Genomic DNA, 72,089 nt, shown 5'->3' with positions numbered 1-72,089 from the left:
TTTTCAAAGTGGCTGTACAAGTTTGCACTGACACAAGCAATGGAAGAGTGTTCTCCTTACTCCACATCCTCTGCAGCATGAGCTGCCACTGATGATTTAGATCTTATCCATTCTGACAGGTGTAAGATGGAATCCCAGTGTCATTTTGTTTTACATTTCCCTGACGGCTAAGAATGTTGAACGTTTTTTAAAATGTTTCTCAACCATTTGAAATTCCTTTGTTGAAAATTCTATTTTTAGTTCTGCACCCCATTTTAATTATTTGGTTTGTCCATGTCTAGTTCCTTGAGTGTGTTGTATTTCAGATATTAGCCCTCTGTCATATGTGTGGTTGGTGAAAATCTTTTCCCATTACAGCTGTAGGTTGCCTTTTTGTCCTATTGACAGTGTCCTTTGACTTACAGAATCTTTCAGTTTTAGGATGTCCCATTTGTTAATTGCAGATCTTATTACCTGAAAAATCGGTGTTCAGTTCAGGAACTTTAAAAGAAAACCTATAAGAATTACACATGACTCCTCAATGGAGACTCCAAAAGCCAGAAGAGCCTGAACAAATGTCTTGAAGACTCTGAGAGACCATGGATACCAGCACAGATTAAAATGCTCAGCAGAAGAACCACACTACAAGCCACAGACCCAGAGAAGCTAAGTAACAAGCAAGGCTAGGGATAGGGAGATGGATACATACATCTCACTGTGAAGGGGAAATAGATTGCACATTGCCAGTGGATGGTAGAAGGGACCTGAAAGGCAGAATGTGGATGATAAAAGAATGGGGGATAATGGAGGGAGAGAGTACTGGGAGACATAACCTGAATCTGGGGGCATTTGGGGGATAAGCTAGAAACCCAGTGCAATGGAAACTCCTAAGAATCTATGATGGTGATCCTAGCTAAGACTTCTGGCAATAGGAGATACAGAGCCTGAATCTGCCATATCCTGTAACCAGTCAAGACTTCTAGTGGAGGGATTGTGATAACTACTCAGCCACAAAACCTCTGATCTACAATTTGTTCTGCCTATAAGATGTGCTGGCACACAAATTATGGAAGTGACCAACCAATTATTGGCACAGATGGAGACCAATACCATGAAAGCAAGCTCATCACTGAGGACCAGGAGCCAGAGGCAGAATATACTATAGACCTAGGATAGAACCAAACACAAATGGAAAAAAATATTGTCAACAACATGATTCCTAGTGATATTATACTATACTCATAGATTGGTGCCTAGTCCAATTGTCATCAGAGGGACTTCATCGAGCAACTGATGAAAACAGATGCATAAACCAATAGCCAAACATTAGGAAGAGCTTGAGAATTCTGAGGAGAGGGGGGAGGATTGTAGGATCCAATGTTGTCAAGGGTACCACAAGGAAATCCACAGAATCAACTAACCTGGGCTCATAGAAGCTCACAGACACTGAACTGACAACCAGGGAGCCTGCATGAGACTGACCCTAGATCCTCTGCATATATGTGACAATTGTATAACTTGGCCTTAATGTCAGACTCCTAACAGTGAAAGTAGGAAATCTCTGTTTTTTTTTCCTTCTTTTGGGACCTGTCCCTCCTACTGGATTGCCTCAGTCAGCCGTAATAGAAAAGGAAGTGCTTAGTCTCACTTCAATTTGATATACAATGGCTGGCTAATATCCATGGAAGGCCTGCCTGTATTTGAGGATAAAATAGTGGAGGAAGAATGAGTTGGGGGCGTTGAGGGTAACTGTGGGTGATAGTTGGAAGAGGGGAGGGAGGGGAAACTTTGCTTGAGATGTGAAAACAAAAAAATAAAAAAATATGAAAAAGATTAAAAATAAAGGTCTACCTGTTTGTGCCTCCTGACACCTGGTATTAAAGGTGTTTATCATTATAACTAGCTGGTAATTTTAATGACCCACTTATGTTTTATTTATTCAAAGTAATTTTTATAAAATACTACTGAACTAATAAAAGTATTCAATTCCAGATTAGTGGTTCAACTGGATCTCACTACATTTTAATGTGTCTCCAATGTGTTGACACTAAATATCAATATGTAAGCATTTGGGGGAGTTTGGTTTTTGTTTGTTTGTTTGTCTTGGAGACAGTGTTTCTCTGTGTAGCTCTGAAGTCTGTCCTGGAACTCACTCCGTAGACCAGGCTGGCCTCGAACTCACAGAGAGCAGCCTGTCTCTACCTCAAAAGTGCTGGGTTTAAAGTTGTGCACCACCAACACCAGGCTGAAACCATCTTTTAAAATTATTGCTTTGATACCAATCATTACCCTAGACCTAGTATATAAAATATCAACTTGCTTGTTTTGCATTTTTTTCACCTTAGGGTCACTTGAGAAAGAGCATTGTCATGGTATTATTTTAAAATCCAATGTTCCGTTGTGTGATTTTTTATTTTACAAGACACAATCCAATTCATTCAAAGCACCCTTGATCAGTTGGGCTGATGTTGGCTTTGTTTGCCATCCAATCTGTCTATTTCATATCTGTTCTGTACCCTCTGACAGTGAGTTACTTTCTGTAGGACATTCTTCTTCGGTTTCTTGTAATCTGATCTCCCATTTCCTCTTGATGAATATATATGCAGGCAGAAATTGAGTCCAAATCTACAAAGTTGTAAGTTTGGGTTTGGCTCACACCACTGTGATACAGAGCTCTTAGGAGCAATATGCACTCTGAAGTATATCTGATAGAATAAAGTACAAGTGCCAGGAATGTAGCCTGTGTGGCCCCTTCCAGTGCATTAGACCAGTGGCACTGGTATATAGAAAGAGAACAAAGATCTGTTTTAACAATAGTCTTATAGATTGAATAGAGCAAAGGAAAACACTAGACCAGAGTCAGAAGAGCTAGAACTGTGATTTTATTATAGAAATGATAGAGAAAAGCAACCATAATGATAAAATCATTTAAGAAGCAGCTATGTCTTAATAAGGAATAAATATTTTTTATGACGAAAAGAAAACAAAGACCTTTAGAAATGAAGATACCAATCATTCACTGAAGTCTTTAAAGGTTTATGTTTAAATATCTTAAAATTTATTTTCATTTTATTATGTACATGTGTTTCTCTATGTGTATACATGTATTGTGCAGGAATAAGTCAGAGGATAATTTGCAGGAGTTAGTAACCTGCTTTTACAATACAGGTTCTAGGAAGACAAGTCATGTAAATACTCACCATGGTAAGTGCTTTCACCTGGTGACAATTTCACCTGTGTTTAATCATTTCACCTCCTCCCTCTACTTGACTCCCCTTCTTGGATTACCCAACTTGGTTTTATTTTTTTATGTTCTTTGCTTTTATTTCCTAATTTCTTTTCTTATTTAAACTAGAAACAAGCTTGTTTTTCATGTCAATCCCAGTTCCCTCTCCATCCCCTCTTCCCCTGCCCCACTGACCCTCTATCCCATCTCCCCTTTGGCCCCTCGGTTGGTGAGGCCTTCCATGGGGATCTTCAAAATCTTCCATATCATTCGGAGAAGGGCCTATATCCTCCCCGGTGTGTCTAGGCTGAGAGAGTATCCCACCATGTGGAGTGGGCTCCCAAAGTCCATTCATGTACTAGGGATAAATACTGATCCTCTACCAGAGGCCCCATAGATTAACCAGACCTCCAAACTGACATCCACATTCAGGGGTCTGGAACAGTCCTATGCTGGTTTCCCAGCTACCAGTCTGGGGTCCATGACTCCTCCTTGTTCATGTCAGCTGTTTCTGTGGTCTTTCCAGCCTGATGTTGACCCCTTTGCTCATCACTGCTCCCATTGTGCAACTGGATTCCAGGAGTTCAGCTCAGTGTTCAACAGTGGGTGTCTGCTTCTGCTTTCATCAGCTACTGAATGAAGGCTCTAGGATGGCATATAAGGTAGTCATCTATCTCATTATGGGAGAAGAGCATTTAAGGTAGCCTCTCCACTATTGCTTAGATTGTTAGTTGGGGTCATCCTTGTAGATCTCTAGTGCCAGATTTCTCTTTAAACTTATAATGGTTCCCTCTGTTATGGTATTTCTTTTTTTTTTTTTTTGGTCTCCTCTATTCTTTCCCTGACTCAATCTTCCTGCTCCCTTGTTTCATCCTTTTCCATCCTCTCCTAATTCCCCTTCCCTACCCTTCTCTTTCAATTCCCTCTCCCCTTCTTCCATGCTCCCAAGAAGTTCAAGAGATGTTGTCCCTTTCCTCTTCTCCAGGGGACCATGTATGTCTCACTTAGGGTCCTCCTTGTTTCCTAGCTTCTCTGGCAGTGTGGATTGTAGGCTGGTAATCCTTTACTCTATGTCTAAAATCCATATGTGAATGAGTGCATACCATGTTTGTCTTTTTGTAACTGGGTTACCTCACTCAGGATGGTTTCTTCTAGTTCCATCTATTTGCCTACAAATTTAAAGATTCCATTGTTTTTTTAACCCATCAAGACTAATTTTTGCTGACCAAATATTATTAGTTGTGTGGCCTTCCATTGGAGTGTAGTTGACTTAACCAGAACACTCCTAGATATAGTTCACTCTTACCCATCCAGCCATCAAGAGTTCCACTGCTAGGGATGGCATTGTTATGTCTAACTACCCTCTCCATGCTTGGATTTAGTCTAATTTGGGCTTGGACTGATCTTGTGCCTACTGTCACAACAGCTATATGTTCATAACTGCACCTGTCCTGCTGTGTCTAGAAGACACTTTTTTCTTTATACTCATCTACTGCCACTGTCTCATACACTCTGCCTGGCCCTTTTCCACAATGGTCCCTAATCCTTGGGAAAGGGAGGTGCAATATGTATGTTCCATTTAGGGATGAGCTATGTAGAGTCTCCTGTTTTCTATACCTTGACCAGTTATGTATCTATGGCAAATAGAAGATTCTTCAATGAGGTTTGAGAGGTGCATTAATCTATGGATATAATCATTAGGAGTTAGTGTAATACTATGTCTATTTAGTAAAGTTGGAGTAGTAGATTTTCCCCCTGAGCCTAAGACATTCCTAACCACAGGTCCTTAGCCTGATATTGTTGCCAGATATGGGATTCGTTTTCTAGACCTGGACTTAATTCAAACAAGAAGGTGGTTGGTTGTTACCATAATGCTTATGTCACTATTGCACCTTTGGGTATGACTTACTCAGTAAGTCATTATTGTAGCTTTTAGCACTCATAGCTGGATAAGATAAATAATTACTTTTCTCCTCCTGTATGGTTAATAACACCATGCAGCTCCCCGAAAGCTAATTAGTAGGGATGCAGCCGCCAAGTCAGTATCAGCTTCATTTCTCCATGCTCTGTGACTCAAGCATATGGCATTTTCAGCAACAGAATCTTAACATCAAGTGTGGGTGTTAAACCAGAGGGACAACTGTTTAGGGGTCTATGTGATATCACTGGCAAAAAACTCCAAAAGAAAAAAAATCACACATGGCTCTGGGCTTTTTATTTGTTAGCCAGTGGCTGTTAGGGTCCTGTAGAAGTCCCACAAAAGACCAACATCCATGTATGCAATCATCAAGAGCGTTTATTTTGAGAATAACTTATTTTGAAAAGAAAATACCTGCATGCAAGGGTGGCAAAATGCAGACAAGGAGAGGAGTTTGAAGGCCCCTTTTAAGCAAAATTAGGGGAATTCAAGAGAGGGGAGGTTAGTCTCAGGGATGATTACTGGGTTTGAACACAAAGTTCTTAGGATTGGTAGGTGGCTCTAGTGGTTAGGAACTTTCCAGTGGCAGAGAGGGGAAAGCTATCTTTAGCTAGCAGGAGGCTGTGGGGTGCCTACTGATTGGTTGCCCCAGAGTTGTGTTTTTCCCAAGAACTGATCACTCAGCTCCAGCCAGCTCCAGCAAACTGCAATTAAAGCCTAGACCCTGGCAGGGGATATTAGAAACCCACCATAGTCCAAGTCTAGCTCATTGGTCCTCTCAGTGGTATCTGATGAGAGCATTGTTGCCCCATTATAGTTTATCTAAATTTTGATATTTTATGTATGTGTGTAGATTATATACATAATTATAAATCACACACACACACACACACACACACACACACACACACACACATATATATATATATATTATATATATATATATATATATATATATATATATGCTTGCGTGTCTAAGGAGGCCCAGAAACCATGAAATGTGTCAGATAAGGTTAGAGTAATACTAGTTGTTTGTAGCAAGTTCTCTTACCCACTGAGCCATCTCTCTCACACACCCTAATGGATGTTTTAATTATAAAATTTCCATTCAATACTATGAAAAAGGGGAGACTATTTGTGTTTCCATTTTCAAAAATGAGAGAAACAGAGAGAAGTGTACTATTCCATTCCCATCTTTCCAGTATTTAAAATATCACTACAATATTACATCTGGCTAATTCTGGAGAACAAAGACCAGGAAGAAAACTCACTGATCTTTTTCAATGACAAGCATGGCACTGAATGCATTTTCTTTTCCTTTCCTAATCAATAAATTCCTCATTGTTCTATTTATAATCATAAACAAATTGATTATTCGTGAGATGTTGATTATGAATTACCTTCTTCTGCATGTAAGTTTTCTTCCCAGGCTCCCTTTATGTTCATCTATATCAAATGAACTTAAATATTAATAAGGAAGCAGCAACTGGGATTAATGTTACACAAACAGATATTGCATGGTGTGTTGGTATAACATGACATCCTCCTAAACATAAAAAGTCCACCAGGTTGACCCCAACTAACAATCAAAGCAACAGTGGAGAAGCGACCTTAAATGCCCTTCTCTGATAATGAGATTGATGACTACCTTATACACCATCCTAGAGCCTTTATGCAGTAGCTGATGGAAGCAGAAGCAGACACCCACAGCTAACCATCGAGCCGAACTCCTGGAATTCAGTTGTAGAGGGAGGAGTGATGAGCAAAGGGGTCAAGACCATTCTGGGGAAACTCACAGAAACAGCTGACCAGAGCAAGTGGGAGCTCAGGGACTCCAGACTGACAGCTGGGGAGCTACATAAGACTACACCAGGTCCGTTGAATGTGGGTGTCAGTTCGGGGCTTGGGCAGTCTATAGGGCCCCTGGCAGTGGAACCAGTATTTATCCCTAATGCACAAATGGTCTTTGGGAGCCCATTCCCTATGAAGGGATACTCTCTCAGCCTATATATACTAGGGAGGTCCTAGACCATGCTCCAAATGATATGACAGACTTTGAAGATCCCCCATGGATGGTCTCAACCTCCCTTGGGAGCAGAAAGAGGATGGGATAGGGGTTCAGTGGGAGTGAGGGAGGATGTGAGGAAGAGGGAACTGGGATTGATGTGTAAAACCAGCTTGTTTCAAAATAGACAGGTAGACCAATGGAATAGAGTTGAAAACCCAGATATTAATTCACACACCTACGAACACCTGATTTTTGACAAAGAAGCTAAATTTATATGATGGAATAAAGAAAGCATCTTCAACAAATTGTGCTGGCATAACTGGATGCTGGAATGTAGAAGACTGCAGATAGATCCATGTCTATTGCCATGCACAAAACTTAAGTCAAAATGGATCAAATACCTCAAAATAAATCCAGACACACTGGACCTATTAGAAGAAAAAGTGGGAAATACACTTGAATTAATTGGTACAGGAGACCGCTTCCTGAACATTACACCAGTGGCACAGACACTGAGATCAACAATTGATAAATGGGACCTCCTGAAACTGAGAAGCTTCTGTAAGGCCAAGGACACAGTCAGCAAGACAAAACTGCAGCCTACAAACTGGGAAAAGATATTCACCATCCTCACATCTGACAGAGGGCTGATCTCCAAAATATACAAAGAACACAAGAAGCTAGTCTCCAAAACACCAATCGATCCAATTAAAAAGTGGGGTACAAAACTAAATAGATTATTCTCAATAGAGGAATCTAAAATGGTTGAAAGACACGTAAGAAATGTTCAACATGCTTAGCCATCAGGGAAATGCAAATCAAAATAACTCTGAAATACCATCTTACTCCTGTCAGAATGGCTAAAACCAAAAAACACCAATGACAGTTTATGCTGGAGAGGATGTGGAGAAGGGGGAACACTCCTTCACTGCTGGTAGGAGTGCCAACTTGTACAGCCACTTTGGAAATCAGTATGGTGACTCCTCAGGAAAATGGGAATCAGTCTACCACAAGATCCAGCAATTCCACTCTTAGGCATATACCCAAAGAATCACATTCATATAACAAGGATATCTGTTCAACGATGTTCATAGCAGCACTATTTGTAATGGCCAGAACCTGGAAGCAACCTAGATGCCCCACCACTGAAGAATGGATAGAGAATATGTGGTACATTTACACAATGGAGTACTACCCAGCAGAAAAAACAATGGAATTTTGAAATTTGCAGGAAAAATGGAACTAGAAGAAACCATTCTGAGTGACGTAATCCAATCACAAAAAGACAAACACGGTATGCAATCACTCATATGTGGATTTTAGACATAGAATAAAGGATTACTAGCCTACATACCACACTACCAGAGAAGCTAGTAAACAAGGAGGACCCTAAGAGAGACATACATGGTCCCCTGGAGAAGGGGAAAGGGACAAGATCTCCTGAGCAAATTGGGAGCAAGGGAGCTAGGAGTTTGAGAAGGGGAGAAGAGGAGAGGTGAGGAGGACATGAGAGAGCAGAAAGTTTGAGTAGGTGGAAGATTAGAAGAAAACAAGAAAGAAGATGCCATAATAGAGGGAGATATTTTAGGTTTACAGAGAAATCAAGCACTAGGGAAATGTCTGGAGATCTACAAAGATGACACCAGTTAACAATCTAAGCAACAGAGGAGAGGCTACCTTAAATGCTCTCCTCTGATAATGAGATTGATGACTGTCTTATATGCCATCCTATAGCCTTCATCCAGCAGCTGGTGAAAGTAGAAGCAGACACCCACAACTAATCACTGAGCTGAACTGGAATCCAGTTACAGAGAAGAACAAGTGATGAGCAAAGTGTTCCAGACCACGCTGGTGAAACCCACAGAAACAGCTGACCTGAGCTCTTGGTCCCTAGACTGAAAGCTGGAATACCAGCATGGGACTGAGCCAGACCCCAGAAACGTGGATTTCAGTGAGGAAACCTCAAAAATCTACGGGATCTCCTGTAGTAGTTCAGTACTTATCCCTAGCATAGGTGTTTACTTTGGGAGCCCATTCCACATAGAAGTATACTCCCTGAACCAAGACACACGAGGGTGGGCCTAGGCCCTATCCCAAAAGATATCATAGACTCTGATGACCCCCATGGAAGGTCTCACCCTCCCTGGGGTGCAGAAAGGGTATGTGATAGGTAGGGTTCTAGTTGGGGGGGTGGTAGGGGAGGAGGGGAGGGAGAGGGAACTGGGATTGAAATGTAAAACAATCTTGTTTCTAATTCAAATAAAAAACATCTGAAAAAAATTTAAACAACAAGCTTGTTTCTAATTTAAATAAAAATTAACAATAAAAATAGTCCTAACATTTTTCAATATGCACAAACATACATAGATTTCCTTTCCTACTTTGTGAAAAAATTGTCATGTGTATGTTATTTCTTTGCTTCAACTTTTTTGAAACATTGCCTAGTATTATATATTAATATTTCATTCCTAAATGTAACTTGTCAAAACAGAGTTGTGTTGACTAGCAAAAGTCACAGGGTATAAAATGTTTCTGCTTCCCCCAAAAAACCATTGTGAGCACAGTAGTCAATAAATAAAAAGAAAACTCAGGAGGGAGCCTTTTATGGTGGGAGAAATGCAGAGGATGACAGAAGTTATAAGACTAAGGAAAAACAAATCATCCTTAGAACTTTCCCTTGAAACAGCTTTGCCTTTCAAAAGGAAAAGAATGTCCTGCTGAGTCAGCAGCCTTTGAGAAGGGAGGAATTTTAGGTGACTTTTGAAATACTCAACAAGCTCACCGACAAATATATAGAGCATATCTATGTAGATTAAATGTGCTTGCCTATAAAAATTAGCTTAATCTCAGGAAATCACAAATTGCAGACAAGTAAAATCATGTAGAAGGGAGGGAGACAACAGTGAGGCACATCCTTCCTGACGCTATCCTGAGACTCAAGAGAAAAAATGGATAGTCTGTGGTATTCCTGTTTTTACTGGCACTTTTTTATTGCTATATGGAAAGAAAAATATGAATGAGCTCTAATTCTTGTTTAGTCACAAAACTGTTCAGTCAAGCAAGATGATAATGAATCTCTACAATGGGAAATTGATTGCAGGCTTTCAAACCCTCATTTTATTTATGTTTCAGAAATGTGTAGATGTGTCAGGATTTCTTAGTTGAATTCTTTTTCTTTTCAATATTTTATCTCGTGAAAAGCCGATCATGACTACAACTGAAATGCAAATTTGTTTTGTCTTGAAGCATCAGATATTGTCAGCCTGCAACAAACATAAAAAGGAATATGGTTTTCTGAAGGGCCAGATAACATAGTCAGTAATATATTTTCACTGTAGAAGATAACCAGTCCACTCAAGTTAAAAATCTGCATATGATTTTGACCCTCTAAAATGTAACCTTTTAAAACAGAGGCTTATTAATTATAAAAGCAGTCACTTTATGTTTGTTTTGAGTGTTACACATATGATAAACAATGAAAAATGTGTGAGAATCATGAGAAATGAATTGTTTTAATATGCTAACCATGATGACTGAATCCTGAATATGACTAGTCCTATGTAGCTTTTCAGTGGGTACTCAACTCAATAGACTCACTGCAATAACGTCTGAGTTGCTACAACATGGTTACAATGGTAACAGCTGATTTGGTATGTTTACTATTTAAGAATATGTTTACATCTGGACTACAGATAGGCTCATGCATAGTCTCTTCTATATGGTGATGCTTGATTTGTAACATTTTATAATAGGTTTGTATGTGGTTTATGGTATGGAATGATGAAATACACTATGTATAGTTTTGTTTCATGACATACTTAATTGATTTAGGTGACTAGTAGCAATGGGCAGATGTCCAAAACCTTCAATATCCATCCATAGGAAACCTGATGAATATCTTTCATCAAAATAATCTGAAAGCAGAATCTCACGTGGGAATGGAAATGTCAAGGAGTCCTCTTTGGGACACTTTTGCAATACCTGTAAGGAACTGTTGAAAATGTCAAGTGAACGAATGGAATCTGTGGGACAAAAGTCCAGAAATGTCAGGTAGTGACAATGCACACCTTTAATCTCAGAACTAGGGAGGCAGAGGCAGGCAGATCTCTGTGAATTGGAGTCCAGTTTTGTTCTACAGAGCGAGTTCTATGACAGACTCTAAAGCTACACAGAGAATCCCTGTCTCTGGAAAAAAATCCAGAAACTGTAAATATGGTTAAAGTGTTTGAAATCATAGGAATAGTTGAAGAGAACTATCAGATACAAAAAGAAAGAGCAAGAGAGAGAGAATGATTGTACCCTAGGATATCAAAGCTAACAGTGACAGTTGATACTGCAGCAGAGATCATAAAGCATGCATGAGGAAATAAAATGGTACCTATAAAAAGTACATTTTACAAACCAATGAGAAATGGGTTTAAAAAAAGCATTCATTACTTTCAAGCAAGCTAAGTGCTGCAGTGATGACAGTGAAGACAGAATGAAAAATACTATTTCTGGTCAATAAAATTTTGCTCCCAAGAATTAGAAAGGGTATCTGACTGTGCTGTGTTAAAAAGTGGAGAGAGAGAGAGAGAGAGAGAGAGAGAGAGAGAGAGAGAAGAGAGAGAGAGAGAGAGACAGACCGTGGAAGAATACATCAGTGCATTTTTACAGGGAGCTTGATTTTAAGCTTAATAGAAGCTCCTGACCTGAAATTAGTCATTAAAGTAGGTATTCCTGATACCCTACTGCCACTCATCTCCTTAAAGCATGACATTAGAATTGGGAGAAGAGTGCAACGGGTTCTTAAGCAGCCAGTGTATTCTTTGCTGGTGTTTCTTCTTGACTATTCTAATACAATCTACAGGACATCTTTCAAAGATACTTAGCTTTTAGGCCCACATTTTATGACCAGTCTGTATACATGGTCTAGGAGAGGCATTTATCCATTAAATGAAATAATAAACTTAGACACATTATTTCTGGTTTTCATGATGATCAGTGAGCAGGTTGGGCCTCCCTTTCAGCAATGCTTACAATTAAAGATGTTTTCCAGGGAACTCATGATATTGGAAGTTAGTGGTTGAGAAATTTAAGTCAGTCTCTTTTGGGGCAATCCCTGGCTGGACAACCATGGATAGATCCAGGAGAATATTTTACACTTCATGTTTCATGGTAATTGGTGAACATTCTTGGTTCTTTACTGAAATCTGTGGAAAGTCAGAGGAGGAGGAACCAGACAGAGCTTGGTCCTCACTGCATCTGTAAATGAGGGAAAAATGGAAACCTTACAAGAAGGAAACTTTTACTTGTAGAAACTTGAAGTTGCAAGATAACAAGTTAACTAAAAAAAAAAATTCAGCTCTCTCCTAGTATTTCTGAATAGCCTGCTTGCCTACAGACACAAGGACTAGAGAAAGGGCTGTTAAATTCCACCTCTAGCAAAGTCATACCCTTTTGTTTCCCCACCTTCAAGTCCTTTCACACGTGAGCAAAAGCAGTCAATGCTCATTTGGTCTGCTGGGTGGCGCCAGATCATCACATAAAGTTAAGATCCCAGATCATGAAGCATTTCTAAAGTTTGAAATGTCACACAGACACAGACATACAGACACACACACACACACACACACACACACACACACACACACACACACGAGCACACATTGCATAGTTGTGTTTATGACCTTTGCTATATATTTTAAATTTTAAATTACAATCAAGTAAGAATGATAGAAAAAATTCTTAAATATTTGAAATGTAAATGCATTGAAGACCATTTCCTCCATTATTGATAAAATATTTTCCATGAAGAAATGCCTCAAACTAATGCCCACATCTATGTTTTTTCAGGTAAAAAGGAACATAGGTACAATATTGATTGCAAAACTGTATATAACCGTATACTTACTGATGTACTTGAGGTCAGCACTGAGCTGCTCTTGCCCTGTTGTGCCTCTAGCTTGTCATAGGTACTCTGTTGCACTCTTAGGTAATCTCCTTCAGTGTTTCCAAGTCTACCTTTGGCCATGTCATTGTGCTCTAAGTTTATCCTAAGCAACAGTAGATTCCCTCTATATCCAACTCATAAGGAGACATAACCATCCTGCAGAGAACCAATATGCACTTGTCTCATGGAAAGTATCCACCTTCTGAGTCCTATAATTGCAGCATCCCACAACATCATATTGAAGCAATGGCTACTTTGTTGACTGGACTGTGAAGAAATCCCTGGTGTTTTGAATGAGTCTGTGAGGGACACTTCTGTTGTTTACACAAGTCCATAACGGTATTCTCCAATAATTACAGAGCTCACAGTGGTTATGAGATTACTAACTATGTATTTCAGACTTCTCTGCACTTATTTCTGGTATGTGACTTAGTTGTCTCCAAGAAAATGTATATGAAAGTAAGTGCTAAGTGCAATTTCTGACTCATTAGTTTTGTAAAAAAAAAAAAAAAAAAAAAAAAAAAAAAAGCATGCAAGTAAAGACATCCCCTAAAGATTCACAAATTGCATTAAGCTACCACATTTGAGAACTACATTTTAAAAAGTAGTAGCTTATTCTTTACCTAACTAGTACTGACATTAATAGACAAGTGAATTCCATCTCCCACAATTGAATTTTTAACACAGTCAGCATGGAGCTCTAGTTGCTTAATGACCAAAAACACCTCTAGTACAAGAATTTCCACTTTATGACAAGCCAGCTACATCTGCTATTCACACAGCACTAAGGACTTTGAAGTCAAACACATCCTCTTTCCACTTCCAGCAGAGTATAGCTTTAGTACAAGGCTAGGTGCACAATCAATGTTCAAAAACAGGAACAGAAAATGCTTGTAAGTTCTTAACTAGGGCACCTGCTACCCCAGAAGGTGATCCATGGAAACGCTAAGCTATATAAGCAGAATCTTCTCCAAACAGCTGTATAGAACATCAAACTTGAAAGCAGAGCACACTGCCAATTCTTAACCTGGCTTGCACATTTTGACCTGCCAGAAAATATGGCAGTTCATTAGAAGATCAGCAATGGATATTGACTTTGCTAATGCATTGATATCTGACCTCTGTTTTAATATTAGATATAATAAAGTTGTAAAAATGGGGAAATGTCCTAAGCAAAGAGAAAGAACACCCTGGAACTAGTCTCTCAGATGAAGGACGATAAGAAACTCAGTTTTATTATCCTGTTGACACTGCGTAACAGATCCCAAATCTTCCTGTTGCGTGGCATGAGGCTGTGCTTATGAAAGTTAGGGCATTGAAGGATCATCATTCTGTAAAGATTGCTTTAGAGAATTTTCTGGCATGATTTAGTCAAAGTAATATCAGTTGCAGTTGTGGATTTGGTCTGCCACATCTAGGTACCTAAATATAGGAAGGCTCAAAAGTGATTTTTATGTTAATTTAGCAAAAACACTAAAATTATTTTCGAAAGAATGACTCAACCCATAGCTGTTTAACCTAATATATTTCCCAGAAATATAACGCATACCTCCATGGTGCTATTCTGCGCATCTTTCATTAACAAATCATAGCCCAGTAAATAAAAGTGTCTATTAAGACTCTGGGTAGGTCTTGAAGAACAGAATCCTGGAATAGATGTATTTTGTCTGCTGCCCCTCAAGTCTTAGAGTGAAGCATGTCTCCTTTATTCTCTTTTAAGAGGCATTTGTTAGATTTACATTCCCTAGCTCATGAAAATCAAGTAAGACACATCTAAATGTGGATATAAACTTGTGGGAAGCATAAAAAAGCTTCTGTGTCTGTTGACATTCTAGCTTAAGCTGTCCAGTTGTAAGATAAAGAATTTGCTTTTACCCCCACTTCTTTAACTTCATCTATAAAATGAACAACTCAAAGATGAGATAAGTGATTTCATTTGAATAAAGCATTTTCATTTTCTTGAAACTCCAAACTATCTACAATGTTGACCTAAAATTTTGAGATACACTGGGCCAGAGGATAAAGGAAGGCCCATATATCATATATGAGTCTTTAAAATCTTTAAAACATACCACAAATTGAAAGGGAATAATGGCCATTCACTTACTTAGTAAGGGAACTTTCAAAACATCTGGTAAGTTTGGGTCTATGAGAAATCTTTGCATCCATTGAGTTACTTAAACAACACAGAAAGTCTAGGAGAAGCATCTCTTAGTCCCCACAAGGTAATACTCATATGTCTTATAACTGCCTCTCTGTTCTACACAGTCATGTCTAGTGGCATGTCCATTTACCCTCCAGGCATGTCCAAACTCTATTTGTGTCCTTATAAGAACAATTTTATGGTCCTTTCCTCAGATCTCACAGTAGATATTCTACAGTGGAAAACTGCTCAGTGACAATGAACTTCACAGAATACACTAAGCAAGGGTTGGAGGTGTTTATTTAGGAATTGAATTCTAAGTCAAAAATATCCAAAGCGTCGACATTCTAGGAAAGACTAGGTGTGGAGGTTTGAAAAAATGGCATTCAGAGGAAATGGCACTAATGGGAGCGTTATGCTGGAGTGGGCATGGTCTTATTGGAAGAATTGTCTCACTGTGGAATTGGATTTTGAGGTCTTATATATGCTCAAGTTGTACCCAGTGAATCTGTTCACTTTCTCTTGCCTACAAAAGATGTAGTACTCTTAGTTACCTCTCCAGCACCATGTCTGCTGGCATGCCAGAAACTCCCTTGCCTCACTATGAAGACCTCAGTGAATTTAGGGCAGCAGTGGACAGGCAACTAGGATAAGACTGAGAAGTCAGGCACTGGTCCTGCTTCCTGATACTGCCTCACAATTTCAGTATTTGAAATTCAGCCTTTTGAGGACACTGGTGTTCTGATATGTTATATAATGACTTGTACACAAGTCATACAACATCCAGTTCCTGAGAATGTGAAAAAAATGTTTCTGAAAACAACTAAGAAAAGCATAGCTCATCATAAATAAAAATATTCACAGGGGTCTATGAAAATCTCACATGAATTATTTATAAAAATCTCTTACTGCAATGTATGTTATGTTGACTAAGCTAAAATATGTCTGTTTAAGACTTAACTTTCTAAACTGAAAAGTGAAAATACACAAATGATTCTCCCCTTTCTATAAAGTTATTTATGCAGAAACAGGTGCTCACAAGTACTGTTAAGACACCAGCAAACCTCCATGTGACTTTAATCCCCAGCCCCATTAACTAAGGATGGGAAATGCATGTATGGCAAAAGACATGACTTAACAGAGATGTTTTTTCAGCTTTCTCTAGACAGGACTTAAGGTGATTAAAGGATTAAATCATATTTCTCCAAAATCAAGCCCAACTTTTGGGTGTTCTGGGATAGGTCCTTGTTGCATATCAGAGCAAATAGTACACACTCCCTTCATTTAGGCTCTCATGTAGGAATGGTGACCTTTGGGCTTCTCTCATGTGGGTGATAGTGCTTTCAGACACAGAGCATTTGAGAAGCAGGGCTTCAACATGTTTCCCAGTACTAAGGTATCTACAGGATTCCATTGCATCCATTCGCACCTCCACAATCATTCTGAAATTGCTTTAACCTACATTAATACAGAAGTTTGAATTAATTTGGCCAGAATCTGGAGTCCGAAGGGAGTTAAAAATCATTTCAATGTGGCATTGTAGGAAATCCAAAGATTCATAAACATAATTGTTTAGAGACTTTTATAAGAAAATTTGTAAATGATATATAAAGAGTATTTATAAACATTTCTAAAGCTATGGTTATTATGTAACCAAATCAGTTTGGGCTGAGATCTAGTAAGAAAAATAAAACTTATTCAATGGCAGTAATTTGGGGATGGTTTTTAAAGATGTCACTTCTAGCAAAACAGTGTTTACACCATTCAGAAAGTGCTTTTCAGGAAAACTAACATATTTTTCCACAATCACCTCTTGTGTTATACTTGGTACTCATGAATAAATGTCTATACATCCCAAACAGGGAATTGGCAACAGACCATAGTAAAGATAGCACAAAAGCCCAACCTGTTGAACAAGTGAGTTTTATTGGCATAACTTACAAGAATGTAGATGAGAGATTACTTACAGAAGCAGAAGTGCCTCAAAGACAGCTACATCACCAAAAGCCTACCCCAACGTGGGTGACTGTTCACAAAAGCTGATCGCCCTCATGTACAAATATTTTATTGCTATCCTTTTGCCTTCCCTGGTGTAAAAGAAAGGGGTCTGTAGTTACATCACTTGAAACAGTTACCCACAGTGAAGAGCTGTGCACTGCCTCTTCCCCAGTAGCTACTGGTTTTGCATATTCACAATTTCACTCTTTCCTTTACTTATTACATATCTTAAAATAATGTTTGTCCTATGTCATTGAAGCTTATATAAACATATACAACAGTTGTGTAAACATTTGGTTTCATGGACTATTTCTTTTTTAATTTTTTTTATTTATTCTTCTTTCATATATTATGCCCAGACCTCCCTCCCTTCCCTGCAGTCTCTTCCCCTCCCATCTCCCCTCTCCCTCAGATCCACACACCCTATGTCTACATTCAGAAAAGAGCAGGCCTCCCAGGTACATCCATCATATATGGCATAACAAACTACAAAAAGAACAGACACATAACTGCACATCAAGGCTTAATGTGGCAACCCAGCAGGAGGAAAAGAATCATACAAGTAGGCAAAAAGACCTAGAGTCAGCCTGTTTGTTCCTACTATTAGGAATCCCACAAGAACACCAAGCTACTCAGCCATAACATTAATGCAGAAGACCTAGATCAGACCCTACAGGCTCTTTGATTTTGGCAAGCCCTTTTGAGTCCTGATGACTTAATCCTGTAAGCCTAGTTATGCTGGTGTCTCCCAGCCCTCTGGTTCCCCCAATCCTTCCTCTTCCTCCTGAGTAAGACTCCCTGAGCTCCACCTAATGATGGGCTTGAGACTCTGCATCTTCTCCCATCAATTTCTGGATGAAGTCTCTCTGGTCCCTTTGATGACAATTATACAAAGCTTCATTCCCAGAACACTCTGCAGGCAGGAACAAACTATAGGCCAAAGGTTTTATGGTTAAATTGGTGCCCTGATCCATACATTTGGGGCCTTGCCTGGTTAGAGAAGATAACCAGGCAAAACATGGCTTGTTCAGGTTCAGTGTCTCCCATTACTAAGAGTTTTTGTTTGTTATTCTGTAGATTCCATGGAGTTTACATTGCATCTCGCCCTTGAAATGCCTCCCAACTCAAGCTGTTTCTCCCAGTATTTTCCCTACCCCCAATTGACTCCTTCTGTTCCTAACCCCATCCAACCCCTGTCCAACTTCAAATCTATTCTATTTCCCATTCCAAGGGAGATCCTTGTATCAACCCTTAAACCCTTCTTGTTACTTAGCCTCTCTAGGTCTGTGGACCCTAGCATGATTATCTTTTATTTTATAACTAATATTCACTTATGAGTGAGTACATATCATGTTTGTCTTTCTGAATTTGGGTTACCTCACTCAGGACTTTTTTTTCTAGTCCATCTATTTTCCTGAAAATTCCATGTCATTGTTTTTTAACAACTGAGTAAATATATCACATTTCTTTACCCATTCTTCAGTTGAAGGACATCTAGGTTTTTCTCACCTTCTGGCTATTACAAATAAAGCTAATATGAAAATAGTTGAGTAAGCAGCCTTGTGATTGGACAGAGGGGCCTTTGGATGTATTCCCTGGAGTACTATAGCTAAATCCATACACCTATGAGCATATGATTTTTGATAAAGAAATATACAATGGAAAATGGAAAACATCTTCATCAAATGTTGCTGGTCTAAGTAGATACTGGTATGTAGAAAATGCAAATAGATCCATGTCTATCAACGTGCACAAAACTCAAGTCTAAGTAGATAAAAGACCTCAATAAAAAACCAGATACACTGAACCTGATAGAAGAGCAAATAGAGAATTGATGGGGGATGTCTATTTGTATGCTGTCAATATATATATTTCTCTTATTGGTTGATGAATAAAACACTGATTGTCCAGTAGCCAGGTAGGAAGTTTATTTGGGGCTACCAAATAAATAGAGTTCTGGAAGCAAGAGAACAGAGAGGAGCTGCCAGGGAGATACTGTTTAACTGCTGGGAAGATATGATACCAGGCGTTCTCCAGTAAAATAAGGCATTGTAGAAATACATAGATTAATAGTTATGAGTTAATAACTAAGAGTGAGCTAGCCAAATAAGAATCCAGAGCTACTGGCCAAAAAGTTTATAATTAATATAAGTCTCTGTGTATTTATTTGGGGCTAAACAGCTGTGTGACCAGGTGGGACTGGAACTCTCTCTGTAGACATTACTAAATGGGATCTCATGAAACTGAAAAGCTTTTGTAAGGCAAAGAACATCATCAATAGAACAAAATGGCAGCCTACAGAATGGGAAATTATCTTCACCAACCCCATATCCAACAGAAGACTGATTTCCAAAACATATAAATCATTTAACAACTTAAACATCAACAAATAAAACAAACTGACTTAAAAATGGTGTACAAAAAATTCTCAACAGAGAAATTTCAAATGTCCAAGAAACACTTAAAGAAATGTTCAATATCCTTAGCCATCAGGGAAATGAAAATCAAAACAACACCTAGATTCCATCTTATGTCTATCAGAATGGCTAAGATCAAAAACACATGTGACATCTCATGCTGTCAAGGATGTGGAGCAAGGGGTACACTCCTCTATGGCTGGTAGGAGTGCAAACTTGTACAGCCACTTTGAAAGTCAATATGGTGTTTTCTCAGAAAATTTAGAATTGTGGACTATTTCTACACTTGAAAGATTGTTTATACAGGTTTTGTGTAACTGTTGTAACCCAGAAATATCAAAAAGAGGATGTTTCTATTTTGATTAGCAAAAAAAGAGGAAAAAAATCACTGTGAATGTCACTTTTGTTAAGCTAGAAAATAAAGGGAATATAAACATATTTATGTTAATTAATTTTAAAGTAGCAGTAATATATAATCTAAATACATAACTACTTAAAGTACCATTTTCAAAGTTAAAAAATATGGCACAGAAGAGTAGTATGCATTTGAATTTTCCTTATCTCTCCAATTTCTCTTAAATAGAAAATATTCATTGTCTTTTACCTGGCTCTGCATTATCTGTTGCTATGCAGTATAGTATAATTCTGGTCACTTGTGAGAACCTGAAAAATAAATTAGGAAAACAACTTTAAAAATTATCACATTGCCGGTGTTGGTGGCACATGTCTTTAATCCCAGCTTTCGGGAGGCAGAGGCAGGCATATCTCTGTGGGTTCAAGGCTAGCCTGGTCTCCAGAGTGAGTGCCAGGATCAGCTCCAAAGCTACACAGAGAAACCTGTCTCAAAAAACCAAAAAAAAAAAAAAAAGTTATCACATAGGCAGTTTGACTTCATAGAGTACTAAGTGCTCTCAAGAGTGCCCTTACAAACTTTTGTAAGTGTTGATAGACATTATAAAATCACATTGGTCTAATAATTAAAAATAAAAGAGGAATTAATGTGTTTCTTAAAAATTATTTTTATTGCATATTTTAACAAAGCCAACTAAATTTTTATAATTGAACTATTTGATATCAAATATTCTGAAAGAAAAATCATTTCTATTTTAAATGTATTATAAAAATACTTTGATCACATTTAAAAATTTTAAATATCTATAAATAGTGACCTATATAATGGGCTATTTTAAGTATTCATCATCATTTAGATAAAAATCAATGTTATCAACTGATTTTCCTTAAATCCTGTAAATTACCCACATTATTTCTTTCTGTATAAACCTGATAACGTAACTGGACCATTATAGCATTTTTCGATTTGGTGTATCATTTCATAGCAAAACATCTGACAGAAACAACATAAACAAGGAAAGAAGAGTTTCTTTCAACTCATCATGTTGGGAAAAGTATGGGAGAATAAATACATGATGGTGGAAGTGTGTGCCAGCACTCCTCACATAATGGCAGAGACTGGAATTGGAAGCAGGTATAATTTTTAGTGGCTCACCCATAATGGCATCCAGCTTGGACCTACACAAAGATTCCATTATCTTTCCAAACAAGGCCACCATCAAGGGCCCAACTCAAGACATGCAACTATGAGGGATATAGACTCAAACCATTTTGTTGGTATATTTTTCTATCCTAACCTGCTGATTTAATGAATCTTGATTAAAACCATGCATAGAATTATGCAAACCACTAGTGAAAGCTGAATGCAGGCCAAAATTTGGGGTATTTGAGAAAGCCTTTGCACTTCAAATCACAATTAGCTTTAATGATCTTTAGATAATTTAATCAATTTCTCCTATAATCTTTCGAAAGAGTACCACAGTACACTGGTTTCAATATAGTCTACCTTTTAAAAAAAAAGATTCCATTCCATGCTAAATGCAGTGTTTATTGAGAGTATGATCATTGTTCTTTTCTCCATTGTGGTCATTCACAGCCCTCTGAGAAGAGAGAGGAAAAAGAATTTTACAAAGAGGCCCTCTAATATAAGAATTGAGGAGGTGATGCAGGGAAAACAGGTTCTACCACTTTGAGTGCTATGTTTTCCTTCTCTTCTTCCAGGGAGAGATACCAGTGTAGACACAGGTGAGAAAGTAGGCAAAAAGTTAAACAAGTAAACATTTACTTTAATAATAAGGAGAAAATGGAATTTTGGTTAATGGTTTCCACAACTTCTCATTGAGATTAACTATTCACATGCCAGTCATATTTTACCCATTTCATGTTATCACTTTTTGTATATAAGTGAATTTTTTATTTTTTTATATTACAAAGATCAGCCTTGATGAAATTATAATTCCCAAATCAGCCAATAGTAATAGCAATCTCAAAATGATAGTGATATCGTGTTTGTCTCACCGACTTGAAAAAGATACATTTCCAAGTTGTAAAGGAAGAGAAAGGAGGTGGGAAGAAACTGGGAGGAGTAGAGGGCAATCGAACTGTATTTATAATACAGTGTATGAGAAAAGAATCTATGTTTAATAACAGATTAAAAATTAAAAATCATTAAACAAAGGAATAGGTCCTTACAAAATGAAATCTCCAAAACTGTAACACAATAAATAATAGAATTAAATACAAATTATACCCAACATAAAATATTAACAAGATATAAGATATTATAATACAAATTATAAAAATCCATGAACAGGAAAATCATTTAAAAAGTCAGGATGCTGTGATAGGAGTGAAGATAGTCCGGCAATATGCAATTATAAAGCAGGAAAACTGGGTAGAGAAAAATATATTTGGGAATATAATGGACAAGACACAAAATTTTGTGTTATGAACAAAATATTAGAAACTTTCCTCAGTTCTTTATTTTGGTGAAGTATAGATTTGAGCACTGTGGCAGAGATCTGTTGTGATGTCTGCTAGACATCTGCATTTGCAAACTCAAGTTAATGTAATGCTAAGTATTTGTTTAGTCCTGAAAGCTATGACTGACTGATATTATTGGTAAACACTGTTGCTCTGACCATGTAAAATATTTTAGAAACTCCTAAAGGAAAAAGGTAGCTTCCCCATTTCTGCTTCCATCTGATTTGGAAATATGAATTTGACTGGAAGACAAATGTCACACAATTTCAATTTTATGTGTAACCTAGAAATGATCAACTTATGGGAACAGAGAGCAGAATTGTGGCTATTAGGCTTCAATGTGGGTTTTTAACAATGGGGAAATGATTGGTTTAAGGATATAAAACTACAGTTGGACAAGAGGCATGGACTCTGTGAAGTCTTGAGGTCTACTGAGAGCATGATAAATATGGTTGATAACAATATGCTATATTTTAAAAGTTGTGAGATAGTATACTTTAAGTGTTCTCAAAACAAAAATGATGAATATGTGTGATATAACATGTTAATTGGTTTAATTTAGCCATGCCATTGTGAACATACTGTATTGTGTATCATAATTGTGCATGACTTTATTTATGAGATAAATAAATGAATGAAAAAAAAAGAAGGGACTTTGAGAGCCCGTCCCACGTGAAGGGATGCTCTCATCCAGGACACATGGGGGAGGGCCTAGGCCTGGCCCAGGATGATGTTGTGGAATTTGGGGAGCCCCCGTGGAGGGCTCTACCCTCTATGGGGAGTGGAGGGGGGAAGGGGATGGTGGGGATTGGGGGGAGGGGGAGAGGGAGAAGGGATTGACATGTGGAATTATAATTTGTGAAAATTAAATAAAAAATTAAATAAAAAAGAAAAGAAATATGAATTTGACAGCTGCCACTTGCAAAACAACAAGTATTAAAATAACAGCATAGGATAGTTACTTTATTTGATTCTCTATTATTCTAACACTGTTTATATTATTATATTGTTATAACTGCCTTAGAATGACAACCTGCAGAGTCATTTTGCCTAACAAAGAGAAGAGCTCCTGTCATTTCCTCAATCTCTTTGTCTGGGAAATTGGAGAGCCAGGCTTTTGGGGATTACTGTGGCATTTAAAACCCATCCTCTCCTATACAATTATTTACAACCACAATTTCTGCATTACATAACAGAAAGAAAAAAAACAGGCATTCTTGCACTAGCAACTCTAAGCTTTTATTTATTTATCAATGAAAAAATGTGGGGGTCCAACTTAGACACCACACTGTGAAATTATCCATAGCTGCATAGTCACAATTTAAGCCAATCTGATTTCTGTATGTCTAAACCTAAATGGAAAGCATAAACCACAAACTGTATGTAATTATTAAGCATAATTCAGCAAACCAATCACCATCAGATCAATCAGCTGAAATGATTCATTGGCTTTGGATAATAACCTATCATTTAAAAGTATTCTTTATGCTTTATAAAGTGTATGTGTAGTGGTTTGAAAAACAAAAACAAAAACAAGTCCCCCAAAGGGAATGGCCCTATTAAGGTGTGAGACCTTATTGAAGTAAGTATGACCTTGCTGGAGGAAGTGTGTCACTGTGGGGGAGAGCTTTGAGCTCTCTTGCTCAAGCTTCTCTCAGTGTGACAGACAGTTGATTCCCTGTTGCCTGAAAGATGGAGGACTCCTAGATACTACTCTAGTACCATGTCTGCCTATACACTGTCATGCTTTCCATCATGATGATAATAGACTGAAGCTCTGAGGCTATGAGCAAATCACCACAGTTAAATGTTTTCTTTATGACAATTACCATGATCATGGTGTCTCTTCACAGCAACAAAAAGACTAAGTGTCTCAGGTGACCTCCTTGTTCCATGATTTGAAGCCCTGGCATCATGATCTCAGTTTTTGACATTAAACTAAATTTAATTTAAATTAATTTAATTAATTAATTTAAATTTTTCTAACATGACCAGATTTTGGTTTTGACAACTTTAATCCAGTGACCCTTCATTGAGCACCTGCCAGGTTACAGAGTTACAGAGTTTCCTATGGGAAACTAGAAAGCAAACAAGACATTTTGGAGCACAGGTTTAAAAAGGCAGAATTCATCTGAATCTCATTCCAGTATATGCATGTCACACAAAGAATCTTATGACACAGGAGTAGAGTTTTAAGACTACCGTGATGGCTTCTTTGACAGAAGAGATATTTGAATTTGGACTCAGAGTAAATATTGCTTATATAAGTTCTACAGATAGATTTGATGAGAGAAAGAGAGAGAGAGAGAGAGAGAGAGAGAGAGAGAGAGAGAGAGAGAGAGAGGGAGAGGGAGAGGGAGAGGGAGAGGGAGAGGGAGAGAGAGAGAACTAGAAATATTCCCTGGCAATGTAAGCATCTTAAATTGTCACTGAACATGGAAGGTCAGGGCTGTACTGGATGACCGAGCACAGATGAGTGATGGATACAAATGCACAATGGAACTATGAAAGGCTGTGGCCATTGACTAGAACTTTGCTTTCACTCTTCATGTATTAAAGGGTAGCTGTCTTTGTAAATTATTTATCATTTTTTATCCTTAACATAATATTTTCTTGTTGTTCTCTTTATTGAATATCATGGCTTTTTTTCTATTTTATTGTTAGAACATTCTGAGGATAGATTTTTAAGAAAGGTCACAGAAGAGAGTGTTATTCAGTGAATATTAAAGCATAATAGCCAGTCACCTAAAACAGCATTTCCTATAAAATTTTAGAAATACAAATCTTTGATTATCATTTACTTAATAGCTAATATCCATGTAAAAGTAAGTACATGCCAGATTTGTCTTCCAAGAGAGGTTAGGTAAAGAGAAGGACTCTGGGGAAACATGTATCTTCCTGGAAAAGGGAAATAGAATATATTTTGTGGGTAGACCGTAGGGCTATGGGGACAGGGGTGGTAGGGATCAGAAAGTAGAGAGGGCATCGGGAAGACAGCTGATATATGTTGTAGTATGAGTTCTAATAGGTCTTAATAATAAAAGCCCAGTACCAGATATATGGTTAAATGCTGAGAGATCAGAGATATAAATGAGCAAACCACAGCCACACCTTACCTCCTCTACTTCCCAGCTGAAAAGAGACTGAGTTTCTGTCTCCTCCTAACTTATCACTTCCTCTCTCCACCCAGTCATCTCACTTTCTGTCTGTACAGACCTCCAGACCACTATGATTAGCTAGTGGCTAGCTCTGATCTGCAGGCAAGCTTTATTTGTTGGTACTCTAACAAACAAGGTATCACCAACAATATATAGATAGGAATTTGGGGATGGTGTGGAAATGCCCTGAAATCTATGATGGTGACTCTCGTGAGGACTCCTAGTAATAGGTGATATGGAGTCTGAAATGGACATTTATTGTAGCCAGGCAAGGCCTCCAGTATTGGAACTGAGTTGCATTTGATTGAGTTGTTGGCTGAGAGGGTCCCTTGGAGACCCCTAAACAACTGAGTGTCTTGCTATGACAGAAGACTGCTCTCTGAAAACTGACAGTAGGACCCCAATGTTGACTATAATATTTGCAGAGCTCACTGAATGTATAGAGATCAAGCTGAAGTCTCCATGGAGCATACACTCCTTCGTTCTAATCTCTTTGGACTGAGAAGGTACTCTGCAAGCTATGGGAAGAAGAACCTGGACACCAAACTAGCCACAGAATCCTCGACCTACAATCTGTCCTGCCTGCAAGATGAACTGGGGCAACAGCAGCACAGAACTTGTGGGAGTGGCCAACCAATGTTTGGTTTAATTTGAGGCCCACACCACAAGAAGGAGTCCAGGCCCTTACCCTAGGTTTTTAGGCTATTCAGTCAATGGTTCCTGGACATCAAGGCAGTATAGAGCATGGTCTCTGTATTGTCAAATACGACTGGAAAAAAAAATTGAGTCGGGCATTTGTGGCGCACGCCTTTAATCCCAGCACTCGGGAGGCAGAGGCAAGCAGATCTCTGTGAGTTCGAGGCCAGCCTGTTCTCCAGAGAAAATGCCAGGATAGGCTTCAAAGCTACACAGAAAAACCCTGTCTCGAAAAACAAACAAACAAACAAAAAAAAAAAAAGAAAAGAAAAGAAAGAAATGATTCCTAATATGTTCTGCTTATTCATAGATTGGTGCCTTGTCCAGCCATCAGCAGAGTGGCTGCCTGTGAGTGCTTGCAGAGACTCACAGCCAGACATTATGTGGAGAGAAAGAGTCTAAATTGGAGGTCTCCATTGGGTTTCTCCCCTCAGAGATTGGGGAACCCTGAGGAAGAGAGGGAGGGATTGTCAAAGTCCGATGGCATTAAGGACACCAGGATCATGAGGCCACTGAATCAACTAAGCATGCTCATATGTGCTCACAGAAACTAAAGGAACAGCAGACCAGCATGTTTCTGCACCAGGTCTTCTGAGTATATGTTATGAGCAGTAGCTTGGTGTTTTTTGTAAAACTCCTAATTGTGGGAGTGGGTGTGTCTCTGACTGTTTTGCCTGCTCTTGGGACTCTACTCCTCCTATTGGGTTGCTTTCTCCAGCCTCAATATGAGGGCTTTTGTCATGTATTATTGTATCTTGCTTTGTCCTGTTTGACTGTTGTCTCTTTTCTAAAGAGAAAACAGAAGAGGAGTGGATCTGGAAGAGAGGGGAAGTTCAAGGAGGGGGCTGGTAGCAGTCAAGAGAGGGGAAACTGTGGTCAGTATGTATTATATGAAAGCAGAATCTATTTTAATGAATAAATAAATACAAATATGAGTGCTGGGACTCCCAACTCTGAACCACCCTATGAGTAATACAGGGATTGGGACTGAGGCACTATGCTTTGACAAACCCATCAGGTAATTTTGATGCTATATGTGAGAACTACTACTAAAAAATGAGGGGTGGTGTCATGTTAATATTCACTGTCAACCTGACAAGATACTGAATCATCAGGAAGCACACCTCTGGGTATGTCAGTGAGGGTATTTCAAGAAAGGTTTAACTGAGCAGGGAATGTGGATAGCACCATCCTATGAGCTGGGGTCCCAGGCTAAGTGTAGAGAGATTTAGAAACCATTCATGCACTTCCTGTTTCGTAATGGGAGATGCAATGTGACCACCTGCCTCATCTCTTGCCACTATACTTTCCATACCACATATTCCCTACCATGACGGAATGTCTCCACTAAAACTGTGGTCTAATAGGCCTGCCTGCCCTTAAGTTGCCTCTTACTAGGTATTAGGTCACTACATTGAGAAAAAAAAAAAAAAAGACAACTTTATGTTAGAGCCAATGGTTCAAAGTTTAAATACCAATACACTTTCATGGATAAAAGAATACAAATAGTGTGATATACATTTGATTTTACATCATGTAAAATCATGTAAAATCAAATGTTTCAGGGATGGGCGGTGGTGGCTCATGCCTTTAACCCCAGCACTCAGGAGGCAGAGGCAGCTGGATTTCTGTGAGTTCAAGACCAGCCTATTCTACAAGAGCTACTTTCAGGACAGCTTCCAAAGCCACAGAGAAACCCTGTCTCAAAACCTCCATCCCCCCACCCCCCCGCAAAAAAAACAAATGAATCAGGTCTGATATGTGTATATAATCCAAAGAAAACTCTTTCAGTTTTTATAAGTGCCTGTGAAGAACTTACACGAATCAACTTTTAATTTCCTGTGCTGCATCTCAGTACATGCTTTTAAATAGTATCTCACAAGTTTTCTGTTTTCCATTTTCTTCTCTTGGCAGAAAGGACATTATCGTCACAAAGATGAGCAATTTGTATGGGAAAATGTTGTAGAATGCTATTTCTGAATATACTCATAGAATTCTGGAGATTGAAAAAAAAAACCACCAAGATTCCAGAATGTTCTTTTACTATGTCTCAAATATGAGGGCAACAAACACACACTAAATGCTACCTAAACCCAGAGAACTAGAACCATGCTGTGTATTTATTGGTCTTACTGAAGTTCACAGTATGGTGACAGAGAAGACAGGATCAATGGATTCATATAATCATGCAGAGGCCCGGCCTGATACATCTGTATTTTCTGTTGTATGAGATTTTCATAGTCAGCCTTAATTTAAAATCCACTAACAGAGTGGTCAAAAATGAAAGACAACAAGCAAACCTGCTTTCTAACCAATGTAGCTATTATTTCTAGGTTCCTATTTCACTAATCTCTAAGGGATATAAAATATAGTTTCTGGATGGATACTGGGACAGTAATTATGTGGTCAGTTTTATGTTTTTATAGGGAGAAGATATATCAAATACTTTGACATCTGAGATACAACTCTTCCTTTCCTTTCTGCCACCACTTCGTTGATAGCTGTGATTTGCTGTCCAACATGAAATGTCTTATTAAAAGCACAAAAAGAGCACTAGAAATCAGCACATATAATCCCTCAAATAGCAATGAAAATGAAATTCTGCTCATATCACAGTTTGATCTAGGTCCTCTTGTTTGGTGTTAACCCACGCTGTGTAGGTGTTCTGTGGGAAACTGAAACCATCAGATCTGTCATCTTCTAAATATGGCTTACAGGGTCACCTTGAGCAGTAGCATCAGATTGTAGAGGAAACATTTAGAGCAGTGAGTTTGTTTCTTCATCATTGGGGCATACAGGGTACATACTCACCTCTACTAGTATCTGTTGCTAAGAAATGATTACAAGACTCTGTAGGCTAAGTACAAGGAAGGTAAAGCAAGGTTCCTGGCAACGCGACCACTGACCATCAATGCCTCTGCATAGGGAAACTCTGGACATAAAGTATACTAGTTAGATGTCCCTGCCTCAAGGAAAAAACAAACAAACAAACTTCTGTTAACAAGGTAAAAAAAAAAAAGAAGAGCTGATGGCATTGCTCAGGGATAAGGTATTCTAGCATGCATAACATCCTGGGTTTAACCCCTAGCATCAAAGAGGCATTGCTAATAATTATTAAACCCTTAAGGAAAATATTATAAATGTTCATAACATAACAGAAAAAGATCCCAATGAAAGGAATATTTGAGGAAGTTACGTTTTATATAAAAACACTGCTTATAGCAATAATAACTCAAAGGCATTAGTCCGAAGACAGAGCTCTGTTGAGAAGTACAAGATTTGCACAAAAGTCTCATTTTTTTTACATTTTCAAATTTTTATTTTATTTATTTTACATACTGACCACAGTTTTCCCTCCCTTTTTTCTCCCCACCCCCACTCTTAACTATCCTGCTCCCAATCTACCCCTCCTCTGTCTCCATTCTGAAAGGGGCAGGCCTCCCATGGGCTTACACAAAACATGTCAAATCAAGTTGAGGTAGGACTGAGCTCCTCTGCCTGCATCAAGGGTGAGGTAATCCAGCATGGGTAACAGGTTCCCAAAAGCTAACTAAATGCCAGGGACAGGTTCTGATCTTATTGCTAGGAGTCTTACAAACAAAAAGACCAAGTTACACAACTGTCACACACATGCAGAGGGCCAAGGTCAGTTCCATGCAGGCTCCCTAACTGTTGGTCCAGAGTCTATGTGCTCCCATGAGCTCAGGTTAGCTGTCTCTGTGGGTTCCCCTATCATGACCTTGACCCCTCTGGCTCATACAATCCATCATCCCTCTTTTCAACAGACTCCTCTCCAATTTGGCCCTGTGCTTGGCTGTGGATCTTTGTATCTGCTTCCATCAGTTACTGGATAAAGGCTCTCTGATGACAATTAGGGTTTTACAATTGTGATTACAGTAGATGGCCAGTTCAGACACCCTCTCCACTATTGCTAGGAGTCTTAGCTGGGGCCATCCTTGGGGATTCCTGGGAGTTTCCCTGGCACCAAGTTTCTCCCTAACCCTGAAATGGCAAAATTTCTCTAAGTCTTCTCTGTACAGGTTAGGACACTGAAGCCCCAGAGAATTGAGATGAAGATCCAAGAAGCACAATGTTAAGTAATGAAAAGTGTCTCTTCATCCATTTCCTTCAATAACATGCTGCCAGCATGGTCACCTGAGACAGTAGAAGGGAGAAGAAACTAGATTTTTTTTAACTTCTTATGCCTCAAATTTGGAGATGATCACATAAGCAGCCAGGGTAGAATGAGGGGAATGATGTATACAAAAGAAAGTGCTCTTAGCATGCAAACAGATTAAGGCAGACCCATCTCTGCACCAAATGCAGGGAGCAGTCTCGGGCTGGCCCACACTTCTGGGTCCTTCATAGGGTGAATTTCAATACTCCAGTGACATGGTGTGAGGACTTCTTTTAACAGATTTAAACCAGTTTTCTCTGTGTCTGTCTATAAAGGTTTCCAGTTGTTTATCAACTCAGGAGAATTTTATAAATCTTGCCCCCACAACTAATTATACCTTTTCTGATCTCCGGCTTCCCAGTGCCTGATATCACAGATGCCACGAAAATCTGCACGGAATTATAGCTCTTTGTAAGATCAAGTGGATTCAGTTCCACAGTGTCCACTGGAATGCTCACAGCTCAATAGCTGTTTTGTCTATGTGATCTCAATAAACATGTGTGATATATAGTAGATGTTTACAACAACTATTAGTGAATGATATTTTATATATAGGTGACATGCTTTTCCAAATCCTAAAGCTTTCAAAGGCTGTTTGGCAATGACAATAATTTTCAGATTCCTTTGATTTAATGAAATGGTATACATTTTAAAAATATTTCAGATATTATAACCTTCTTGGCATAAGGATAATCTCACTACTGAGTTCACTGTAATTGAAAGGGATGATTGAAAGCTAATCTGGGAAGTGAATTGCCAACAGTGTTTCTAACTCTGTCAAAGAGGGAATATTCATCTTGAAACCTTACCGTAAAGCTTGTCTCTCTTCCATAGCAGCTAAAATTCTCTTTTTAAGGAAATGATGCACCAGTAAATAGATTGAATTAAACAAGAGACTAAGCAAACTTCCAAATAACATAGTTAGGCTCCATAGTTGAGAATTAGAGGCAAACATTTAGCAAATTTTATTGAAGAAAAGCAAATGTACTTTGTTTTTAAAATCATGTTCTTGAACTGAAAATTAGCTTCACCTAATTAGAGCATCTCAATTATTAAAGCTTCTTTTGTTTCCTAATCCCTATTTTCATTAAGGCCATTTGTCTTGCTAACTGAAGTCAGCTTCCTATTGCATGTTCCCGTTGTTTATTGTCTGTTAGCAATGAGCAACAACATCTCAGCTCTCAGAGGCCAGAGACCCTATTAGTTTGTATGCAGGTGTATCCCTGAAGCTAGAATATTAGGTTAATGCTTGCAGAAGCTTCATTAGTACTTGTGAGGTTAAGGGCGGGCTGAAGTCCTAGATCATCTTAAGATGTAGAACCTGAAAGAGGACTAGGACTCCAGAAGTACAGAGGACTAGGACTCCAAAAGTACAAAGGAAATAGACACCAAACCATGTCTTCATAAAGAAAAGCAAACCAACTTTATTCTTAATTGAATACAAACTTCCTGAAGTGGCAAAGTGCATTTACTTTTTATTTTGGATATTTATGCATGTGATGGTGTGTTTATATGTACATGAGTTTTGTATGTGTGTGATATGTGTTCACAGGTATGTGCACGCACAGGAGTCGAAAAGAAGATCTCAGGTACCCTGATCTACCATTCTTCACTTTGTTCCCTTGAGACAAGATCTCTCACTGAACCTGGAGCTGGGCTGGTGGCCATTGAGCCTCCAGGATTCTCTTGCACCCATCCCCACAGTGCTAGGGTTACAGCACAGCCACACCCTACACTTTTTATGAGGACTCTAGGATCTGTGCTCAGTTCCGCATGCTAAGCATCAAAATATGTAACACTGTCAGCAGGGTTATTTTTATCTAAAGACAATTCAGAACAGACACAAGAAAACTCTCTGCTTCTCCTCCATTTACCTTAAAGACAAAACATACATTTACAGAAGGAACCATATCCTCTTGCAGTCAGGAAGGACAAATGTTGATCACAGAAGACCACTTTCGACACATCCAGACTGGGGAAGGTGTCACAGATATCTGCATAACACACTTTAGCAATAGCCTTTGTATACCATATACCTGCCTTCCTTTGTCATGCCAGCTCTTAGAGATTCAAGGCATTTCTAGTTTTTCAATTTTCCTCATACTTTATTGTTCTTTGTCAAAGATACTGTATATAAGTTGTCATCCAAATCATATATGTGAAATGTATTCATTTCCTCGTGAATTTTTCCTTTATATGCATGAAATATATGTTAATATGCATGTTTATTTTTGCCCATTCTACGTTTGATACAGGAAGTCTCAAGTAAAAACTATGTAGGTCAGAGAGAAGCTTGTCTTTCTCTTTCTACAAAACCTGAGTCTTCTCTATCAGAGAGTTATGAAACCAAATTTACCCATTTTATTAATATTTTCATGCCATTGACTATTTTCTGGAACTGCTTTGAGTCATAGCATCCACTGAAAAGCAAAGTAATATTATTTTCTAAGACTCTGAGTACATTTAGCATAATGTACCTATTCCAATGCCTGACACATAATTAGGGTTCTAGGTGGGTAGCTATTATCATTAAGCTCTCTATCAAAAACTGCCATGACAAATAAATGGAAAGATATTTTCCATCATTAGCATAATAGTGGTAAAAAACCTGGGGAACATGTGAATCTTTATTGGAATTTAGCAGTGTTTAACTTCTTCTATGTTTCAGATATTAGATTTCAGAGCATGGTACTGACCTGATTAATTTTGTTGCTAACTTGACAAACCTGAGAAGAAGGCTCTGATGATGAATTTCATGACATTGAAAAGGGCAGACATATGAGTAACAAGATTAGTAAAATACATACAACATACACTGTCACAAAATCTAGGTCTCTATATCACATACTAGAGAGGGATCCACCATGCATACTGTTTCTTGACTTCATCCCTCTAATGTCTATATAAAGACAGTTCAGTTCTAGCATTGGGTAAATTACATACAATTTTGTGTGTATATGAATGCATGTATGTTTTTTTGGGGGGGTGTACATGTGGAGACAGAGGAGCACCTCGTGAGATGTTCTATGTATGCTATGTAACTTTTCTGTTGTTGTTGAGAAAAGGTTTCTCACTGGCTTAGTGCTTCATGAGTAGGTTAATATGGCTTCCCAGTGAGTCTCAGGGAAAAGTCTGCCTTCACCTCCCCAATGTTATAATATAAGCATACCATCATATTTGGCTTTTTTTTTTACCTGAGTTCTGGGACTTGAACTTAGGTCCTTGTGCTTATAAGCCACTTTACCAAATTTGATTGAAATTATCTTAGAGTTTTTGAATAATTTAGGATTTATGTTTTGAATAATCTCAGTGTTTAGAAAAACAAAAAGATTCATATGCATATTTAGTTATCTTATAGGCACAATTTTAATCAGAAAAAATGTTAGAAAAATTTCAAAATGATGACATTTCACCAATCATTCTCCAAATGTTGTCTTATATTCTGAGACCTTAATTTTTATTCACAGTGAATCTAAATCTCTCCCCTTCATTGCTTGGATATCAGGATCTGTCACCCTTCCCATAAACAAAATTGATCCTAGAAAAAAAAGAAAAAATGATTTAGAAATTTCTGGAGAAAAAGTAATTATTTTCTTCAGGGTTTAATAATCCTTTACCCATTCTTCTCTACAGGTGAAGTCTGATAACAAGACATTCCCCTTTGTCTAAAACACTTGGATGATTATTAATCATTTTGGTAGTTTGAGAAGTAAATAAAATGCTATAACAGTTTGTGATGGAAAAATACATTAGTCTTGTTTTTACCAGAGAGTTTTTCGAAATATAGAACCCAACCAGGCAATCACAGCATAATAAAACTGTGATGAGCACAGTGCAGCTTCCAGTCAGAAGAATTGGCAGCCATGTTTTTATGCATAGAATATTAGCCTCAGGGTTAAAAGTACAGTTTCCCAGACCTCCTTCAGTTCCAAATCAAAGCATCTTTCACTGTTAAAGACAATATTTTCATATTGCTAGAACATTCAAGTGCTCAGCAAAATGATATCATATCAAATACAAGTGCAAACAGCTGTTTCCAGCCATTCTATGTTTGGCAATGACGTGGAACAAAGAACAAGAGGACAGACCAGAAACTAATGGTGTGTTAAAAACTATTCACCTTGCATATCAACTGGGAAAGAAAAGTGGAAGAGGGTAATGACAACTGCCATAAACTTAATTGCAGGTGTCATGAAGGTTAATTTTAAGAATTGGTAATATAAATTTTGCTTAAGTTAAAGCTAATTAACACAGTTAGATGTATTTGAAATAACAGTAGGTAAATTCTGTGCTTAGTTACCTCCTTGCTATTCAATCAAAAGACAGATATGAATTTGAAGGAGACTACAGAGGGGTGTATGGGAAGGTTTGGAAGGAGGAAAGGGAAGTAAGGAATACTGTAATTATATTATAATCTCAAAAAAGAGATAGACAGTATTAAGAAAGTCAATAACGTGGATGCAGATATAATCACCAACTGATGTTTTTCTTTATATTTTTCCTCAAAAATCTCAAAATTATGTCTGAAAAAAAAGAAAAGGAAAGAAACACAAAGTTTTCAAATAGACAAGGATGCACCTTTCCCAGGATGAATAATGCATTTAGTCACAGGAGAAAGCACCAATGACTTGTGTCTTCATAATGCTCTGGAATAAAACACTTCTCAGAAATTGGGAGGAATTCTTTAAGCTACTTTTATAGGTAAAAACACCATTTAAAATTCCAACATGGCAGTAGTACAACATTTCACAAACCTTTATGCCAGGGTTTCCCATATGCTCATTTCACCATAGAAAAGCATACTTTGAACTGAGGCTTTTACAGTCGCTCCTCTCACTACTAAGTTCTGAGGACTAGTGAAATGTCCCTTAGCAAAAGATGAATGGGAGGACAGGGCAGGAAAAAGAGTCAATGTCATTTAACTTTTCTCTCCTTCTTATATAGATGATCCCTATATTTAACTAAAATGTTTACTCCAGCTTTCAATCAGTTAGAAGCAATTGATAACTCCTACTATTAAAGTCCACAGGATTGCCAAAACATATGGTTAGAATCCAAGACATATTCATAAATTTTATCCATGTTGGTTATTTTTCAGCTCAAGTCTAGAGTTCCAAATACAGTAATTTTGAATGGGGAGCACTGTCAGCTTGACAATTATGACTGATGACTACCTCAGAAAGGCACATTTTATGCACTATCCTTGTCAACTTTCCTCCGGAAGTCTATAGAGCTGGTATGCTCCCTCAGCTTAAGAAAACAAGTGAGCTTTTTATCTCCCATAACTTTAACAGCTGCATATAAATATACCGCAATATACAACTCCCTTAGTATAGCAATCCAAATGACAATCAGAATTTTTCTAAGAGGAGTATTTGATAAATAAATAAATAAATAAATAAATAAATATCGAAATCTAGGGAAAAAAATGGTTGTACTAGCCTGAAGATATCTGCTTACATACTTGACAAACTGTCAGCTGAATATACAGACATTTGGTAAAGCTAAAAGACATTTCATGATTTTCTAAGTCAACATGTTATTCTCACTTATTGGAGAAAAGTAAATAAATCACAAAATGGATACTGCTTTACTAAAGTAGCCCTTCCTAATTTTAAAGACTTTTAAAATTTTATATATATATATATATTATATATATATGTGTGTGTGTGTGTGTGTGTGTGTGTGTGTGTGTGTGTTTGTCTGCATGTGTGTATGTGTACCATGTGTGTGTGGTGTGTGTGTGTATGGAGAAATTCCCCAGTGTGTAATTTCCCAGAATTGGATTAGAGAATTGTGAGCCACAATGTGTTTGTGTGTATGTTGGGAATTGAACCAGTTTCTCTTCAAGAACATCCACTGATCTTTATCACTGAACAATCTCTTCGACCCATATTCTAAATTTTCTGTCACAATTCATACCTCCTAATAAATGAGGTTCCATTTATATTATACACCATTTTAAAAGAGTAACCCTGATTTAGAAGCCCTCATTACAACAATAATCATAGAAATTGTTGCTAAGGACTAATTGTTAAACATTATCACAAGTAAACAAGCAGATGAATCATTTTGGGTTTTAAATTTTCACTGCTGTCATACAGGATGGAATTATATGGCCTTAGAAGAGATCATCAATTAGGGAAATAGGATCACGCATAATCATTCTTAATGTCATTTAGTTATTCATTGAAGCACAATGCAGACTCATTTCTTTCTCTTCTCCATACTCAATAATTATACATGCTAATAATAAAAAATGAAGATTGTTCAATGGTTAAAGATGTCTAGATCAAACAGTAGACTCAGAATATATTTTAATACTGACACATCTACTACTGGGATTAAACTTGTTTTAATACAATCTCAGTGGTTTTAAAGTCGTTTCAGTACTCTCACAATTAGTATTGTGAAGAGGTCTGCCGGTATTAGTATTGGAGTTGGAAAAAGAGACTAGTGTATTGCTTAGAGTGCCAGTAACAAAACATTTAGTGAGTCTAACAAATTCAGGCTCTCAGATTAAATATGCCTCTTTTCCATATGAACAAGTTCATAGAAACTTTTCAATTATTTGTCCTTCATTTGTTGCTGTTCATGTTCATTGGTTCAGTTTTAGTGAGAGCCTGCTGTGTTCTAGGAAACATGTTATAAGCTTTATGTATCCTTTCATATTATTTTTTAATACTGATTTTCCTTGTAGACTTAACAGAAAAATGTAACTTAGAATAGATGAGCCACATGAGTTGACTTGTTAATGGAGCTGGAATGTGAGCAGAGATCTGACTCCATGACGTCATTCTCAATATGTAAGAACTGACTTTTTTTTTCTTCAAGGCTTTCTAGCATACTCTAGGCTAAATAAAATACTCTCTACTCCTCTGTGTGTTGTGACTTTCACAGGACATTGTTGTTGTTGTCATTCTAAGGATGTCCTAAAGATGACTTACCCAGTGTTTTCACACTCTGGCAGATCTTTTCATAAGACAAAATCTGTCAGGACAACCGGGGTTTCCATACTCTGACATAGTGCCACATGGCCCTCTCTACCACCACTACTTTTGTATCCCTCCCCCTTTTTTTTTGTTTTGTTTTTCGAGACAGGGTTTCTTTGTGGAGCTTTGGAGCCTATCCTGGCACTTGCTCTGGAGACCAGGCTGGCCTCAAACTCACAGAGATCCGCCTGCCTCTGCCTCCCAAGTGCTGGGATTAAAGGTGTGCGCCACCAACGCCTGGCTTTGTATCCCCTTTTATACCTCATTGAATCCTCTGGAGGTTTGAAGGGATGTTCGGCCCCACCCCCATTATCAGAGCTTCTGTGAGTCACTCTTCTCATGACTCTACAGATCCCACCCCCCCACCCCCGTGGCATCACTCTACCAATTTTTAATTGTATGGTACTAGACAAGCTAAATTTTCTGTCTCTGAGCTTCTAAATCTCTATTAATCAAATAACTTCTGGGTGTGATGTTAACTTAACATATGGAATAGCTGTGCCAGAAGGCAGATTAACCATTACCCCATTTCTTGTCTTACAGTATCATAACCGAAGTAAAAAAGTACACTGAGCAAATGCCTATTGAAAGAAAACGTGATTTCAGATATGGGCCTAACAACTGACAGCTTCATTTAACTACTAACTGCAAAGAAATTTTAAAAAGACATACCTGTTTGGGTGTGCTTCATAATAAACAGAAATGGATGATTTGCTAAAAATTGAGTTTGAGTCAAGCTCATGATCGCTGGGATGTTTACACCTATGAAACAGAGACAGCAGTAATTTAGATGTTTACACTTAAGAGATCCATAGAAATATATTGCAATAGTTTTCATAGACGAATGGATTTCGATGTAATATATCCTAAAGGCAAAGAAATTTGTAATTAATGTTAAGTTACCATGCACAGGATTAAATATTTGACCATTCATGGATTCATTCTGACTTTACATTTATGTTCAATGAGGAAGAACACCAAATACTAGATTCAATTTAGTGGAAGCAATGAAAAATGTCATATTTTCAATAGTAATTTTCTGCCCACTATTTACATTACATGATCTGTTCCTAAAATGCTTCACCATTTAATTCCTTTCCAGACATGTTTGCACTTCATTGTCATACTTCAACCTCTGGGTTCAAAACTACTTATTTTGTACTTATATTTCTGTAATTATTCTGTGAGCTCAGAGCTTTTAGGATTTAATATATATATATATATATATATATATATATATATATATATGATTTCTATTATAAACCTAGGAGCAGACATTTGCTGAGACAATTACTTATTGTGATAATTAACAATATCTTTGCTTACATAGCATGTATTAATAATGTAGGAAGTTTCAGTGGTCAGATTTTTTCCCTAGATTGAATATTTTTATTATCATTTCATTCTATTCATTCTATTCAACTCAGATCTGATTGAGTATACTAGAGTGAGACCTGAGGATGGCAATTCCTGAGAATTTCCGATTTGATGCCCTTGCCACTGGTCTCTGGAGTGCAATTTCCTGTCTTAATGTAAACTACATCTTAGTCTCAATGGCCCTGTAAATTTTTTTTCAGACACAAGAAAAAATAAAATCAACATATATAGTCAAAATTGAAAAAAAACAACAAAATATAATCATACAAAACAACATGAGTGACACTCTTCCATACAGAATAACCATGACAATGGCACCCAATTACTAGTGGATATGAGTTCACATCTGAATTTACTTCGATAAATCAGAAAAGTACAGTCAATTTTACCTCTATTTTCTTTTTCAGTGAATACTGTTTTGTCCCTCTCTTGTTCTTGCAATCCCCAGAGCACATCCCTCAAAGTCATAATCTCAGACTATTCTGGGCCATCATGATTCATTGGGATATCTGCTGACTCCTTTACCATTTTCTAATGAGTGCATAATCCTCCTCCTGGAGAATTCTAGCTTTACAACAAGAAGCACTGTGCAATAGAAAATGCCTTTCAGCTTAAAACTAGGAAACCTGATATCAGTTCAAACAGTCAATTAACAGCATGACCTCAGGCAAGTGACTTTACATCTCTGGGGCTTTTCCTTCACTAATATAATTAGAGGATTGTTCACTAATGGATGAGAACTCATTCAGCATTCTGTAAAGGCAGATGAAATTTTGTGTTCACGAGCCATTAACCTCATCTGAACACATAGTTCTGGTTTCTCCAAGGACTGAAAAGGGTCTGTCCTCCGAAATCTGTTTCTTAGCAGAGTAATGCCACTACCTTCCAAAAATGACAGACTGGTAGGCATGGCCCAGTGTGTCCCACCTAGATGTCAAACTCCATGCTACTAGGACTTAATACCCAGCACTATCTGGCACTGTGATTTAATAAAGAAGTCACTAAAGAGAGAATTTGGGAATGTTGTTCATTAATATCCTTTAAATGGTGCACATTTTTAAGTATTAGTTAAAATCTAAGTGGTATTATGGAATTAAAACACACTAACAAAGGAGCCACTAATTCTTTTTGTTGCTTGGTTTGGTTCTAGTTGATCCAAGGCTTCCCATCCATTGTTTTCCCAAGTGTTATTTACACACAGCACAGTCACTATCCAAAATAACATTTATTCAATGAAGTGTGGTAGAGATGTTTATTCTTAACCTTCAGTGTACTCTCAAACTACCTAGTGAATTAACCCAGCTAGAATCTGACTGAGTCAGTCTGGAATGAGACTTGCAATTTGACATTTTTAATAAGCTCCCATGTAAAGCTCTTGCTGCTGGTCTATGCACTGCATGTGTGATATTTAAGGTCACCTGTAAGTCACAACTTAGTTCTTGCTCTCCTTGGATGTGTTTTGGGATCACTTAGGGAAATTCAAGACAATTGTAGAGCTTGCATCTCCCCTAAAGCAATACAGATTGAATTATTTTAAGCATTGTCTGGGCATAGAATTTGTTAAAACCACCCTGGTGACTATAATGTGCAGCTGAGTTTTAAACCACTACCACTGAGATAATAATAAAAGCAAATTAGAAAGGTGATGACTAAGTTAAGAATGATATTAAAGAGAACAGTGGTACCAAGCACTCTTAACCATGAGGATTTTATAGTTGAGTCCTCATATTTTCTCCCCAGATCCTACCTGCTAATTGGTAGTTATTACAATTTTCAGATGAGGCAATATCAAGCGATTAAGCTGAACGCTGATCAAATTTATGCATAATGCAAAAGGAAAAGATGCATGTACCACACACACAAGCCCAATTTTCTTCCCTCCTCTATACAGAAAAAGATAGAAGAAAGATCAGAACGTTGCAGAACAACCTCCAGCCTGCCCACCACCATCCTCCTAGTTTCTCAAGAAGTCATTTGTCCTACCTGTGGATGTTGCAGCCTCACTCCCATCTTCATTGACCTCAAAGAACACTTTCTGCATGACTCTGGAGACATACACTTCAGATGAATCTGATGAAAGTGTGACAGTTAAAATCAAAGCCGTTACCATTAGGTTGTCAAATAATTACATTTTCAAATATACAGAAACAGTGACTGAACACATGAGCTCTCTCCAATTTAGTCAGTTTTTCTGGAGATAAGGGTACTTAGGTCTAACTATTAAATTCATGAAAGGATGGACAGATAGGATGAGTTCACCCAGACATAAAAGATGAAGGCAGAAAGAAAGTGTAACTCTGGAATCAGATATCCCTCTCTGAGGGAGATTTTAATGGACAGAGGAGGGTTTCCCACTTCATCACAATCTACAGAAAGAATGAAAGAGTAACCTCAAAGTAAACTTGTCTTTTAAATTACAGATTCAGTTCTGATCTGACGTTAAAACAAAATTCATTTTCCTTCAAGACTGGTTAGGTCAAAAAGTCTAAAATTCCTTTGTGTCATCTGAAAAATCACTTCAGAGCTGAGTTTTTTTTTTTTTAAATCAGATAAATGTTTTCATGTAAGACAGTTTTGCAACATTTGCCCTGTTGTGTGCATGTGCTGAGGGTTCCCCTTTTCACCCACTGATGGAACCTATGTGAAATTTTTCTAGCACAGTGGATAGAAGGAATAATCTTGATGAGTAAAGTCATGAGGTAGACATCCTATCAAGTTAGCTTTGCAGGGCCAGACATATATTCTTCAGAATAAGTAGAGGCATGCCCTAAAAACTATATGGTGCATAGGTGGTTTGCCACACACACCACTTAAATAATACAATTGATGGACATGAATGTGCCCAGTGACAGAAACCTATAACATGGAGAAAGGGGGAAGCCAAAGTTTCAGTGTGGATTTTCCAAAACACAAGACAGCCACTCAGGGTGAGTCATCCAAACAAATTCTTCAATAGTTCCCTAACACAGGATACATAAATAAAGCACAGAGTTAATGACCTAATAGCCAGCACAGTTTAAAGAGAAATGTGAAAGTTTCACCTGTATTAGCAATAGAACTAGTCCAAATAGCTCCTGCTTGGTCTTATAAATAGAACCCCTGGAGTGAGGCTTGCCACTTAGGAAAAGAACCTGAAACACACTAGCTTAGAACAATGAACACAAATTGCTATCTATGTCTCTGAGGCAATCATTTCTTTTAAATATCCCTGAAAAGATATGTCCATAATTGCTTTATTTATTATTTGGGGGAGCATGTGGGGGGGGGAGGTCCTGGTGGGGAGAGGCCAAAACAGGGTGTCATTTCCCCTAAAGCTGGAGTTACAGGCAGGTATGAGTTGTCTGATGTGGGTGCTGGGAACCATGTTCAAGTTTTCTGCAGAAGAAGCAAACAGTCTTAACTACTAAGCCATCTCTCCATGTGCTAGATGAATAGGTGGTCTCCATAATTTTTTCTATTTCCCAAAGTCATTAAGACATATGATCTCACTTAGATTAGAAGGATGAGACTTCTAAAAGTTGTCCTTATTAAGCACAGTATAGAAAATAATAGCTTGATAAGAAGTCAAATTTGAATCATAAAGTTTCAAAGGTATAAAAATATTATATTAAAAATTATTGAGCCACCTGGCTATTGTAGCACATTCCTTTAGTCCCAGCATTCAGGAGGCAGAGTCAGGCATATCTCTGTGAGTTTGAGACCAGCCTGGTCTACACACACACACACACACACACACACACACACACACACACACACACAAAATTATTGAATCATGTGAGTATAAAATATCTATTTCTTGTATAAATTGTTCCAGACCACTGATATTAGACTGGTTCACATTTTTTTTGGTAAAATTTTATTGTACAAAAATAAGAAAACGCTCCTGAGCCCTACTCCTGCCCAAGGTCCCCATCACCCCAGGATTTCTCTGGGCCTTTGGCGGCAAAGAGCAAACCCACCTACATAGAGTGGACATTCCCAGACAGGAAGGACCTCTGTGAGTCTGGAAATACCTCACTCTTCCTCCCCCTCCATCTCCCTGACCTCTCCTGAGCCCTAGTCCTGCCCAAGGTCCCCAACACCCCAGGATCTCTCTGGGCCTATGACTGCAGAGAGCAAACCCGCCTGCATAGAGTGGACCTACCCAGACAGGAAGGACCTCTGTGAGTCTGAAAATACCTCACTCTTCCCCCCCCCTCAGCCACGCCAACCACTCCTGAGTGAGGAGACTACCAGGAGAGGCAAGACCATCCATATCTGCAGACATTGAAGTCATGGCCCACACACACCACAGGGTGACAAGAGGAGATAGAGAGACCCCACCTGCACCCACTGGAAGAAGAAATGGGAAGAAGGCAGAATAAGAACACACTCAACAGAAAGACCAGTATGAAACCACCAGAATCTAGGGATTCCACACCAGCAAGATCTGAAAAGCACAACACAGAGTAAGAAGAAGACACAGACCTAAAAGTCTACTTCATGAAGATGTTTGAGACACTTAAGGAGGAAACAAGAAAATCTCATAAAGAAATAGAAGAACAAACAAACAAAAAATTCAAGAAATAAGTAATTCTCTTATAGAATCTAAAGAAAAAACAACCAAACAATTGAAGGGAGCACTGGAAACAGTTCCAGGCATGAAAGCTGAAATAGAAACAATAAAGAAAACACAGAATGAGGGGATGCTGGAAATACAAAGGCTGGATAAAGGATCAGGATCTAAGGATGTGATTATAACCAATAGAATACAAGAGATGGAAGAGGGAATCTCAGTTGTTGAAGACTTGCTAAAGGATATACAGTCATTGATCAAAGAAAATCTCAAGTCCAACAAATCTCTAACACAAAATATCCAGGAAATATGGGATACCTTGAAAAGGCTGAATCTAAGAATAATAGTTATAGAAGAGGTGAATAAATACAGCTCAAAGGTACAGAAAACATATTCAACAGAATCATACAAGAAAACTTCCCCAACCTACAAAAGGATAGGTCTATGAAAGTACAAAAAGCTTACAGGACACCAAACATTATCCCCTCACCAAATAATAATCAAAACACCAAACTTACAGAATAAAGAGAAAATATTAAGAGCAACAAAGGAAAAAGGTCAAGTAAAATATAAAAGCAGACCTATGAGAATCACACTTGACTTCTCAATGGAAACTTTGAAAGCCAGAAGGTCCTAGATAGATGTCCTACAAACACTAAGGGAACATGGATGCCAACCCAGACTACTGTGTCCAGCAAATATTTCAATCACTGTAGATGTAGAAAACAAGTTATTCCATGACAAAACCAGGTTTAAACAATACATATCCACAAATCCACCACTACATAAAGTTCTAGAGGGAAAACTCCAACCCAATGAAGATAACTACACTCACAAAAACATAGGTAATACATAATCCAACTTTACCAAACAGGAAAAGAAACAGGAGGGCGAAATCCACATACAATGACACCACCAACAATAAATCCAAAACAAACAACAAACAACAATCAATGAACATTAATATCCCTCAATGTCGATGGTATTAACCTGCCTATAAAAAGATACAGGTTAACATGCTGTATATAAGAAACACACCTCAACTTCAAAAACAGACATTACCTCAGAGTAAATGTCTGGGAAAAGATTTTCCAATCAAATGGACCCAAGAAACAAGCAGGTGTAACAATCCTAATATCAAACAAATTAGACTTTAAACTAAAATCAATTAAAAGAGATGAAGAAGGGCATTTCATACTCATCACAGGAAAAGTCCATCAAGATGAAGTCTCCGTCCTAAACATCTATGCCCCAAATACGAAGGCACCTACATTTGTAAAAGAAACATTACTAAAGCTCAAACCACACATAAAACCACACACATTTATAGTAGGAGACTTCAACACCCCTCTTTTACCACTAGGCAGGACCACTAGACAAAAACTTAACAAAGAATCAAAGGATCTAACAGAAGTTATGACCCAATTGGGATTAACAGATATCTATAGAACATTCCATCCAAACACAAAAGAATATACCTTCTTCTCAGCACCACATGGCACCTTCTCTAAAATTGACCACATAGTTGGCAACAAAGCAAACCTCCACAGATACAAAAGAATTGAAATAACCCACTGTATCTTATCAGACCACCACATTTTAAGATTAGAATTCAACAGCAATACAAATTGCAGAAAACAAATAAACTCATGGAAATTGAATAACACCCAATTGCACTATTCCTGGGCCGAGGAGAAATAAAAAGTGAAATTAAAGACTTCCTATAATTTAATGAAAATGTAGACACAACATGCCCAAACTTATGGGACACTTTGAAAGCAGTGCTTTCATAGCACTAAGTGCCCACAGGAAGAAACTGGAGAATAATAGTCACACTAGAGAATTGACAGAACAACAGAAAGCTTTAGAACAAAAAGAAGCAAACTCAACACAGAGGGCTGAAATTAATAAAGTAGAAACTAGAAAAATATTACAAAGAATCAATGAAACAAAGAGTTGGTTCTTTGAGAAGATCAACAAGATAGAAAAACGTCTATTCAAACTAACCAAAAGGCACAGAGAGAGCATGCTAATTAACAAAATCAGAAACAAAAAGGGGGATATAACAATGGACACTGAGGAAAATTGGAGAATCATCAGGCCATACTTTAAAAACCTGTACTCCACAAAATTTGAAAATCAAAAGGAAATGGGCATTTTCTGGATAGATATCACTTACCAAAATTAAACCAAGAACAGATAAGCAGTTTAAATCGACCTATAACCCCTAAATAAATAGAAGCAGTTATCAAAAGCCTCCCAACCAAAACTAGCCAAGGGCCAGATTGCTTCACTGCAGAATTCTACCAGAAATTCAAACAAGAGCTAATACCAGTACTCCTCAAATTGTTCCACACAATAGAAGCAGAAAGGACATTGCCAAACTCTTTTTATGAGGCTACAATCACTTTGATACCCAAGCCACACAAAGATACAACTAAAAAAAGAACTACAAACCAATATCCCTCATGAACATCAATGCAAAAATACTCAATAAAATATTGGCGAATCGAATCCAAGACACATTAAAAAAGTCGTCCACTATGATCAAGTAGGCTTCTTTCCAGGGATGCAAGGATGGTACAACATACAAAAATCCATCAATGTAATCCAACATATGAAAAAACTGTAAAAGAAAAACCACATGATCATCTCACTAGATGGTGAAAAAGGCTTTGACAAAATCCAACATCCCTTCATGATAAAGATCTTGGAGAGAACAGGAATTAGAGGGACATATCTAAACATGATAAAAGCAATATAAACCAAACCAAAAGCCAACATCAAACTAAATGGAGAGAAACTCAAAGTGATTCCTCTAAAATCAAGAACAAGACAAGGCTGTCCACTCTCTCCATATCTCTTCAATATTGTACTTGAAGTTCTAGCTAGAGCAATAAGATAAGAAAAGGAGATCAAAGGGATACAAACTGGAAAGGAAGAAGTCAAACATTCACTATTTGCAGATGATAGGATAGTCTACATAACTGACCCAAAAAACTCTACTAGGGAACTCCTACAGCTGATAAACACCTTTAGCAAGGTAACAGCATACAAAATTAACTCAAAAAAAAAATCACTAGCCCTACTATATAGAGATGATAAATCCAATGAGAAAAAAATCAGAGAAACATCACCCTTCACAATATCCACAAGCAACATAAAATATCTTGGGGTAACACTAACCAAAAAAGTGAAAGACCTGTACAGTAAGAACACTGAGTCTTTAAAGAAAGAAATTAAAGAAGATACCAGAAAATGGAAGGATTTCCCATGCTCTTGGATAGGTAGAATCAACATAGTAAAAATGGCAATCTTGGCAAAAGTTATCTACAGATTCAACACAATCCCCCTCAAAATCCCAGCACAGTTCTTCACAGACCTTGAAAGAACAATACTCAACTTTATATGGAAAATCAAAAAATGCAGGATAGCCAAAACAACTCTGTACAATAAAGGATCTTCTGGAGGCATTACCATCACTGACTTCAAGCTCTAGTATAGAGCCATAGTTCTGGAAACAGCTTGGTATTGGCACAAAAATAGATAGATAGACCAATTGAATCAAACTGAGAAGCCTGATATTAACCCACACACCTACAAACACCTTATTTTTGACAAAGATGCTAAATCTATACAATGGAAAAAAGATAGCATCTTCAACAAATGGTGCTGGCACAATTGGATTCAGACATGCAGAAGATTGCAGATAGATCCATATCTGTCACCATGCAAAAAACTTAAGTGCAAATGGATCAAAGACCTCACCATAAATCCAGCCACACTGAGTCTTCTAGAAGAGAAAGTGGGAGATACCCTTGAACGAATTGCACAGGAGACCACTTCCTGAACATTACACCAATAGCACAGGCATTGAGATATGCAATTAATAAATGGGACCTCCTGAAATTGAGAAGTTTCTGTAAGGCAAAGGACATAGTCAGTAAGACAAAACGACAGCCCACAGAATGGGAAAAGATCTTCACCAACCCTTCATCTGATAGAGGGCTGATTTCCAAAATACACAATTAACTCAAGAAGCTAGCCACCAAAACACCAAACAATTAAATTTATGGGGTGCAGAAATTAAAAAGTGGGGTGCAGAACTAAACAGAGTTTTCTCATCAGACGAATCTGAAATGGCTGAAAGACACTTAAGAAAGTGTTCAAAATCCTTGGCCATCAAAGAAATGCAACTCAAAACAACTGTGAGATACCATCTTACACCGGCCAGAATGGCTAAAATCAAAAACACCAATGACAATCTATGCTGGAGAGGATGTGGAGAAAAAGGAACACTCCTCCACTGCTGGTGGGAGTGCAAACTTGTAAGACCACTTTGAAAATCAATATGGCGGTTGCTCAGAAAAATGGGAATCAGTCTACCTCAAGATCAAGCCATTCCTCTCTTGGGCATATACTCAAATAATGCACATTCATACAACGAGGGCATATATTCAACCATGTTCATAGCAGCATTGTTTGTAATAGCCAGAACCTGGAAGCAACCTAAATGCCCCTCAACTAAAGAATGGATAGAAAAAATGTGGCACATTTCACAATGGCGTACTACTCAGCAGAAAAAAAGCAACAGAATCTTGAAATTCGCAGGCAAATAGATGCAACTAGCAGAAACCATCCTGAGTGAGGTAACCCAGTCACAAAAAGACAAACATCGTATGTACTCATTCATATATAAATTTTAGACGTAGAGCAAAGGAATACCAACCTACAATCCTCTTCACCAAAGAAACTAGGAAACAAGAAGTACTCTAAGGGAAAAATGCATGGACCCCAGAGAATGGGAAGGGGCAGGATCTCATGAGCTAATTGGGAGCATGAGGGTAGGGGAGAAGGAACTGCCAGAATGAGAGGAGGAGAAAAGGAGGGGAGAATAGGAAATAGAGGAGCAGAAATGTTGAGTTGGGGGAAGAACAGAGGAAAGCAGGATGAGAGATACCATATCAGAGGGAGCCATTATAGGTCTGAAGAGAGATCTAGCACTAGGGATATTTCCAGAGTTCTACAAGAATTACACGAACTGACAATCTAGGCAGCGGTGGAGAGGATAATCTAAATGCCCTTTCCCTGTAATGAGACTGATGACGACTTTTTATGCCACCCTAGAGCCTTCATCAAGTGGCTGATGGAAGCAGAGGCAGACATCCACAGATATACACTGAACTGAACTCTGGATCCTAGTTGCAGAGAGGGAGGAATGAAATCAAGGGGGTCGGTACCAGGCTGGTGAAATCCACAGAAACAGCTGGCCTGAACAAGGCCGAGCACATGGACCCCAGACTGCTGTCTGGGAGGCCAGCACAGGACTGGTCCAGACCCCCGAACATGGATGTCAATGAGGAGGCCTCTGCACTCTAGGGGACCCCTGGCAGTGGATTAGTATTTTCCCCTGGTGTAAGAAGGGACTTTGAGAGCCCATCTCACGTGAAGGGATGCACTCTTGGCCTTGACACATGGGAGAGGGCCTAGGCCCGGCCCAGGATGATGTGGTGGACTTTGGGGGTCCCCCCTTTGAGGGCCCTACCCTGCTGGGGAGTGGAGGGTGGATGGGGTGGTGCGCAGCTGTGGACTTGGGGGGAGGGTTGGGGGTTGGGGAGGGAGCTTCACAAGCTTGACATGTGAAGCAAGCTTGTTCCTAATTTGAACTAATAAAAATAATTTAAAACAAACAAAACATAGCAAGTCTTGTGGCCTCGATAAGTATCCTTCCAAAAGGCTTGTGTGTTGGAAGCTTAGCTCTCAGTTACATAGGAAGTACATGATACTGGAAGAAGTTGGTCATTGCATTTTTAGGGGATCCTATCCCCACTCCTGCTTTTATGCATCTCTCTGTTTCTTGTCTTCAATGTGATAAATGAGATCATCTACCAAATGTTCCTGCAGCCATTTGTCTAGCCCAAGCCTAGAGCATCAAACCACCATGAGCTGAATCCCCTAATTCAGATTATCCTCTTTTGTTTGTTTATAGCAAGCATTTGGTCACTGCTGTGCAATGTAGCAAATATAGCATTGAATTGCTTATGCTGGTAACTACCAGCTTTAGTGTCCAGTCAATGAGGCAGGAGCAAAATGTTAAAATAATTCAAATAGCTAACCCCAGAGGTGGAGAAGAAAAGAAAATGTTAGACATTTATTCTCTTCTTGGAGTTATTCTTTTGCACAAATTATTTTATGAAGCATTTTGGAGGTATTTTCATAAATCATTTTGTAAAAGGTTTATGGGAGTTACAAATTGCTGGAGTTTGAAGAGTGAGTGGCTGTTTAAATATGTACAGTGTATAAGATGAGGTTCCCAGGCCCAGGAAGAAGTTAAAGGGGAAAAGGTGTTTGAAAAGAGCTTGGTTATTATGGGTTGTGGAGGTGGCTATGGCTCAGGGAACACTAAAATAGCTTGACTGTTGATTGTTATTGCTGTTGCTGTAGAGATTTGCAAGAAGTCACATCCAATTGTCTCTGTGGAAGCAAGTGTCTTTGTCATGGTTGAATGTGATAAAGAAGTTGTCTGTCACCTATGCACATTCTCTATTTCCTTCACTCAGAGACATTATCCATCCCACACATGTGCCTGAACAGATGGGCAAATACTTCTTCAAAGTCTAGATATTTACATAAAAATAAAAAGCTTTTCTATTATATGTTATATGGTGACATAAAACAGACTGTCAAGCTTATATCATCAGAACCCTGTTTACAACCGAGTAGACAGGATCTACTTTTAATCATAAGTGGTGTGTATGGCACCACTTTTATTTCTTCAGTAATTCTTCAGTTGAAAAATTTTATCAAGGACTGAAGAACTAAAAGAGTGTCTGGCATAGAGGTGGAGGTAAGGAAGCCAAGAAAGCCTAATTCCCTAGATATACATGAACAATCCATCTCCATTTGCTGTCAGCCTAAAGGCCTCTTCAGGTAGCTCTGTCCACTGTAACCATCCTGACTCCTGACCATGGACTTTGTGTGCTTTCATACTACCAAATTACATTTGAAAAGCAGTTGTCCATCTGAGTTTTTATATGTACTGCTTGGATGACAGACGCAAAGTTGTAATTCCCATGATTAGTAAGGGAATACAAACAGGGCAGAATGAAAGCCCATCTAATGCTTCTACTTACATAGGTTTATCACAAGTATGGTGAGAATGTTTATCTAACTTTATGAAATGCTTTCTGAATTTCATTGAGGAAGACTTTACCTGGAAGATACAGTGAATGATAATAGGAGGCTTACCAAAGGAATAACATTTATTCACTATGTATGTGCTTGCTGGGACTAAAGGCTCTCTCATTTTAAGATCAGTCTGCTAATACAATTTAAAGAAAACAAATCAACATAACAATATAAAAATTACTCATCAACAGCATACCTGTTATTCCAGAAAGGTCACAGCCACCCTTGAATATTTCAGTTACATTTAAGGAATACAACACATCCTTGAAGTCTAATTTTTGTTCTGTTTTAAATCTGTTTCAAAAAGATGAAGAAAAATGACTGAAAACATGGTGAACATTTTCTAGGAATTTCTTTTTAATGATGTGGGTGACTTGACAAAGATTATATTGTACATCTTTGGCTTTCACCAACCCAGCTTCATTTTCTTATACTCACATCATTTAAATGCAGTTCCATTAACTGCTTCCATGTTGCTAGTAATTTGCCTCCTGGATATATTGTTGGTAGAAATGATGAACAGAATGATTTTAAAGTGAAAATTAACCCCCCCAAAAAAGCAGTTTTTCTTCATTTCCTTGTTTATCATCTTTGATAGAAGTGTGAAGCTTCCTTCTAGCAATTTTCTTTACTCAACATTTTCCAAAGCCCTGGCACATGCTTACAACACTATGAGCAGGAGGCAGCAGCCAACAATCCTGGAGGAAGCCTGTTGGCTCCTGGTGTTCAAGAGACATTTATACCCCATCATTCTTCCTAGTTATTCTCACATATGCTGTGACTCTCTTCATTTTATGGATATTTCTAAGGTCTGAAAGTGGAAACTTCATGCAGATAAATGTGGAAAGGACCTGGGTTAAATGGACAAAATCTATCAGGTCAGGGGAGACAGATGAACAGTGTTTTTGATACCAGACCATAAATGAAGACTCCAGCTTCCATATTAACTCAGTTCCTCATTCATGAAGATGGCAATAATCAGAGAATCTCAAAGATTCTCTAGAGTATAGATCTTCCATGGTCCCAAGGCGGCTTCAGGCACTGAATCTCAGTATCATTTAAATGGGGGGGGGGACTAGTACTTTTTATTTCATAAATTCTTAGAAAATATTTTTAAGAAATCACAAACTTTTTTTAAAAGTAGGAAAACATGGCATCCTGAGAAACACATGTTTTCTGTATCAGTGACATTCCCTGGCAACTTCCACCTCAAGAGCTATGTCCGTACACTGATCAGCACTTCTCTCAATATATGTACACAGCTGCTTAAGGACCTGGGAGCTAAAACCTAAGCTAAAGTTGGTGGCTAGAAATTTGATGGAAAATCAGTCTGATTCAACTATAATTGTAATTTATGAGAATTGATTAAATTTCTTCACTATAACTCTTCAAATTTATAAATATCCTGTGGGAGTGAGCTAAAATTATTTCCTGATAAAATAGCATGTATTTTGGAACAAGTTAGACATGCCAAGGCCTAAGTAACTGGGAATGCAGAAAACCTGAGAACTAAAATCTATTGCTAGTGAATAATAGCTAATTTTATGCTGCTATTTTCACCTTCTTAGTAATTTCTTGCTGAAAAATTAAGTATGATTGTTTTAAAAGTATCATATTTTTATCACACTCTTAAAGCCAAATAGCAATAAAGGTGGGAACTGTATGTTCTAGTATACCTACTATTTTTAGAAGAATAGCCTAACAATTTCAGGATAATGAAAAGAATACTGAAGACTTATTACAAAGTCTAATAATGTGTAATTATCACTAGAAAGTCATTTAAATAATAGTCCTGCTTATACCATAGTCCAGTGAAACCTACAGAAATAGAAATGCATTCACTCATTTGATAAAAGCATATTCTAAGGCCCGTATCTAATTATCCATAATTACTGCATCCATGAATAGAAAAAATTAAGTAGAACTTCCATGGTTAGGCACTTAATATAGATCACAGTTTTAATGTGTACAAAAATCCTAAGAAGTCAGCATTATCATTACCTTTAACATAGATAAAGGTCGAGATATGTATAAGAGATATGATTTAAACTCGGGTCCATTTGGGTCAAAGCTAATATGCTGATTCTTTCTGTTTTCTAATCAAAATATAATTCCAGACCATGATCTTGATCAATATACACAGTGTGAGTCATTGTTCATCATAGTAATGTTTCATTTCCTATACACCTTGACTCTAAACTAAAATTATCAAAGGAATAGCACCTAAAAGTAAATAATTGAGAAACAAAAATGTTGGTTATATAAATAGTGAATTAAATAATCAAGAAATAGAATATTTAGCATAAGAAACATTGTTTGCTTTACACATGGGATTTGCTACCATGTGTAAGCATTGAGTTGAAAAAGGCCTCACACAGGAAAATAATGCAGGAAATGAAAGAAACACTGAATTCCTGTGCTAAGATGGGCCTACTAATAGTTTCTAGTCACTACTGTGAATTTTCTCATTAATTCCCTCCCCTAATACACTGAAGGTTCTCATTAAATAGGGGGAAATTAAAACCTCTTGATATCTCCCTGTTGGTCCCTATCCTGTTATCTGAAATCCCATTGTGTATATAATGGACTTTAGCTAACCCTGGATTATTTAAAGATGAAAATAACCAAACCACATCTGTAGAAGCAAAGCAATAATATCAACATACAAATTCAGAGACTGGGAGATGACTCCTGGAAAAAAGTGCTTGCTTCACAGGTGTGAGGACACACATTTGGATTGACAGGACTCATGTAAAAGCTCCCATGCAGTAGGATGCATTTATAATCTCAGCATTCCTACTGCAAAATAAGAGGCAGAGACAGAGGAACAGGCTAGCTAGCTTCACATACACACTGACAAATAGCAAGACTCACAGACAAGGTGTAAAGAGAGAAATCATAATTGAATTTGCCTTCTAAGCCTGAAACACAAACCTAGACCCAGATACATCACACAGACACAATAAACACACACATATATGTAATCCTTTACAAAAGTAAAGCCCTGTGTAGGTAAAATTTACTAACATTTTACCTTACTTACATGTAATAAGTGCTCACTTTTTATCCACACATATAAACACATTCCTATGATCCTTCTTATATGCAAGAATCTGACACACTGCCGGCATATGATCCAATCTAATAAATTTTAATTTCTAAAACATTTACAGGATCTCATAGTACAGGTAGACAACTGTAAGACAATATCTAAAATTAGATTTCTGGAATTTTATAGACAATAAATGCTAGTTCTGTCCATAGTACATTTAGCCTACTGTCAATCCTACAGGTTTTGATTCAACGCTCATTCTACATCAAATGAGCTCTAAAAACAGGAAGCTCTACAAACAGGAGCTATATTCCCAACAGTCTCATGTTCCAGCCCACTGTCTCTTGTATACAACAGTCTCTGATTGCTTGATGTTGATCATGTTACAAAAGGAGGCATTTCATCCTAGACCCTTTATTCAGTAGCTGATGGAAGCCGAAGTAAAGTCCCACAGCTAAGCACTGAACCAAACTCCTGGAATCCAATTGTAGAGAGGGAGGAGTGATGAGCAAAGGGGTCAACACGAAGCTGGGGAAACCCACACAAACAGCTGACTTGAACACATGGGGGCTCGTGTACTGACAGCTGAGGAACCAGCATAGGACCAAACCAAGCCCCCTGAATGTGGGTGTCAGCAAGGAGGCCTGGACAGTCTATGGGGCCTCTGGTGGAACAGTATTTATCCCCAGAGTACAAATTGACTTTGGGAGCCCATTCCCCATAGAGGGACACTCTGTCAGCCTAGACACGTGGGGAAGAACCTAGGCCCTACCCCAAATGATGTGACAGACTTTGATGATCCCCCATGGAAGGCCTCAGCCTCCCTGGGGAGAAGAAGAGGGATATAGGGATAGGGGCGCAGAGGTCAGTGGGGAGCATGGGAGGATGGGAGGGAGAGGGTACTGGGATTGACATGTAAAATAAGATTGTTTCTAATTTTAAAAAAGAAATAAAAAGAGGCATTTTTGCAACAATGCAGAGTATAGTATAGCTGGTTTTGTTCTGAGCCTTATTTATGTTGCTAACTCTAAGGATTGCTGGGCTCTACCAGAAGCTAGAAAGAGCAAGGGCAGATTTGAAACACAGTCTTAAGGTCAGTGTGGTTCTAATAACAACTTGAGTTTGCAGTTTTAGGCCATAATTCAGAGATAATTATTTTTTTCATTGAAATCAACTAACTTGTTCTTGTTCCTTTTTTACAGTAGCTCTGGAAAACTGATGACACTGCTTGAATTGTTCCAATTTACCAGATCTTCACTTACCAGTTTAAAGACCATTATGTGCTCATTCAGATAAAAAGAAATACAGTACTGAATGATACATTTTAAAACCATCACTGAAGGTAGTGTCACAAAGCTGCAGAGTCAACACAACAGAGTCAGTGGGATCATGAGATTGGTTCCAGCCTGGGCTACATAGTGACTGCAGAATGAACATGGGCTACACATAGATACTCTTTGGAGCAGGGGCAGAGGTGGCTGAAACCTATCAACATGACAATATTTACTGAGCCTATGTAATTTTCATCCACTGTTCATATATAAAACACATTATTCAAGTAAAAAATGGTTAATTTGGGGAAGATGTATTTCAGAACTTTGAATTTCTGATTTTAGTTCATAGGAGTAGAGACCAGATCTGTAAGAAGTGAGGGGAAATACTGAGGGGAGAACTTCTTCAATGGGGTTACGGAGTAGGAATTAGATATTGAGGAGTGAGGGGAAAGAGTGAGCAGCAAATAGTGCAAACCATAGTATAGGACTATGAAATTCTCTGTTAATAAAATGCTACGTCAAAATATAGGAAGAGAAGTTTGTCACACGGGATAGAATATAAACTGTTATTCTGGGCATTATTTACTCTGAAGGTTCTTTTGTCTCCCAAAAGCCTATTAGTGTGTATAAACATTGCTTCCTATGGCAATCCCTTGGAATTTCAGTGGAAAGTTATCTTATCTTAACTGGCCACAGGATTCCATTTACAATCCAGAGATCAGTAGCACAGAACATGACCCACCGAGGGAGGCTGACCTCCACTTCCTCCTCGTGGAGCTCAGAGAACCATCTCTGGATGTGATGCGCAGTAACTCGCTTTTCCACTTCTTCTAGATTCACATCTTCTGTGGGAAGGATGATGACTATACTAAATTCATCAGCCTTGTAAGGCAATTCCAAAACCTGGAACCTCATGAGTGACTCGGAAAAATAACCTGAAACAATTAAAGTTCATTAAATATATTTTTTAGTTATCAGCTCCACTGTTTAATATATATATTATATATATATATAATATATATATATATATATAGCTTCTCATGTTACCATAGTTTGTTCTCAACAGAGCTTTCATCATTGGAACCTTGACTGTTAAGCCATCTTTCTTATGAAAATCTGTCATCTCTGTGTCTTCTTTTCTGAACTTCTGTTTCCAGTCCCCCTTGAAATAAATGGCATTTACCAGGACCAGGCGAGTCAGGGGACCAAATTCTTCCTCTGAAAACATATTTTTAATTTTTCCTATAAAGAGGATGGAGAACAAAGAAGGAGAAAAATTAAGTAGTGATTCAAAGAAACAGGCTAAAATAGACTAAACCAAAAAGGTCTTTCAATGAACTGTTTTTGACAGTGTATTGTATCATCTAACCTGAGCAACTGTAAGAGCCAAAGGAAATGCTGCTAAATACTTCCCTAAGAAATATGTGCAAGTAGAAACACCGGGAAATAGGAATTAAGGGTATTCTAGGAAAAAGTAGACAGAACTAGTTATAATTTTTAAAAGTGGTGCATGAGAGAAAGATGCCATGCGACAGAGCTTGGGTGGAGGGGTGGCAGAAAAGAAGAAAGAGAGAGAGAGAGAGAGAAGCAGAGAGAGAGAAGCAGAGAGACAGAGATAGAAAGAGAGCAAGATGGGAGGTAGACAGGGCCCTTTTATAAAGGAACTGAATGTGCTCAGGGCATGTCCTGTCAGAACCCAAGGGACAGGCCAGTACAAATGCCTGAATATTAATACTGGTAATGAACTCTCTGATGAGATGATATCCACAGTTGTTGCTTGGACAAGAAGAGAATTGAAATATGCCTCCCTGAATGTTTATCAGTTTTATTCAGACCTAAGAGCTAAGTTGCCCATAAGGACAAGCAGACTCAGTAAGTCAGTGGTACATCCAAGCTTCTTGCTCTCATGGCTGCAACCAGAGACCAGTGACTACCCTGATTTTCACCTTCAAAACAACCAATCTCTCCTCATCTTACTCTGTGCATAGGCAATTCCTTGTTCCTAACAATATTATGCACTTATTTCACAATCCTGTAAATTCAGATCCTCACCACAATCTCAATGCATAACTCTGTCTTTCAATCTGCTCATGAAGAGTCAAGTAGCAACTCACCCAGTCATAAATTTCTTCAGTATAATCATAATCAAAGAAAAATACTATATGGGTAAAGCACATGTTTATTACAACACATACATTGTTATTAAAGTTTCTAATAACTGAAATATTTCAGTGGTATCTTAATTTTAAAAAGAAGCCAAGCTCACAATGTTCTATACTTTAAACTCACCTCCCTCCTGACCTTAACCTCTGTTTAATGACTTTGTAATTTTTGCTACATCAGTTCTAAAGGTTAGATTAGCATATCTATGATAAGATTGTTAGCATTATTTTTAAACATTAACACAATCAACTAAGATATTTACAGTATACTTGGGAAAGTGACATTTGGAATTGACATAGCTAATATATTCCTGAACAAAGATAGGCCTCCTGTTTCCATACATGAAAAAAAAATCAATGCTTGAACAAAAATTATTGCTAAAATTTTCCCATTCAGAATAGGGGGCTGTCTGGAAATTAATACATTAATCAATATACTTTTCAAAACAGTTCTGTGTTTCCCTGAGTTGTATAATCTAGTGTTAATTTAAATAACAGTGTGGTGAAATGGGAGACTTGATCTGTTTGATCCACAGTAGAATGGGAAATATTGAGCCACTCTTTACTTTAGGATATTAAAAGCTATGGATTCAACAGGAAATAGCAGTTTTATGAAAAGGGGAAGCTTTACCATCTGTCTTGCTTTCTACCCAGGTGCTGATTGTCTGTGCACAAGCCTTTGCATCCAGAAAATCCACCAGTTTTGTAGCACTCTGAAAAAACTCCTTGTTGCCATGGAGATATGCTTCCTTCACAATGAATCCTTCTTGAAGGTAGAGGGCACTGGCAAGATTAAATGTAAATTCCTGTTTCTTCCTTGAGATGGCTGAGAAAAGTGGCTTCAGCACAGAAAATTCCTGTCCTTCAAAACAATTATAACATATACTCACATATTGAACAACATGAAAACAGTAGCTTCTTAGCTTTGTCATGTACTCTGATTCATACCACCAGTTTTCCATGCTGGGACCTAACTATGGGAAGTCAGTGTGAAGATAAGGAACATTTAAGACCCCTTTCTTTGAGAGGGAAATGTAGAGTATTAGTGGAGGTATGACCCCAGTGAACAGTGTTTCAATGTTACTTTTATTGCAGCTTACAGAAAACAATGCTGTTTGTTGAAGAACTGTACTTGTCCAATTTTCAAGGTTTACAAGATAAGCCCTATAATCATTGCTAGACTTATATAAAAATCTGATGTTTCTATTTGTTCAGATTTGGGAATGAATGTATTTTTGCTGTTTACAGGAATAGAATTCTTTAGCCACCCCAACAATAGCTACTGGGTAAAACCAGCTAAAATAATCACCACCAGCTGATTGTTTATTAGTGAGTGGTTCTGATCATAGTGCTACACATCGTTCTAAATCTTTTCTACTCTGATGATTCCATCCATAATTTCTTAGGCATTTTCTAATGTTACAGTGTACTTCTGGCTTAATCCTGGAACTCAGTCATGAAATCAGAAACTGTTTCATATAACATGTTATTTCTGGACTTTCATTACATTTTCAGTAAAAACTAAAATGCCACTTGTGAACTTGAAAGTTTATTGTATCTGATTAATCTCCATTAAAAAACATAGTTCACTATTAAAAGATACTCATTGAGTAGAATTATTGAGGGAGCTGGGGAGGTGACTCTGCCAGGAAAGTGCCTGCTGTGCCAGCCAAAGGACTGGAGTTCAATCACCACATGAAAGCCAGAGAGGTCATTTCATGCCTATAATCCCAGCAGTGGTTAGGTAGAGACAGTGTCTAAGGCTTGCTGTCCATCTAATATAGGCAAATTGGGGAACTCCAGGTGTGGTGAGAGAACCTGTATTAAATAATAAGATGGAGATCAATAGAATAAGTCACCTGACATAGACTTCTAATCTCCACAAGCACACACAGCCATTCACACACAGGGAAAGAAATTACACACACACACACACACACACACACACACACACACACACACACACACACACAGCACATACACACAACACACCGTAAAACAAGTATTACTGAAAATTTCTTTGCATGTATCTCAGGGAGATAAAGTATGAGAGTACACGTTGTTCAATTATAAAACTAGTAGTCATGATCTTCGTGTGAATAATGAAGCTGGCACTGGGGAGCTGTGGCCTCATGCTTTGCATCTTGCCCAGCAGCCTAGAAGTTATATTTGGTTCCTGACATCTCCTTGGCCTACAGTTCTTGAATAGGCACAAGCTGTACAGATGTGCAGGAAGCTGGGCTAAATGCATTACATTATCTCTGAAACTTCAGTTTCTCTATCTGTGGAAACAGGGACAAATATATAAAAGATTTTAAATATAAAAGTACATTCCATATCAATAGACTTGAGGACCTCCATGATGCCTGAAAATCCTGGCATCATGGAGATGGAAGAAGCTAAACTATTTTATGGTTATGCAAAGATTCTGGATGTTGGTAGCCATTGCTATATGAAGCTTTAAACGGCATAGTTTAGCAGCTGAGCAACTAACTGAGAGGACTTCCTGAGTAAAAACACAAGAACGTATCCAAAAGAGTGAATGACAAAGACAAAGTGACAGGATTCTAAAGTAATTTCCAGGCATTTATAATTTATGGACACCTTTAAAGGAATGGTAGGGGAAACAGAGAGGAAGAGAAAAAATAGCTGTACCTCATTTGTCAGAGCAAATAGAATCATGCCATATACTTAAGGTCTAGGAACCTATGACAAAGAGCTGACCTTTAATAAACCACTGGGCTCCTAAATCAATGGAAAACTATCACCAAGTAGCACAAGTTAGGGGGAATACTACAAAACTATTGGACTTATAAACTTGATTATATTTACAGGTTAATGACCTCATTTACACAAATCGAAAAAAATAAATATGCATGGCTCCTAATGAGCAAGGAGGAAAATGATGTTTAATTTCCTAAAATAGAACCACAGAGAACTGATAATAGGGATAATCGATTTGATTATACCAGCCATCTAGAAAATGTTTTAAAATTCTAGCATTGGTTCTCTTCTCCTAATGTCAAAAATCCAAAAGGTAATTATGTGGGCATGTGATCCAAACATGCAAACAAAAGTAGAGCTAGGGCCTGAAGAAGTGACTCAGTCAGTAACATCCTCCCACTAAATCATAAGGTTCTGAGTTTGACCCAAATTCAAACCTTAAAAAAAAAAAAAAGAAAGAAAGAAATGTGCTGGGCATGGTGACACATGATTATGATCTCGGCACTGTGGAGGCAAACACGGATAGATATTTGGGACTCACTATCCAGACATCAGAGACCACCTCAAAAAAGGGTGTATGTGGGGGTGAGGTTGAAGAGATACTTTAGCGGTTAAGAGCACATATTACTCTTCTAGAGAGGACTGGAGTTAAGTCCTCAGGTCCCATATCAGATGGCTCCCCACCATCTGTTATTCCAGCACATGGGGTCCAAAACCTCTATCCTACATAGGCACCTGCACTCAAGTGCACCTGCTCACATGCGAGCACACACACACACACACACACACACACACACACACACACACACACACACACAGAGAGAGAGAGAGAGAGAGAGAGAGAGAAAGAGGGGAGGGAGGGAGGGAGGGGAGGAGAGGGAGGGAGGGAGGGAGGAGGAGGGAGGGAGGGATGGAAGGGAAGGAATGAGGGAAGGAGGGAGGGAGGGAGGGATGGAAGGGAAGGAATGGAGGGAAGGAGGGAGGGAGGAGGAGGAGGGAGGGAGGGAGGGAGGGAGGGAGGGAGGGAGGGAGGGAGGGAGGAATAGAGAGTTTACAATAATAAAAATGATTTTAAAATAATCTGGGTAGTCCTTGAAGAACAACATGGTCTTATGGACTCAATTCCTCATGAATATGCATATGCACTCACACACACAAATAGACCGAGACTGTGGATATTTCAGATAAATGATCCACAAATTTCCAAATCCAAACCCTGTTTTTTTGTTTGTTTGTTTGTTTGTTTTTCAAGACAGGGTTTTCCTGTATTGCTTTGGAGCCTGTCCTGGCATCACTCTGTAGACCAGGCTGACCTTGAACTCACAGAGATCCACCTGCCTCTGCCACTCCATTGCAGCCTTTGTCTAATCAGTAACATTTTTCAGAGGCATTATCAGGTATTCAGTACAGTGAAGAAGGTATATTCTTTTTGGCATGTTCTTTGATGTTTGGGTAATGTGTAAGCACTGAGCACCTTGGAAACCTCTGTCCTGCAAGGATGCTAGCAGTCATACGCATCTTTAGAGGCCTATAGAATAAGCAAGTTATTAACATGGAACTATACAGCAAGGACAGCACACTGGTAGCAGGAAAGAAAAACCAAGACTGAAAATTCAATAGATAGCCTATTTTACAAATCAATGGTGCAGGAGGAAACCAGCAAGAAGGCTCCATGTTAAAAACACTTTCTGCTCTTCCATAGGACTTAACACATTGGGTGGCTCACAACAATCTATATCTTCATCTCCTTGGGATTTTGTATCCACTTTTAGTATCTGCAGGCTCCTACATTCATGCACAAACCACACACATATATATTTGATTTTAAATCATGAATCTTTTTAAAGGACAAAATTATTGAAGGACTAATGGCAGAGCCTGCACTGAAGTAAGTCAGTGAGATTCGTCTAAGGAATTAAATCCAAGGAGATGTTGAAATATGCCATAACCAAGCTATATTACATTTCAACACAATATTGTTTTTAAAAAGGAAAAACAGAGCCTGAGGAGATGGCTCGAAAAAGGTTTGGCTGCATAAACACGAGGACCTGAGTTTGACCCCTGACATCCATGTAAAAGCTGCTGTTGCAGTAGGTAGTCGTAATCCCAGCACTGACAAAGATGAAACGATCCCTATGGCTTGAGGGTCAATCAGTCTATCGAAATAGTCTAGCTCCAGGCTTAGTTATAGGTCCTGTCTCAAAAAGTGACATCACTCTGTCACCCACCACATGCACATGCACACTGCACATGCCTTCATATGAACATACACAGAGACACGAAAAATCAGTATTAGAAAATGTGAAAAACAAGGTTAACAATTTTAAATAAAGACAAGATTCGTTTTGTCTTCCCTTTTGTTCTAGCTCCTCCGTGACATGACTCTGTCAGCACTGCCTGCTGCTGCTGTCTCAACCCTTGCTTCACTCCTAGTTTACTCCTCTCATTTCAGACTGTGTGGAGACATTTCTCCATCTCCTTTCCTGTCACTCTTTCTCACCTCTTAATGGCATCGTCTTTTATTTTTTCTTCTTTTCTCTCTTTTATTTACCAGATGTTACTTTCAATAGTTTGCCTTTCAACTTTCTTTTCCTTCATCACTGATCCTCCATGTCACTTAGAAAGTGATCCTCCTCTGTCACTTAGAAAGTGAATGGCAGAAATATTTTGCAGAATATTCTCACTGGTATATATATATATATATATATATATATATATATATATATATATATATATATATATCTTACAAGGAAAATATAAAATTTCCCTCATGAGTCTCACAGCATTGTCTTGGGGAAGAGCACTGGCCCAAGTACTCAATACCTTTTGCTTTTTTTCTTATCTCTTCAGCAGGGTTATATATTATAGAGTGAGAATAGATACCACATGGCACAGCTTGCATCAGACATGCATAACATTGGCTCATTGACTACATCCATGTTTGATGGCACCTCATCATTATTACTGTGGTTTTTATATTCACACCCCACCATTTTTAGGGCACATATGTTTCCCTCTAAAATGTAACCATCTGGGAATTTAACTTCAGAGGCCTGTTTTGATAGCTCATCATAGATTGCATGCATTCATAGACAATATATTAATTTTCAAAGAGGTACCATAGAGGTAATGTTTCTGAGAATGTTGTGTTGGGACTTGTTGAAACTAGTCAAGATAATACTACAGTAGTTTCATTATTTAGTATTCACAAAGGAAAACTCAATTTTTAGTAATATCATTTCTGTAAAAATTGCTTTTATTTAAAATGGAGCAATGTATGCCTTGCCAATATCTTCAAAAGAAAAAAATCTTAAGCAGAGATGATCTGTGCTAAGGAAAATATCCTGAAATTTATTATGGTTGCAGTAACTGAACTCCCAAATCAAAAATCTGGATGTCTCTTCTGAAGCTCAGGATGAACTGAAAGTAGAGCCAGATCACTAGGGAGATGTTTCAAATTTGATGTCAGATGCCTACATGGGACTTTGGGAGACTTCAAAACAACCAGCTGCATTAAGCAACTTTTGATGGAGTATTTAAGAGCTTCCTTCCCCCATTTTATAAAAATACTAAGCAAGCTCATGAATTAAATGTTGATGTTTTTCATGGTCCCTTGGTGAAGTAGTGCTTTGCTTTTGTGAGAGAAGTGTGAGACAGCTACTGAAGAAGGGTTGAGTATTTAATGCCCTTTGCACAAGAATAAATAAATGCAATGTTATTTTGAATCTGCTCTTTGACATTAAAAATCAGTAAGTAGAAGTACACAAACAGTTTGGAGAAAAATGGACATACAGAGGATTTTATTTCTGTATAAGCATTAATTTCTTAATAAAGTATTTTGCTACATATTTTATGAGGAAACAATCATAAGTGAATAAAACATATTTATAATTATCTGTTGGTCGTAATTTGGTACTATCTCTGCTTATTTTTTTACCTGTTGCACTTTTGAGAGCTGAGCTTCTCCCTGATATCCTAAAACTAAAATTGACAGTATCTATAGACAGTTACATGCAAGCTGCTTACCTGATGAGGATTCCTGCATCCTTAAGGTTTGCATGATCTGCTGTTGTGCTTTGCCTTTTGCACCTAGTTGGACCATTCCAAGCAGCACAGTTGTTCCAAGAGGGGAAAATATAATATTGTTCTTGTGAGAGAAACAAATGGCCTTATAAAGATCCACTGCTAACTCAGCATTTTTTTGAGCCTCGGTTCTCAAAGCTTGATTTCCAGAAAAAAACAGCAGAAGACTCCACAATATGATCTTATCCATCTTGATGTCTCTGTGTTAATGTAAAATGGATTGGTTTTCAAATCGGGCTTTATCATGTAAATTTAATGGAAGAGTTCCCATCTCTTGGACAATCCTGAACAAGTGATGCACATACAGAATATTCTGTATGTTCTACTACCATAGAGAACCTCTATATCATGGCAGTTTGTTGTATAAGCATCATGTAATAGGAGAAGCCTTCATGCTATTGGTAAAAAAAAAAAAAAAAAAAAAAAAAAAAAAAAAAAAGGTCCTTAGAAAGCTACCATAATGTATACTTGGAGTTTCCTAAAACCAACAGTAAAGCTCTACTCTTACAATATTTTCAGTTCTAACTAGCTTTATGATTCTTCCTCTCCATTTTCCCATGACTTCAATGGCACATCCTTAACTCTGGCTCAAGCGAAACTTGTGTTCACGTTACCTCAAAATGTTTGTAGACCAACAGCAGCAGAACTGGAAAGCCAGTGCATTGGAAATCAACACAGCAGCCTGGCTACCCAGACAACATACTCTATGAACCTTGCTTATAAGAGCAAAATGTCCTAACTCTCACTTCACAGATTTCCAAAAGGAAAGAAAAGGAAATGAAGAAAGATTGAAAAAAACAAAATGACAGTCAAATATAAATGGTAAAACAAAAACAAAGCTTTGTAGAATACAAGTGTTGAGTTCTCATAAGTTTCAGCAATGCTAAAGTTATTTTATAAATTATATATATTAATAACAACTAATAGGCTGCTAGGAAGTGACCTTTCAATGGGAGCAAATACCAAAGCCTTTAACGTAGTGCTGTTAGGCTTGAAGACCTGAAACACTGCAGTCCTAGAGTTATAGCTAGAGTTACTAAGAAGCATTAATATGTATAAAGAATCATCAAATAGCTGCAAAAAGTATTTCAGATATTTTTAATATACATAGAGAAACTCTATTTATGTAAACATTGATTTATCTCAAAATGTAATACAAAACAACTAATAGAAAATAATGTTGATAAGGCATGAATATAGATGTAAATTGTTTTGTAGATTATTTATTAAGGATTGAATCAATATAATATTATGTTGTAGGAGTACAACAGTAAAAGCAATTCATGAGAAAAGTTTTACACACAAATGAATGTCTACATATTATACTCTGATCTGTGTGTGTGTGTGTGTGCATGCATGTGTGAGTGAGTATATGAGTATATATTTACACACACACACACATATATATATATTTGTCTTTGAACTTTTTATGGATGTATATATGTTCTTTTATGAATATATGTATATGCAATCAATTTTTCAGACTACTTCTGACAAAACTGTCAACTGCTATGTAATTCATCAAAAAATTATCAGTGCCTTTCGAACAAGTTGGAGTTCATTAGATATATCTTTATGCATTTTGCAAATAATGGAATAATAAACATTATTAGGAATGATGCATTAAAATTAAATATTATTAGGAATGATGTAACTCTTCCTCATAATAATCTTGGCATGAAGATTACACTCATACTGCTATTTCTCATAATGAAATTTTAAATCTGCAAGCAGTCATTTCTATCATAACTTTTTTAGGCATTTAATAAGTTGTAACATCAAACAAATAACTCATTTTAAAAGTTCACTTACCTCATTTAGTTTTGGATAATACCTTACCCAAAACCTTGAAAAATTAAGAAATAAACAACATGATGAATAGTACTGTAAGAATTTGACCTTTCTACAATGAACAATTTTAAGGTGAATGGAAGCAATGTTTTATTTTTAAAAGTAATTATGTTTTCCTGCACCAAAGTGAATCCAAGTACCATTCCTATAATTCAATAAACAAAGTCCATGTTACTGAATATCTGCTTCATTCAAAATCTATTTAATTTTAAGGTACTTACCCTGAATTAACTTCTGGTTGCTTACTGGAGTGTTGTCACTAAAATATACTCACTGGCAAACACTCATAAATGAAACACCTTATCGAGGAAGGCCAACTGTATTTATCTGGAACACTATGTGATTAATTTTCCCACAACCAGAGCAGATATGCACTATGCTGCTATGTGATCAAGTTAATGATCAATGATTAAATGTGAATAAATTAAGAAAAAGGACAATAAGACTTAAGATTTTAAGTGATATTATTATTTGATTGGTTATTTCATTATCCCTTTGAAAGTAATAACAATTAGAGAAATGTGACAGATATTGTAAATGTGCTGAATGGGATTCCAAGTCAGGTTGAGAATTTATCCCATCATAAATACTTCAAAGTGCTTGTGAGGAAAAGAACAAAGCCAAATCAAATCCACACAACAGCTGCCACAATTCATCACCTCACACACTGTTCAGAGGCATTTCCTGTGCCTATGAGTCCCATTCTAATTTACTGGGGAAAATATAGATGCTGAAAATACATATCTGTGTTTTATAAGAAAACCAGATGTAGACTATTGATTCACCAAATTATATTTTAAAAATCCACAATTAACCACAGGTTACATGACAGAGAACCCTGAGGTTATTTATATGTGATTTTAACATTCTACATGAATTTCTCTACAAACAATCCATCAATAAAAACATATGCATAATTGAATGGGTTTTATCTCATTTTCACAGTTCTATCATCTTGGTGTCAGGAAGGTATTAAATACATATATCCTTCATTATGGCCTCTGAAAAATGGAAAACTTCATGTTGTTTCACTGCAGTGAATACGTCACTCTTGATCACAAAATTTAATAGTATTTCTGTTAAGTTCATGAGAAAGAAATAAAATGTTCATATTCATCTTAAAATCAATACCTTAAAATTAACACATCTTGTTAAATTTTTATCCCAGACCTTGGACCTTGATAATACAGTTGAGTGTTTTAACAGGGGCGTGCCTCACTGACAGACCTGAGAAGCACTATGAGTATGAGAAGCCATCGGCTCCTAATTAGCTACATTTTACTTTTTCTCAGCACTAAAGATCGAACCCAGGCTATTATTCATGCTAACAAACAGATCTCCCACTGACCTACATCTTAGTCTATCAAACAGTATTTTTTATTATAGAGGCATTCCCAAATATTTCTTTTTAAAATCTTGGGGTTTCTTCCAACATTATATTTTCTAACATAAAGTTTTTTCTAGATTTAATGAAGCTATAAATAAATTTCCAAACAAGGACTGTTCAATACATGAAAAATATTTTCTAAATTATTCAACACATAAATACAGATCATAACATCTAAAACTCTCAGCCAGTGCTCTTCTACCCATGTAATGGCACCAGCATCCATAAATTCCTCACACTCTTAGCTACCAACTTATTGTATCTGCACATTACTCTGATCATAATGTGATTTATCCAAGAAACAGCCAGTACTTTTCCTGCATTGAAAAGGAGTAGTCAGCCAATCTGCCTTATTTAGACCATTCAATGTGATTTCTCTGTAGTGACCTAAAATTAGAGCAGTTCAAACAAAACTATTTATTGTGCTATCTCTTCGGGAGTAAAAAGTAATAACCATGAATCTTTGATTCCACATTTATGGTGTTCTGGTAGTCAATAAATTATTATTGTCCAGAAAATATTATTGCACACCATTTGAATACTTGCACAAATCTCTTCTTTTCAGAACTCTGTTTTGCCCCTAGAGAACAAAAGAAATGTATTCATAATGAGACTTTAAATTCTTCTATATAAATTTTAGCACCATCAATAGCAAGGAGTTAGTGCTATAATCTCATTACTTTTCTCAGTATTTTATACCTATTTTCAAATAAAAATACACTTAATCCCAAACTCTAAATGCACAAAGTGCATTTGACTATAGTATTACGCATCAATTAAAAAAGAAAACCTGAAAGTTAATTTTCCACTTGAACTCAAATAAATCTCAAGCACTTTTATTCTGTCAGTGTATGCCATGCATTTGAGTGATAAGAGGAGCATATTCTAAAAAGAAAAGAGTTACATTATATCTGGTATAGATGCACACATTACAAACAACTATTGAAAATCATAATACATCTTATTTTAATATGACAAGTTCCTTTCACTTTAGAAAAATGGTTCTTAAATAATTGCATCTAAGTGTTAATTTCAGAAATAGTTTAGTTTGTAATTCTCCAGTCAATTAGCATTTGACAGGCAAGACCCTACTACTTGTTTAACACAATTAGATGTTGTAAAGTATGAAGGAACATTAAGACATAATAGCCAAATGTCATCCATTTTTTGGGGGGTATATTTTGCCAAATTACTAGAATTGCTACCATTCAAAGAGACATTCAGAGCTTATAAGCATCTACCAGATTTATTGAATGTACTTTGAGACAGTTCCTCTTAACTAATTTACAGAATAGGAGATGAAGTTCATGAGGGATGGAATTAGTGTTCTATAAGGCATCAAGCTTTGCAGATATAATAGTCTACAAAACTAAAGTCTGCCTATATGGAACAGATTATATTACACTAATCTTTTTAACCTGGGCAGTCTATGGGACCTCTAACAGTGGAGCCAGTGTTTGTCCCTAGTGCACAAATGGACTTTGAGAGTTCATTCCCTATGGAGGGATGCTATTGCAACCCAGATACATGAAAGAGGGGCTAGGCCCTCCCGCAAATGATGTGACAGACTTTGATGATCCCCTGTTGAGAGCCTCACTATCCTTGGGGAGTAGGTGGGAGGCAGGCTGGAGGGTTGGTGTTAGTATGGAAGGGTGGGAGGGGAAGGGAATGGGGCTATTGATATGTAAATTAAGATTGTTTCTAAAAACATAATTTCATGAATCAAGAATTACTATTAATAAACGCTAGGAAAATGCACTTAAATTTAAAAAAATCATATCAGGAATTAAACTAAGATGTGCCTACCAGAAGTTTTAAATTACACCTGAAAAAAATACCAGGTCATTCAGTCTCAGCCTAGTTGACCATTGTTCTATTTGTGAATCCACTTGAGAAAGCTGAAGGCAAGAGAATGTCTTCCTGTGTACATGTGAACAAATTCTCTTGGCTCTGCCTTCTACAACTGGACTTTAAATGCATAGATGGCTGCATGCCTTCCTGGGTGGATAGACAAATGTATATGGAGAAAGGAACTACCACAAAAAATTTGGTGCCTTTACTACTCTTCTTCACATCTTAATAATCCTTTAAGCTTCTGGAAACATGTCTCTGATTTAAGTTCACTGTACTATCATCAATGTATGACTCATGAATCATTGTTCTGGTTTGAAATGATGAATTATCCAATCAAGCATTCCATTCAGTGTAAAACTTCTCTGCAATATCCTTATGAGATAGATTGTTTCTGTTTGAACATCTAAACGAATCCTTTATCTCAAAGAAATATTTTTAAGTTTTAAAATTTTGTATTGAAATATTTCAAAATTTGCATAAATTTCCTTGTACAGTACAAAGACATGCTATCTTCATGTCCTCCTTTTCAGTTTCTCCAATTGTTACCATTTACCATACTTGTATACTCCATTTATACTTGATCAAAATAAAACTTAGATAAATAGACAGACAGATGGTTGATAAATCAATGATAGACATAAGCACATGAATGTATACACAAATGTGTTTATGTGTTTTGTATACATATACAGTATTTTTTAATCATTTGTGGTCAAGTTGCAGCTATCTTTTTAAAATTAATTTTTATTTAAATTAAAAACAATTTATTTTATATACTAATTCCAGTTCCCTCTCCCTCCAGTTCTCCCATTCCCCCTACCATCCTCCCATCACACCCCCCATCCACTCCTCGGGGCGGGTAGGCCTCCCATGGGGGATCATCAAAGTCTGTCACATCATTTGGGGCAGTACCTAGGCCCTCCCCAGTGTATCTAGGCTGAGAGAGTATCCCTCCATAGGGAATGGGCTCCAAAATCCCATTCATACATGATGGATAAATACTGGTTCCACTGCCAGTGGTCCCATAGACTGTCCAAGCCCCCCAACTGACATCCACATTTGGGGAGCCTGCTTCGGTCTTATGTGGTTCCCCATCTGTCAGTCTAGAGTCTGTGAACTCTCACTTGCTCAGGTCAACTGTTTCTGTAGGTTGCCCCAGCATGGTCTTGACCCCTTTATAGAAAGATTTTACTATATATATATATATATATATATATATATATATATATATATATTATTCAGTTTGTTTGTATGGGTTTGTATTTTAAAGAGGCCTTTAAAATATTTGGTCTGTAATATATATACATATTTGGTCTGTAATATATATAAAATATTTGGTCTGTAATATATATATTATATATACTATATACTATATATTTTCTGTACAAAACATTTTTCAGATAAACACCTGAATATACAGGCATGCACACACACACACACACACACACACACACACCCTCTCCTGTATCTTTGCCATATATTATTACCACCCAATGAGAAGATAAAGTCTTATATGTAAGAGTTATAATATCTGACCACTAATCAAATAAACACAGATAGACCTTAATTGTGTCCTCAGAAAATCTTTCCCAAACCAAAATGTTTGCTCCAATGATGCTGAAAATCTGTTATTACAGTCCTTGCCATTCAATACATCCTGCAAAGAAGTGAACAGAGTGATGATGCAAAAGCCTTGATCTTAGAAGCAAACAAACCAGTGTTATAATCCCAACAATGACCTTTAATCATTGGGCAATCTCAGAATGGAGAAATATATCATATTTCAACATTAAAATAGGTAAATTTTAAAGAATTGCATATGAGATTTAAATAGATTGAATGTTTGGTTCTGAATCAAAATTATGCACTGTATATTAGTTATTTACTAGCATGTGTTATTGCAAGAGTTTTACAGACCAAATATTTTAAAGGCCTCTTTAAAATACAAACCTATACAAACAAACTGAATCTGTGGAAATGAATTTATTAATTTTTCTGAAGGACAAAATAAAAAAATCACAACAATATTTATTTCCCACAGCATGATGTACATAAAGATTTGTCACAGGGAGAATCAGTAAGTTTAAGAACAAACATTGCCTACTGGGCTCTTCTTGGACACTGATGTCCTTATGAAGGTCCAGACACATTGCTTCTTTTTCAAGGCTATTACCTGTTTCACTATGTATGAGACTCAGTTTTCGAATACAGAAGCAGTTTACTCCCACTAATACCTGACTAAGGGCATAAGAGAAAATACATAACTCTGAAATTACATGGAAATGTTGATTATTCTGATTTGAATATAGTATATATGTGTTGAAATATTAATCTCACTGAGTACATCTAACAGGCTCAATGATCACATGTTAAACAAAACTACTTGAAAATACTTAATACCTTTAAAATGTTGATGATCCCAATTTGATTATTAAAATGTATCAAATTGTAACACTATACACCATAAATTTGTACAGCTAAAATTATGAAAGTATATTTTAAAAGCATATTTAAAAAGAATTAAGACATGCTACTATTGTCAATATCAAAATTGTTAAGGAAAAACAAATTATAAAGAGGGGAACATCAAAATAGACAAATTGTAAACAATTGTTTTCAATGAATTGTTAGTGTTTTATAAGTGCTAATGGAGATTTTATAATAAAACTTATTGTAAATATTTGTATACAAGCACAATTACAGGGACAACTAGGTAAAAATACTTTCTTCCGAAATAGATAAAACCTGACATGCCTCCACCTTAAGCCAGTCTTGTTAAGATAAATCTTTCTGCCAAAACTGCTCGAGCCCCACCGCCACGTGTGCGATCTCCGCCAGCAGTCTGAGTTCTGCCCACCGCGTGGATGGACAAAATAGTACAGAGACATATTAGGTACAAAGCTGCTTGGCCAATGACTAGGATTCTCATCTGTTAGCTCAGTCTCAAGTATCATAAATCTATATATTTTATAAGACTTATCTTATCGGACACCTTATTGGCGTCCCTCCTTGCTGGTGGATCACATTGCGCAGCTGGAGGAAGAGCGGAGGGAAAAAGGGGACACTTCCTGTTTCCTTTACTTAAATATGAGTCTCCTTGCTA

The 72,089-nt window shown here is 37.5% G+C and overlaps 1 protein-coding gene across 1 annotated transcript; it reads right to left on the bottom strand.

Annotated features, from left to right (window-relative positions):
* Positions 1 to 33,948: 33,948 nt before the first annotated feature.
* On the bottom strand, positions 33,949 to 64,084 carry Serpini2 (serpin family I member 2). Its single transcript, XM_027391631.2, has 8 exons — positions 63,838 to 64,084; positions 57,719 to 57,949; positions 55,973 to 56,167; positions 55,668 to 55,860; positions 50,796 to 50,893; positions 40,840 to 40,926; positions 38,152 to 38,241; positions 33,949 to 34,025 (listed from the first exon to the last, which is right to left on the bottom strand). The coding sequence occupies exons 1-8, from the start codon at positions 64,082 to 64,084 to the stop codon at positions 33,949 to 33,951; spliced, it is 1,218 nt and encodes a 405-aa protein (XP_027247432.1).
* Between the last annotated feature and the right edge of the window lie 8,005 nt (positions 64,085 to 72,089).

The sequence above is a fragment of the Cricetulus griseus genome, assembly GCF_003668045.3.
Source record: "Cricetulus griseus strain 17A/GY chromosome 1 unlocalized genomic scaffold, alternate assembly CriGri-PICRH-1.0 chr1_0, whole genome shotgun sequence".
Taxonomy (NCBI): Eukaryota; Metazoa; Chordata; class Mammalia; order Rodentia; family Cricetidae; genus Cricetulus; species Cricetulus griseus.
The sequence above is the reverse complement of the archived record's forward strand: the minus strand, read 5'-3'. Positions and strand labels throughout refer to the sequence as shown.

What these genes read in the sequence shown, in the direction of transcription:
- Serpini2 (XM_027391631.2), bottom strand. Translation starts at nt 64,084, where the DNA reads ATGGATAAGATCATATTGTGGAGTCTTCTGCTGTTTTTTTCTGGAAAT. An exon ending in GATGCAGGAATCCTCATCAG is followed by an intron (nt 57,950 to 63,837) that starts GTAAGCAGCTTG and finishes ATTGTTTTGAAG; the next exon opens with GACAGGAATTTTCTGTGCTG. An exon ending in GTGGAGGTCAGCCTCCCTCG is followed by an intron (nt 50,894 to 55,667) that starts GTGGGTCATGTT and finishes TTTTTGAAACAG; the next exon opens with ATTTAAAACAGAACAAAAAT.